The 72,089-nt window shown below is 46.6% G+C and overlaps 1 protein-coding gene and 1 pseudogene across 1 annotated transcript; one reads left to right on the forward strand and one right to left on the reverse strand.

Annotated features, from left to right (window-relative positions):
* Nucleotides 1–2,922: 2,922 nt before the first annotated feature.
* On the reverse strand, nucleotides 2,923–30,932 carry LOC147975025 (uncharacterized). The gene is made up of 8 exons (XM_087520236.1): nucleotides 30,840–30,932; nucleotides 30,215–30,706; nucleotides 29,957–30,067; nucleotides 29,484–29,645; nucleotides 29,090–29,188; nucleotides 28,874–28,988; nucleotides 21,003–21,076; nucleotides 2,923–3,336 (listed from the first exon to the last, which is right to left on the reverse strand). Exons 1-8 carry the CDS (start codon nucleotides 30,930–30,932, stop codon nucleotides 2,923–2,925), a joined length of 1,560 nt encoding a protein of 519 aa, XP_087376362.1.
* Nucleotides 30,933–33,249: 2,317 nt separating this feature from the next.
* LOC125553656 (aldehyde oxidase GLOX pseudogene) lies at nucleotides 33,250–35,248 on the forward strand (annotated as a pseudogene).
* The last annotated feature ends 36,841 nt before the right edge of the window (nucleotides 35,249–72,089 follow it).

The raw sequence follows: 72,089 nt of genomic DNA on the forward strand, positions 1-72,089 counted from the left end.
CCACTACTGATCGTCAGGAAAAGACACATAGTATCGCTGAGAGTCCTCGTCGAACTCCCACTTGAGCTCGTACTCGTCACCTGGAGCGGAATCACCTGGACCTGCATCTGGAGTTATAGTAATCTGTGAGCCACAGGGACTCAGCAATCTCGCACCCTCGCGATCAAGACTATTTAATCTTATAGGAAGGGTAAGGCAAATATATGTGGAGCTGCAGCAAGCGACTAGCATATAGGGTGGCTAACTTATACGCAAAAGAGAGCGAGAAGAGGAGGCAAAGCATGAGCGAGAAGCTAGAGAACAACCTGCGCAAACATTACTCCAACACCGTGTCCACTTCCCGGACTCCGCCGAGAAGAGGCCATCACGGTAACACACTCAGTTGATTCGTTTTAATTAATTAAGGTTCAAGTTATCTACAACCGGACATTAACAAATTCCCATCTGCCCATAACCGCGGGCACGGCTTTCGAAAGTTCAATCCCTGCAGGGGAGTCCCAACTTAGCCCATGACAAGCTCTCACGGTCAACGAAGAATAGACCTCCTCCCAAGACGTTCCGATCAGACTCGGTATCTCGGTAATTCAAGACAACTCCGACAATGGTAAAACAAGTCCAGCAACACCACCCGCTGTGCCGACAAATCCCGATAGGAGCTGCACATATCTCGTTCTCAGGGCACACCGGATAAGCTAAGCGTACGGGAGCCAACGTAACCCAAGTTGCCGAGGGACGGCCCCGCACGGTGCTCTAGGTTGGACCAACACTCAGAGGAGCACTGGCCCGGGGGGGTTAAAATAAGATGACCCTTGAGTCCGCGAAACCCAAGGGAAATGCTAGGTGGCAAATGGTAAAACTAAGGTTGGGCACTGCTGGAGGAGTTTTATTCAAGGCGGACAGTCAAGGGGTTCCCATTATAACCCAACCACGTAAGGAACGCAAAATCCGGGAACATAACACCGATATGACGGAAACTAGGGCGGCAAGAGTGGAACAAAACACTAGGCGAGAGGCCGAGCCTTCCACCCTTTACCAAGTATATAGATGCATTAAGATAACATAGCAATATAATGATATCCCAAGTAAATAAATGTTCCAACAAGGAACGGCTCCAATCTTCACCTGCAACTAGCAATGCTATAAGAGGGGGCTGAGCAAAGCGGTAACATAGCCAATCAACGGTTTGCTAGGACATGGTGGGTTAGAGGTTGACATGGCAATTTGGGAGGCTGACAAGCAAAAGGTAGGCATCGCAGCAATGGCATAGCAAAAGAGCGAGCAAACTAGCATAGCAAAGATAGTAGTGATTTCGAGGGTATGATCATCTTGCCTGCACAGTTGTCAGAGTTGACTGGATCCTCAAAAGCAAACTCAACGGGCTCCTCGTTAGCGAACTTGTCTCCCAGCTCTACCCAACAAGACAAACAAGCAACAAGGATACAATCAACCACGTGCAAGACCAAGCAATATGATGAAATGATGATATGCTATGCGGGATGCGATGCGGGATGCAAAATGCAAGATATGACAGGAAATGCATGAACCTGGCCTCAACTTGGAATTCCAAGGGTGCCACTGGAAAGATGATATGAAATCACTTGAAAACGATATAAAGAACGCCGGAATCGGAGTTACGGTTTGGAAATGGCAAGCGTTTCAAAAATGACACCGGTCTGCGATTTACAGCAAGTAGGCATCTAAATACAACGAAATGAACATGCTACAACCACCAAACATGACAACAAAATGCATGGAAGGGATGCACACAAGATGCTTAACAAAAGACTAGCACTGAGCCACGGCCAATTCATCCATTATGAGGTTCAAACAAGCATGGCAAAAACGCAAATGCAAAACAGATCTCAGACTTAGTGAAATTAACACTTGTCTGGAATTTCAGATCACGAAGCCCTCTTCGGAGCAGCAAAACAACATGACAAATGACCTGATTAAGACAAGTAATAACATGGCATGGAGATACTCAACAAGCTTAACAAAAGACCCAAAGTGACCTGGGGACAAAAGGGTTCACAAAATATACTAACGGACACACGAACATAGCTAAAACACAATCAGTTTTCAGACAGTGAAAACTGAGACATGCTGAAATATAACTCACGAAGGCACGTAAACGAGCTCGATGCACTCACCACGGTGCAAGTCATGGCAAGGCAAGCATACATCCATTAAGAAGGCATAAAATGCAAGCTAGAAATGGCAAGAAGAATGGCATAGCATGCACGGATCAACTACAACAACATCGGCAAAATCGCAAATAAGTTGACGATCTGCCCAGATTCACAACGAAGCAAAAGTAGAGCTCGATTGACTCAAGCTAGGATGCTCCATAATTGAAAGTAAAGACATTGATGGATAGAGCATAACATGATTAACAAAACTCCTTTACTGATCATCCTTAAAAGAGGCATGGATCACTAGGAAACAAGCTGAACATATGGCATCATGAACTAAATAATCCCAGACTTGGTGAAAACTACTAAGTCCCTGAAAACAGATTTACCGGGTGCCTCACTTTGCAAGCTTGCACAAGTCACCACACACATCCTAAAAATGCATGGGTTGTTCCTCTGGATAGATGACAAAATCCTTAACAAAACATATGAAGGACTCACAGGCATAGCATGCACACAACAATCATGGCAAAAATGACAAAAGTCTAAGATGAACTAGCAGATCTGACAATTAACTCACGAAGCCTCCTTGTAACAGCATTTCGGGCATCAAGATGAACTCAAATGAAAATGATGCAATGGAATGAAATGATGTACTCGTCGAGATGAACATTTTGATATGCTACACGCCCAAATCGGAGCTACGGATGCAAAGTTACGGAGCCGCGAACATGAGCATGTGAAGTAAAAAATTCTGGGACTTAGTAAAAAAAACTACCCCGGATCAGATCTAGGGTTTCGGGCACGCAACCCGGGGCGCGGCCGGATCTGCACTGTAGCTCCTCGCCGGAAATGGCGCCTTGGCCAGAGGAAGACGGGCGGCCGTCGGAGGGAGGCCGCGGCCGGGGCGGATCCGGGCGACGGAGAGGCCGGCGCGGCCGGTGGCGGCGATGGCGGCGACCGGGCGGCGGCGAAGCGGCAGTGGCGGGGCGGCGGTGCGCCGGCGGGGAGGCGGTGGACGCGGGCGCGGCGCCGGGAGGAGGAGGGCGCGGACGGCGCGGCGTTGCGGGCCGGGGAGGGCCGGCTTCGGGTCCCTGCGGGCCGCGGCGGCGGCGGGCGCCGGGCGCCGCGTGGCGCGTCCTGGCTGGGCGCGGGGGCGGCGGACGTTGTCCGGCTCCGCCCGGACACGTCCGGAGCGGCGGATCTGTGATTTTTTTAGGGTTAGGGGGAGAGGATCCGCGAATTGGAATGGGGGGGGGGGGTGTATATATAGGCATAAGTGGAGCTAGGAGAGTCCAAATGAGGTGCAGTTTTCGGCCACGCGATCGTGATCGAACGCTCTAGGACATGAAGCAGAGTTTGGTGGGTTTTGGACCAAATTGGAGGGGTGTTGGGCTGCAACACACACGAGGCCTTTTCGGTCCCTCGGTTAACCGTTGGAGTATCAAACGAAGTCCAAATGGTATGAAACTTGACAGGCGGTCTACCGGTAGTAAACCAAGGCCGCTTGGCAAGTCTCGGTCCAATCCGGAAATGTTTAATCCCCACACACGAAAGAAAGCTAGAAATGACCACCGGAGGAGAACGAAGCGCCGGAATGGAAAACGGACAATGGGGAAAATGCTCGAATGCATGAGACGAACATGTATGCAAAAGCAATGCACATGATGACATGATATGAGATGCATGACAACGACAACAAAACACGAAGACAAGGACCCGAACCCGAGAAATAAATATAACTTAACGCCGGAAACGGCAAGAGTTGGAGTACAAATAGGGAAAGTTACATCCGGGGTGTTACATTTCCCCCTTCATCGGTATCACCTCATACCGCGTTAGGGCACACCTAGCACCGCTACTTAACATGTCATGCATCGTTACACATCTGTTTGCATTGTATTCATTGTTTTTCCCCCCTCTTATCTCCGGTAGACTACGAGACTGGCGCCGCTGTTGGTGCCCCGTCCGACTACGTTGTTGACGACCCCTACTTGCCAGAGCAACCAGGCAACCCCTCCTGATCACCAGATATCGCCTACTCTTCTCTCTACTGCTTGCATTAGAGTAGTGTAGCATGTTACTGCTTTCCGTTAATCCTATTCTGATGCATAGCCTGACATTGTTGCTACAACTGTTGATACCTTACCTGCAATCCTAAATGCTTAGTATAGGATGCTAGATTATCATCAGTGGCCCTACATTCTTGTCAGTCTGCCACGCTATACTATCGGGCCGTGATCACGTCGGGTGTTGATCACGGTTTATACTATATATACATACTATACATGTTGTGACTAAAGTCGGGTCGGCTCGTTGAGTACCCGCAAGTGATTCCGATGTTGGGGGTTGAAGGGGCAGGTGGTTCCACCCAGGTAGTGGTGAGCCTGGGTTCCCGACGGCCCCCGACTGTTACTTTGAGGCGGAGCGACAGGGCAGGTTGAGACCACCTAAGAGAGAGGTGGGCCTGGCCCTGGTCGGCGTCCGCGGTTATGTCAAAATAACACGCTTAACGAGATCTTGGTATTTGATCTGAGTCTGGCCACTGGCCTATACGCACTAACCAACTACGCGGGAACAGTTATGGGCACTCGACGTCGTGGTATCAGCCGAAGCCTTCGTGATGTCAGCGACTGAGCGGCGCGCGCCGGATTGGGCCGGAACACCTGCTCTTGTATTAGGAAGGCTAGGTCTGCTTACCGGCCGCGTTCGCAACGTGCAGGTGTGCAACAGGCGATGGGCCCAGACCCCTGCGCCATAGGAATTTTAGACCGGCGTGCTGACCTCTCCGTTGTGCCTAGGTGGGGCTGCGACATGTTGATCTTCCGAGGCCGGGCATGACTCAGGAAAGTGTGTCCGGCCGAAGAGGATCGATCGTGTTGGGAAATGTGGTGCACCCCTGCAGGGAAGTTAATCTATTCGAATAGCCGTGATCTTCGATAACAGGACGACTTGGAGTTGTACCTTGACCTTATGACAACTAGAACCGGTTACTTAATAAAACACACCCTTTCAAGTGCCAGATACAACCCGGTGATAGCTCTCTAACAGGGCGACGAGGAGAGGATCACCGGGTAGGATTATGCTACACGATGCTACTTGGTGAACTTACCTTCTACTCTCTTCTACGTGCTGCAAGATGGAGGTGGCCAGAAGCGTAGTCTTCGATAGGACTAGCTATCCCCCTCTTATTCCGGCATTCTGCAGTTCAGTCCACATATGATACCCCTTTTCCATTTGATACCAATGCATACATATGTAGTGTAGCTCCTTGCTTGCGAGTACTTTGGATGAGTACTCACGGTTGCTTTGCTCCCCCTTTTCCCCTTTTCTATACCCAATTGTTCCGACCAGACGATGGAGCACAGGAGCCAGACGCCACCGTTGACGACGACTCCTACTACACTGGAGGTGCCTACTACTACGTGCAGGCCACTGACGACGACCAGGAGTAGTTTAGGAGGATCCCAGACAGGAGGCCTGCGCCTCTTTCAATATGTATCCCAGTTTGTGCTAGCCATCTTATGGCAACTTGTTTAACTTATGTCTGTACTCAGATATTGTTGCTTCCGCTGACTCATCCATGATCGAGATCTTGTATTCGAACCCTCGAGGCCCCTGGCTTGTAATATGATGCTTGTATAACTTATTTTATTTGTAGAGTTGTCTTGTGATATCTTCCCGTGAGTCCCTGATCTTAATCGTACACGTTTGCGTGTATGATTAGTGTACGGTCAAATCAGGGGCGTCATGTGAACGGTCAAAGAATTAAACATTATATCTCACTTAATCCTATAAATGTTGAAACCAATGTTATTGAAACCGTAACCCCAGAGGAATACATAAGAGACACTTTCTGGAACATTTCAGACTCCGAAAAGGAATAAGTATGTGGTACGGTAAGTAAACCAACTCCAAAACAGTTCTAATGGCAATTTTCTTCCGTTTTGGAATATTTAGAAAAATAGAAAAATAAGAAGCAGTCCGGGAAGGACACGAGGGCTCCATGAGGGTGGAGGGCGCCCCCCCTACCTCGTGAGCACCTCGTGTGCTCTCCAGACTTCGTTTTCTTACACGACACGTATTTTGGTCGGTAAAAATTCATTATATAATCTCCTGGAGGTTTTGACTCCCGTATCACGCAATTATCCTCTGTTTGTGTTTCGAGCTATTGCTGCTGCAGATTAGAGCAAGATGTCTTCGCAAGAGTCAGTCGGGGAGAGCTGGGTGTCTCATCCGGCACCGTGATCAATGGCAAACAATAATGTTGACCACTTTGGGCCAGCAACAGAGGAAGAGATGGAGGCTGATTTGAAGAGGATAGATGCCATGGAGGAGGATCAAGAAGTCACTTCCCGCTTCCGAGCTGGATTCACAATGGGGGAACTGCAGAGCTCGGCTATTCCAAACTCGGTTATCCCTTCCAATGTTAGATTTCTTTCTTATGAGAATATGAAAAAGAGTGTCACTGGTTCTCCCGCAGCTATGCAACACCCTTGGGTGCAGGGAGCTTTGGCTGTTACAGGAAAACTTCGAAAGGAAATAATGGACCTCAAGCAGCAAGTCAATAAGCTCGAGGAGGAGAATCATATCCTGAGAGGCATCATCACCAAGAATATCACATCACCATCCCCGAAAAGAGAGACATAATCACATGGGTATGGGCACTCCCCTTGGCAACTGCCAAGCTTGGGGGAGTGCCCCGGTATCGTATCACCATCACTTCTATCTTTACCGTTTTTCTTAGATCGATCCTTTTGGTAATATCTTGATCTAGTAGAATAAAGTTTTAGTATGATCTAGTTGTGAGTTTTGCTTTATGATCCTTCTATGTAATCGAGTCTGTGAGCTATATATAATAAAGTTTAGTATTGAGTCAAGGGCTTGGTTATTTTGCCATGATCTTGAGTGAATAAAATAAAAGAGAAAGAATAAAAAGGAAATAAAAGAGATCATATGGATCTTATGGAGAGTAATGACTTCACATAGAAAGAGTATGATGAATAAAAGTTGTTGAGAGTTGACAAACATAGTTTTGGTCATCGTTGCAATTAATAGGAAGTAATAAAGAAAGAGAGGTCTTCACATATAAATATACTATCTTGGACATCTTTTATGATTGTGAGCACTCATTAAAATATGACATGCTAAAGAGTTGACGTTGGACAAGGAAGACAACGTAATGGGTTATGTTTTCTTACATCCGAGAGAAATTATATTGTCATGGATCATCCAACATGATTGAGCTTGCCTTTCCCCCTCATGCTAGCCAAATTCATCGCACCAAGTAGAGATACTACTTGTGCTTCCAAACACCCTTAAACCAGTTTTGCCATGAGAGTCCACCATACCTACCTATGGATTGAGTAAGATCCTCCAAGTAAGTTGTCATCGGTGCAAGCAATAAAAATTGCTCTCTAAATATGTATGACTTATTAGTGTGGGAGAAAATAAGCTTTATACGATCATGTGATATGGAAGAAATAAAAGCGACGGACAGCATAATAAAGGTCCATATCACAAGTGGCAATATAAAGTGACGTTCTTTCGCATTAAGATTTTGTGCATCCAACCATAAAAGCGCATGACAACCTCTGCTTCCCTCTGCGAAGGGCCTATCTTTTACTTTTATCTCCTGCCTTACATAAGAGTCATGGTGATCTTCACCCTTCCTTTTTACATTTTATCTTTTGGCAAGCACAACATGTTGGAAAGATCCTGGTATTTATGGCTAATTGGATGTGAGTTTTCATGAACTATTATTGTTGACATTACCCTTGAGGTAAAACATTGGGAGGTAGAACTATAAGCCCCTATCTTTCTCTGTGTCCGATTAAAACTCCATACCCATAAGTATTGCGTGAGTGTTAGCAATTGTGAAAGACTATATGATAGTTGAGTATGTGGACTTGCTAAAAAGCTCTTATATTGACTCTTTCCTATGTTATGATAAATTGCAATTGCTCCAATGACTGAGATTATAGTTTGTTATTTTTCAATGAAGTTTATGATTCATACTTGAAATTGTGATTGAATTATTACTCTAGCATAAGAAATCATATGACAAAAGTTATATAAGTTGTTGTTCTAAGAATGATCATGATGCCCTCATGTATGTATTTTATTTTTATCGACACCTCTATCTCTAAACATGTGGACATATTTTTCGATTTCGGCTTTCGCTTGAGGACAAGCGAGGTCTAAACTTGGGGGAGTTGATACGTCCATTTTGCATCATGCTTGTATATCGATATTTATTACATTATGGGATGTTATTACACATTATGTCACAATACTTATGCCTATTCTCTCTTATTACAAGGTTTACATAAAGAGGGAGAATGCCGACAGTTGGGATTCTGGGCTGGAAAAGGAGCAAATATTAGAGACCTATTCTGCACAGCTCCAAAAGTCCTGAAACTTCACGGAATTCATTTTCAGAATATATAATAAATACTGAGCACAAGAAGTTCACCAGGGGCCACACCCTGCCCACGAGGGTGGGGGGCGCGCCCTACCCCCTGGGCGCGCCCCCTACCTCATGGACCCCCTGGTGGCCCTCCGATGACCATCTTCTGCTATATGGAGTCTTTCGATGAGGAAAAAATCATAAGCCATCTTTCCGGACGAGACTCCGCCGCCACGAGGCTAAACCTTGACGGGACCAATCTAGGGCTCTGGCGGAGCTGTTCTGCCGGGGAAACTTCCCTCCGGGAGGGGGAAATCATCACCATCGTCATCACCAACGCTCCTCTCATCGGGAGAGGGCAACCTCCATCAACATCTTCACCAGCACCATCTCTTCTCAAACCCTAGTTCATCTCTTGTATCCAATTCTCGTCTCTAAGTCCGGGATTGGTACCTGTGGGTTGCTAGTAGTGTTAATTACTCCTTTTAGTTGATGCTAGTTGGTTTATTTGGTGGAAGATCATATGTTCAGATCCTATATGCATATTAATACCCCTCTGATTATGAACATGAATATGCTTTGTGAGTAGTTACATTTGTTCCTGAGGACATGGGAGAAGTCTTGCTATTAGTAGTCATGTGAATTTGGTATTCGTTCGATAGTTTGATGAGATGTATGTTGTCTCTCCTCTAGTGGTGTTATGTGAACGTCGACTATATGACACTTCACCATTATTTGGGCCTAGACGAAGGCATTGGGAAGTAATAAGTAGATGATGGGTTGCTAGAGTGACAGAAGCTTAAACCCTAGTTTATGCGTTGCTTCGTAAGGGGCTGATTTGGATCCATATGTTTCCTGCTATGGTTAGGTTTACCTTAATACTTTTGTTGTAGTTGCGGATGCTTGCAATAGAGGTTAATCATAAGTGGGATGCTTGTCCAAGTAAGGACAACACCCAAGAACCGGTCCACCCACATACCAAATTATCAAAGTACTGAACGCGAATCATATGAACGTGATGAAAACTGCTTGCCGATATTCCCATGTGTCCTCGGGAGCGCTTTACATCATATAAGAGTTTTTCCAGGCTTTTCCTTTACTACAAAAAGGATTGGGCCATCTTGCTACACCTTATTTACTTTTATTACTTGCTACTCGTTACAAATTATCCTATCACAAAACTATCCGTTACCTATTATTTCAGTGCTTGCAGAGAATACCTTGCTGAAAACCGCTTATCATTTCCTTCTACTCCTCGTTGGGTTCGACACTCTTACTTATCGAAAGGACTACAATAGATCCCCTATACTTGTGGGTCATCAATAGAGCACATCAATTTGGAATGACAGACCACACAAGATCGGCACATGCGGCACATCAAGGTAAAAAATAATGTGAACCAGAAAGCAGTACTGCATTTGCTTTTGTGGGAATAACATGTGAGGAAAAGTAGATTTGTAACGGTGGTGGTGGAAGAAACAAACAAAAAATGCTACCAAGTGGTCGTGTGCAAAAAGAGTCGTATATTGCCTTCGGGATTTGCCAATTGCTATAAGAGTGGGTGCAACATTCATGATTGTTCACATTTGCGTACTAAGCTCGGGACTAGAATACAAGTTTTGATGTTGGAATATACTTGTTTCCATGTGTTGGCAATGGTAGTTGCCATGTATGTTGGACTGTAGCTGCCATTGCTATATACTACAAGTTCTAATGCTAAAAGATGCTGGTTGCCATGTGTTGGCAATAGTAGTTGCCATGTTGTTGGACTGCATCTGCCATTACTGGAGAATTATAGTTGCCATGCATGGCCATATGCAGATTCACGGCTCGCTGTGTGATTGATGTCATGCAAAATCACATGCAGTTGCTGTACTCCGTTATGATAAACATGCCATTCAAGCAAAATCTTATGCTCGTACCTAATTTTTTATTGCAGGACCTTCAACTAAAATTAACAGCGGCGCGGGGACATCTAATGCGGGGAGCTCTGAGCGCACGGAAGACACGTTCCACCAGCCAGCCAACACTCATGCCACAAACAATGCCAAGTCACTGTCAGAAATGGCAATCGTTCCAGCAATGCCGACAAGCAAACCTTTGCAGACCAGCACAAGCAACACTCAAGTAGATGAAACAGCCGCTGATACTGAAGTGTATGATGAAACCGATGACGAAGCACAAGGGGATGAAGATGGTGGGCAATCAGAAATCATAGTACCTCAGGCACCGTATCTTGGGCAGAGATTTGATTCGTTTGAAGATGCAAAGGAATTCTACTAGACATATGAAAAGTTCCATGGGTTTGCGGTCAACACCGAATACCACAGGAAAATTAAAAAAACTAATGAGTACAGCAGAGGTGAGATCAGGTGCTACAAGGAACGAAGAAACAAGAAGGGCAAAGGTGATGCGCCTGTCGTTCCAGAACGAAAGAGAGGTATCATTATCAAGACGGAATGCCCTGTCCGATGTAAGCTGAACGTAGATGGAGCACAATGGGTGGTCAATGAATATTTTGACAAGCACAACCATGAGCTAATAAATAAGTTTGACCTGGTAAAATTTCTATCCGCCCACAGGGGATTCACCCCCCTCGAGAAGAAATTCATAAAGCTGCTACATGATTGTAACGCCGGTCCATTAAGAATGGTCTAGATACTCTCCCTCATCCACTGCAAAAATGGGACTCTGAGTAGCATGCCCTACATCCCGGCGGACGTCACAATCCTAAAGGCAAAGTACTATACAGAAAGCAAGTTGGCTGACATAGAAGCCACGATAGTCTACTTCGATGAGAAAGCGAAAGAAGATCCAGATTTCTTCTACAGGATAAGATTGGACGATGAGGACCGTGTCAGGAACATATATTGGGTGGATGGTGCTGCAAGAAGAGCCTGCAAACATTTTTGAGACTGCATTTTATTCGAAGCGACATATCTCACTAATATGTACAAGATGCCATGCGCTCCATTCATAGGAATAAATAACCACAATCAGTCATTGCAGTTCGGATGCGGGCTCGTTTGGAACGAAGACATGGATGGGTAAATTTGGATGTTCAAGACCTTCTTGGAGTGCATGGGTGGACTTGCTCCGATGAACATAATAATAGACCAGGATTTTAGCATGCGTGCAGGCATAGAGGAGGTCTTCCCGTTGGCAGTGCACAGGCACTGCAGGTGGCACATTATAAAGAAGGCTGAGGAGATGCTAGGACCATTCTTTGCTGACCATCCAGAGCTGCACAAGGCATTCAAGCTGTGCGTGGACCAAAGCTTGACGGTGGAGGAGTTTGAAAGGACCTGGATGGCTATGATTTAAACATATCAAGTCCAATAACACGAGACACTTGCTAGCTTGTGGGAAAAGCGAATGTATTGGGTGCCGGCCTACTTCATGCAGTGCTTCTTCCTGTTTCTGCAGACTACACAGCGCAGTGAGGGGTTCAATGCTGTTTTGAAGTGGTACGTCAGCCCTGGTAACTCATTGCTACAGTTTGCCAAGCAGTACACCGCTTTGCAACAAAAAATACTGGGGTCCGAGCTACAGCAAGAAGCAAACACCGCGCTCAAGCAGCCAAAATTGCTAACGTATTTACCAATGGAGAGGCAGATGAGCAAGATATACACCAACAAGATTTTTAACAAGTAAGTCGGTTGTGTTACAATCTTATTTGCACAAATCATGGAGGTAGTAGGTGCCATGTAGAATGCAATGCAGTTGAAAAGCTTATTTGAAAATGGTGATTTTTTTTAAAAGTAGCCATTGAGTACAGAGTAACCATGATATGTAGTTGCCATGTTTAATGAACTATAGTTTGCCATGTTTAATGAACTATAGTTGCCATGTTTACTCAACTGCAGTTGCCATGTTTCATGAATTGCAGTTGCCATGTTTAATGAACTGTACTTCCACTGGACACTATGGTATGGAATGCAAATGCCAAATGAAGTTGTTATGTAGTTGCCATGTTTAGTGAACTGCAGTTGCCATGTTTAATGAACTGTAGTTGCCATGTTTACTCAACTGTAGTTGCCATGTTCGATGAACTGTAGTTGCCATGTTTGAACGAACTGTAATTCCGTTGGCCACAACAACAAAAGGTGCTACAAAAAACTTCACACAAGAGTTTAACAAAAACCACACAAAACTTGCAGATTCCAGGAAGAAATAAAGCATGCCAACATGTGCTACCTCTTGAGCACTGCGTTGGTTTTCCCTTGAAGAGAAAATGGTGATGCAACAAAGTAGCATAAGTATTTCCCTCAGTTTTTGAGAACCAAGGCATCAATCCAGTAGGAGGCTACGCGCTAGTCCCTCGCACCTGCACAAAACAAATAAATCCTCGCAACCAACGCGATAAGGGGTTGTCAATCCCTACACGATCACTTACGAGAGTGAGATCTGATAGATATGATAAGATAATATTTTTGGTATTTTTATGATAAAGATGCAAAGTAAAATAAAAGCAAAGTAAATAACTAAGTATTGGAAGATTAATATGATGAAGATAGACCCGGGGGCCATAGGTTTCACTAGTGGCTTCTCTCAAGAGCATAAGTATTTTACGGTGGGTGAACAAATTACTGTTGAGCAATTGACATAATTGAGCATAGTTATGAGACTATCTAGGTATGATCATGTATATAGGCATCATGTCCGAGACAAGTAGACCGATTCCTGCCTGCATCTACTACTATTACTCCACACATCGACCGCTATCCAGCATGCATCTAGAGTATTAAGTTCATAAGAACAGAGTAACGCCTTAAGCAAGATGACATGATGTAGAGGGATAAACTCATGCAATATGATGAAAACCCCATCTTGTTATCCTCGATGGCAACAATACAATACGTGCCTTGCTGCCCCTACTGTCACTGGGAAAGGACACCACAAGATTGAACCCAAAGATAAGCACTTCTCCCATTGCAAGAAAGATCAATCTAGTAGGCCAAACCAAACTGATAATTTGAAGAGACTTGCAAAGATAACCAATCATACATAAAAGAATTCAGAGAAGATTCAAATATTGTTCATAGATAAACTTGATCATAAACCCACAATTCATCGGTCTCAACAAACACACCGCAAAAAGAAGATTACATCGAATAGATCTCCACAAGATAGGGGGAGAACTTTGTATTGAGATCCAAAAAGAGAGAAGAAGCCATCTAGCTAATAACTATGGACCCGAAGGTCTGAGGTAAAATACTCACACTTCATCGGAGAGGCTATGGTGTTGATGTAGAAACCCTCCGTGATCGATGCCTCCTTCGGTGGAGCTCCGAAACAGGCCCCAAGATGGGATCTCGTGGATACAGAAAGTTACGGTGGTGGAATTAGGGTTTTGGCTCCGTATCTGATCGTTTGGGGGTACGTAGGTATACATAGGAGGAAAAAGTACGTCGGTGGAGCAACAGGGGGCCCACGAGGGTGGAGGGCATGCCTGGGGGGGGGGGGGGGGGGGTAGGCGCGCCCCCTACCTCGTGGCCTCCCTGTTGGTTGCTTGACGTAGGGTCCAAGTCTCCTGGATCTTGTTCGTTCCAAAAATCACGTTCCCGAAGGTTTCATTCCGTTTGGACTCCATTTGATATTCCTTTTCTTCAAAACCCTAAAATAGGCAAAAAAACAGCAATTCTGGGCTGGGCCTCCGGTAAATAGGTTAGTCCAAAAAATAATCTAAAAGTGAATAATAAAGCCCAATAATGTCCAAAACAGAAGATAATATAGCATGGAGCAATAAAAAATTATAGATACGTTGGAGACATGTCAAGCATCCCCAAGCTTAATTCCTGCTCGTCCTCGAGTAGGTAAATGATAAAAACAGAATTTTTGATGTGGAATGCTACTAGGCATAATTTCAATGTAATTCTTATTAATTGTGGTATGAATATTCAGATCCGGAAGATTCAAGATAAAACTTTAATATTGACATAGAAATAATAATACTTCAAGCATACTAACTAAGAAATTATGTCTTCTCAAAATAACATGGCCAAAGAAAGTTCATCCCTACAAAATCATATAGTTTAGTCATGCTCCATTTTTGTTACACAAGAATGCTCTCATCATGCACAACCCCGATGACAAGCCAAGCAATTGTTTCATACTTTAGTAATCTCAAACTTTATAAACCTTCACGCAATACATGAGCGTGAGCCATGGATATAGCACTATGGGTGGAATAGAGTATAATGATGGGGGTTATGTGGAGAAGACAAAAAAATGAGAAAGTCTCACATCAACGAGGCTAATCAATGAGCTATGGAGATGCCCATCGATTGATGTTAATGCAAGGAGTAGGGATTGCCATGCAACAGATGCACTAGAGCTATAAATGTATGAAATCTCAACAAAAGAAACTAGTGGGTGTGCATCCAACTTGCTTGCTCATGAAGACCTAGGGCACTTGAGCAGGCCCATTGTTGGAATATACAAGCCAAGTTCTCTAATGAAAAATTCCCACTAGTATATGAAAGTGACAAAACAAGAGACTCTCTATCATGAAGATCATGGTGCTACTTTGAAGCACAAGTGTGGAAAAAAAGATAGTAGCATTGTCCCTTTTCATTTCTCTTTTTTTGGGCCTTCTCTTTTGGGCCTTTTTTGATTGGGACAATGCTCTATTAAATGATGATCATCACACTTCTATTTATTTACAACTCAATGATTAAAACTCGATACTAGAACAAGGTATGACTCTATATGAATGCCTCCGGCGGTGTACCGGGATATGCAATGAATCAAGAGTGACATGTATGAAAGAATTATGAACGGTGGCTTTGCCAAAAATACGATGTCAACTACATGATCATGCAAAGCAATATGATAATGATGAACGTGTCATGATAAACAAGATGGTGGAAAGTTGCATGGCAATATATCTTGGAATGGCTATGGAAATGCCATAATAGGTAGGTATGGTGGCTGTTTTGAGGAAGATATAAGGAGGTTTATGTGTGACAGAGCGTATCATATCACGGGGTTTGGATGCACCGGCGAAGTTTGCACCAAGTATCAATGTGAGAAAGGGCAATGCACGGTACCGAAGAGGCTAGCAATGATAGAAAGGTGAGAGTGCGTATAATCCATGGACTCAACATTAGTCATAAAGAACTCACATACTTATTGCAAAAATCTACAAGTCATCAAAAACCAAGCACTACGCGCATGCTCCTAGGGGGATAGATTGGTAGGAAAAGACCATCGCTCGTCCCCAACCGCCACTCATAAGGAAGACAATCAGAGAACACCTCATGTTTCAAATTTGTTACATAACGTTTACCATACGTGCATGCTACAGGACTTGCAAACTTCAACACAAGTATTTCTCAATTTCACAACTACTCAACTAGCACAACTTTAATATCACTACCTCCATATCTCAAAACAATCATCAAGCATCAAACTTCTCTTAGTATTCAAAACACTCATAAGAAAGTTTTTACTAATCTTGAATACCTAGCATATTAGGATTATTTAAGAAAATTACCATGCTATTTAAGACTCTCAAAATAATCTAAGTGAAGTATGAGAGATCAATAGTTTCTATAAAACAAATCCACCACCGTGCTCTAAAAGATATAAGTGAAGTACATAGAGCAAAACTATATAACTCAAAAGATATAAGTGAAGCACATAGAGTATTCTAATAATTTCTGAATTGTATCTCTCTCAAAAGGTGTGTACAGAAAAGATGATTGTGGTAAACTAAAAGGCAAAGACTCAAATCATACAAGACGCTCCAAGCAAAACACATATCATGTGGTGAATAAAAATATAGCTCCAAGTAAAGTTACCGATGGAAGTAGACGAAAGAGGGGGTGCCTTCCGGGGCATCCCCAAGCTTTGGCTTTTTGGTGTCCTTAGATTATCTTGGGGGTGCCACGGGAATCCCCAAGCTTAGGATATTGCCACTCCTTGTTCCATAATCCATCAAATCCTTACCCAAAACTTGAAAACTTCACAACACAAAACTTAAAGTAGAAAATCTCGTGAGCTCCGTTAGCGAAAGAAAACAAAACACCACTTCAAGGTACTGTAATGAACTCATTCTTTATTTATATTGGTATTAAACCTACTGTATTCCAAATTCTCTATGGTTTATAAACTATTTTACTAGCCATAGATTCATCAAAATAAGCAAACAACACACGAAAAAAAGAATCTGTCACAAACAGAACAGTCTGTAGTAATCTGTAGCTAGCACAAGATCTGGAACCCCCAAAATTCTAAAATAAATTGCTGGACGTGAGGAATTTATCTATTAATCATATTAAAAAAGAATTAACTAAATATCACTTTCCAAATAAAAATGGCAGCAGTTCTCGTGAGCGCTAAAGTTTCTGTTTTTTTGCAGCAAGATTAACAAGACTTTCCCCAAGTCTTCCCAACGGTTCTACTTGGCACAAACACTAATTAAACACAAAAACACAACCAAAAAAGAGGCTAGATAAATTATTTATTACTAAACAGGAGCAAAAAGCAAGGAATAAAAATAAAATTGGGTTGCCTCCCAACAAGCGCTATCGTTTAACGCCCTAGCTAGGCATAAAAAGCAAGGATAGATCTAGGTATTGCCATCTTTGGTAGGCAATCCATAAGTGCCTCTCATAATAGATTCATAAGGTAATTTTATTTTATTTCTAGGAAAGTGTTCCATGCCTTTCCTTAACGGAAATTGGAATCTAATATTTTCTTTCTTCATATCAATAATTGCACCAATCGTTCTAAGGAAAGGTCTACCAAGAATAATAGGACATGAAGGATTGCAATCTATATCAAGAACGATAAAATCTACGGGAACATAATTCCTATTTGCAACAATAAGAACATCATTAATTCTTCCCATAGGTTTCTAAATAGCGGAATCCGCAAGGTGCAAGTTTAGAGAGCAATCATCAAAATCACGGAAACCTAACAAATCACACAAAGTTTTTGGAATCGTGGAAACACTAGCACCCAAATCACACAAAGCATATCATTCATGATATTTAATTTTAATTTTAATAGTAGGTTCCCACTCATCATAAAGTTTTCCAGGGATAGAAACTTCCAACTCAAGTTTTTCTTCATAAGATTGCATCAAAGCATCAACGATATGTTTGGTAAAAAGCTTTATTTTGACTATAAGCATGAGGAGAATTTAGCACGGATTGCAACAAGGAAATACAATCTATCAAAGAGCAATTATCATAATTAAATTCCTTGAAATCCAAAATAGTAGGTTCATTAACATCCAGAGTTTTGATCTCTTCAATCCCACTTTTATCAATTTTAGCATCAAGATCTAAAAACTCAGAATTTTTGGAACGCCTTCTAGGTAAAGGTGGATCATATTCAGTCCCATCATTATCAAGATTCATATTGCAAAACAAATATTTAACCAGGGACACATCAATAACTTTTATATCTTCATCTTTATTATCATGGAAACTAGAAGAACACACTCTTATAAAGGAATCTTTCTTAGCACGCATCCTAGCGGTTCTTTCTTTGCACTCATCAATGGAAATTCTCATGGATTTGATAGACTCATTGATATCATGCTTAGGTGGAATAGATCTAAGTTTCAAAGAATCAACATCAAGAGAAATTCTATCAACGTTCCTAGCCAACTCATCAATCTTAAGCAATTTTTCTTCAATCAAAGCATTGAAATTCTTTTGCTAAGTAATAAATTCTTTAATATTAGATTCAAAATCAGAGGGCATCTTATTATAATTTCCATAAGAATTGTTGTAGGAATTACCATAATTATTAGAGGAGTTGCTAGGATAAGGCCTAGGATTAAAGTTTCCTCTATACGCGTCGTTACCAAAATTGTTCCTACCAACAAAATTCACATCCATAGATTCATTATTATTCTCAATCAAAGTAGACAAAGGCATATCATTAGGATAAGAAGAAACACTTTTATTAGCAAATAATTTCATAAGTTCATCCATCTTTCCACTCAAAACATTAAATTCTTCTATCGCATGCACTTTTTTATTAGTAGATCTTTCAGTGTGCCATTGAGAATAATTAACCATAATATTATCTAGGAGTTTAGTAGCTTCTCCTAAAGTGATTTCCATAAAAGTGCCTCCCGCGGCCGAATCTAAAAGATTTCCAGAAGCAAAATTCAATCCGGCATAAAAATTTTGTATAATCATCCACAAATTCAAACCATGTGTTGGGAAATTACGTATCATTAATTTCATCCTCTCCCAAGCTTGTGCAACATGTTCATGATCAAGTTGCTTAAAATTCATAATATCATTTCTAAGAGAGATGATCTTAGCGGGAGGAAAATACTTAGAGATAAAAGCATCTTTGCACTTATTCCAAGAGTCAATACTATTTTTAGGCAAAGACGAAAACCAAGCTTTAGCACGATCTCTAAGCGAAAAAGGAAATAGCTTCAATTTAACAATATCATTGTCCACATCTTTATTCTTTTGCATATCACAAAAATCAACAAAGCTATTTAGATGGGTAGCGGCATATTCACTAGGAAGGCCGGAAAACGGATCTTTCATGACAAGATTCAGCAAGGCAGCATTAATTTCACAAGATTCAGCATCGGTAAGAGGAGCAATCGGAGTGCTAATAAAATCATTGTTGTTGGTATTGGTAAAGTCACACAATTTAGTGTTATCTTGAGCCATCGTGACAAGCAAGCAATCCAACACACAAGAAAACGAGGAACGGGCAAAAAAGAGGCAAATAGAGAAAGAGAGGGAGGATAGAGAGAGAGGGGGCGAATAAAACGGTAAGGGTGAAGTGGGGGAGAGGAAAATGAGAGGCAAATGGCAAATAATGTAATGCAGGAGATAAGGGTTTGTGATGGGTACTTGGTATGTTGACTTTTGCGTAGACCTCCCCGGCAACGGCGCCAGAAATGGCTCGTTGTCGGGAGTCAAATCTTGACTTGCACGAACCTCCCTGGCAACGGCGCCAGAAATCCTTCTTGCTACCTCTTGAGCATTGCGTTGGTTTTCCCTTGAAGAGGAAAGGGTGATGCAGCAAAGTAGCGTAAGTATTTCCCTCAGTTTTTGAGAACCAAGGGATCAATCCAGTAGGAGGCTATGCGCTAGTCCCTCGCACCTGCACAAAACAAATAAATCCTCGCAACCAACGCGATAAGGGGTTGTCAATCCCTACATGGTCACTTACGAGAGTGAGATCTGATAGATATGATAAGATAATATTTTTGGTATTTTTATGATAAAGATGCAAAGAAAAATAAAAACAAAGTAAATAACTAAGTATTGGAAGATTAATATGATGAAGATAGACCCAGGGGCCATAGGTTTCACTAGTGGCTTCTCTCAAGAGCATAAGTATTTTATGTTGGGTGAACAAATTACTGTTGAGCAATTGACAAAATTGAGCATAGTTATGAGAATATCTAGGTATGATCATGTATATAGGCATCACGTCCGAGACAAGTAGACCGACTCCTGCCTGCATCTACTACTATTACTCCACACATCGACTGCTATCCAGCATGCATCTAGAGTATTAAGTTCATAAGAACAGAGTAACGCCTTAAGCAAGATGACATGATGTAGAGGGATAAACTCATGCAATATGATGAAAACCCCATCTTTTTATCCTCGATGGCAACAATACAATACGTGCCTTGCTGCCCCTACTGTCACTGGGAAAGGACATCGCAAGATTGAACCCAAAGCTAAGCACTTCTCCCATTGCAAGAAAGATCAATCTAGTAGGCCAAACCAAACTAATAATTCGAAGAGACTTGCAAAGATAACCAATCATACATAAAAGAATTCAGAGAAGATTCAAATATTGTTCATAGATAAACTTGATCATAAACCCACAATTCATTAGTCTCAATAGACACACCGCAAAAAGAAGATTACATCGAATAGATCTCCACAAGAGAGGGGGAGAACTTTTATTGAGATCCAAAAAGAGAGAAGAAGCCATCTAGCTAATAACTATGGACCCGAAGGTCTGAGGTAAACTACTCACACTTCATCGGAGAGGCTATGGTGTTGATGTAGAAGCCCTCCGTGATCGATGCCTCCTCCGGCGGAGCTCCGGAACAGGCCCCAAGATGGGATCTCGTGGATACAGAAAGTTACGGCGGTAGAATTAGGGTTTTGGCTCTGTATCCGATTGTTTGGGGGTACGTAGGTATATATAGGAGGAAAAAGTACGTCGGTGGAGCAACAGGGGGCCCACGAGGGTGGATGGCGTGCCTGGAGGGGTAGGCGCGCCCCCTACCTCGTGGCCTCCCTGTTGGTTGCTTGATGTAGGGTCCAAGTCTCCTGGATCTTGTTCGTTCCAAAAATCATGTTCTCGAAGGTTTCATTCCGTTTGGACACCATTTGATATTCCTTTTCTTCGAAACCCTAAAATAGGCAAAAAACAACAATTCTGGGCTGGGCCTCCAGTTAATAGGTTAGTCCCAAAAATAATATAAAAGTGAATAATAAAGCCCAATAATGTCCAAAGCAGAAAAAAAATATAGCATGGAGCAATAAAAAATTATAGATACGTTGGATATGTATTAGCATGTACACGGCTTTCCACGTGGACGAACATACGTTCAAGGTGTGTTCTATCATGGGCATGTCGGATTCAGAACTTGAAGACCTGGACAAGGGAAGGAACTACTTTGTGAAGGCATCGATAAGCGAAGGCGAATACTACTGCCAATGCTGCAAATCCGAACGGGACGGGATTGTATGCTGTCACATACTAAAAGTAATGGACATGAACACGGTGACACGAATGCACCGCCATTTCAAAAGGTGGCGATGGACTTGGGACGCTGACGACGCATTGGCGCCGCAAACATCAAACACTGTTTTGGCTGTGCATGACGACATACCAGAGTCAACCATGGAAGCCGTGAGGCACGTTGTGTTGACAAAGAACTATGCTGAACTAATTGATGAACCGTGCAGGAGTGATGAGACAGTGAGGGTCGCAGAAAAACACAGGAAGGCCCTCAAAAGAGAGCTTGATGAGATCAAGAAGAGGAAAGCTGAGGAAGCCTTACACAGGTTCCCCCGCACATCAAGTGTGCCTTCATCCACGGGGCCATCATCTGAAAACTCAGAGGTAGGATCTGGAACAACAAGCACACAAACCCAGGTTAGGAACCCGCCCCGTTCCATCACAAAAGGGCGTCCAAAAGAGATAAGATACAAACCGGGATTGGAGATTCAAGCAAAACACAAGAAACCAAAGAAAGGGATGAGCAATCCGTAAGCAACATTGGAGCACTGTGACTTGGTCCATGGTGACATTTTTTGTAATCTAGATGTTCTAAATTTTGTAAAAATTGGAGAGTGACTCTTCAGGGGCATCAGAATGTGAAGCAAAATGCCATGAATGAATAACTGCAGTTGCCACGTGTATGGTACTAAATTTGCCATGTTACTTGAACTGAATCTGCCATGCAATTTCTACTGAATCTGCCATGCAACTTCTACTGAATCTGCCATACCATTTCTACTGAATCTGCCATGCCATTTCTACTGAATCTGCCATGCCATTTCTACTGAATTTGCCATGTTTTTTGTACTGAATCTACCATGTTAGTTGTACTGAATATGCCATGTTAGTTGTACTGACTCTTCATCATGTAGATTTCCATGTTCAGTCAGCGCATTTTAGTCACATATATTGTATTGTGGTGCAAACTATGGGAAACAAGTTGAAACGGTCTCGTGCAGCAACCACACAGGTTACGGCTGCGCGATCAAACTACCATGCTAGCCGGTACAGTTAGCAATGAAAAAAAGGAACCAAACAGACAAATGAAGAAGGACGATAACTTTCACTAACCATGTCTGATGAACTACATTTGCCATGTTTTCAAACATCATAGACGCAGTCAAAACACCAAACTGGTACTACCAATGATGAACGCATAATAATACTGAAAACATAAATGTATCTGCTGTCACACCTAAAAAATAGGTTCACATCCACACATATATTACAAAAAATATCCAGATGACGCTCACACACCACCACTACATACTAGGGTACGCGGAGATGTAGCCATAACATAGTACACGGACATAGTTTTGAAAGAACAAAGGTAATACCGTACATTCCTCGGCAACAGAATGTAAGGTGGGTGTTTGGTATGGAGCACCACGTGATCACTTGTACTTCTTGGCGGCTTTCTTGACATCTTCCTCTATGAACTCACGTGCGTTGGACCACGTGTCGAAATCTTCATTCATCAACCAGTTCCATGTATAAATTTTGCGGAGCTCGACGACCATTGCAGCTGTGACGACAGGAACCCGTTGACCTTCCCACTTTGCAAGATATTCCAACGTGTGAAAGCCGCAGTCATGCCTAAACAAGAAAAGAATTAGGTTAACCCACAAGAACATAGAGAAAAAAATCATAAACTTCAATTCAAAGGTGACAAAAAGAGGGTAAGCATTGGTTTGGAGGACACATGAAGAAAAGATGGGAAAATACCGATTTCCTTGATTCATAGTCGCCACGTACTCAATTGGGAAATGTCTGATCTGGACCTTTGAGTTTTCATAGTGACGGTTCCATGTCTCTTTGAGGTTGTTGATGAAGTATTCAGCATGCGTAGTAAGGTCTGCATCAGCTTCTAAACGCATTGAATCAAGCACGTCAAAACGTTAGTTCTTCAGGTCAAGGCAGATCACGTAGTGTTGACCACACTTGTCGTGTGGGTCGTGTGGTGCAAGCTCCTGGAACATGGGGAACAAGACATGCAAACAAAAATGAAGGAAAGAAGAAGCAGAGCTCACATTAAGAACAGAAATGATGTAGTTGGGAAAATGACATGTAAAGATATCACCGGTTACACTAACAGGCACATGAGTGACATAAAAGCATCAAGGGTCCAAGAAAAGTAGACCAATGTATAATGGTTAGTTACAGTGGGTAATTAAAAGAAGTTGCCATCCATGTATGAACAAAGTTGCCATGTATTTTAGTTAGAAGTTGCCACATAGGTTGTATTAAGAAAGCAAATCAGAAGTCATTTTACATGGCAGTTGTTGCCACATGAAACGGCTGTCACAAAACAGGGTGTAGCCAAAATCTGAAGCATAGCTACTGGCAAAAAAAATAACATGGGAGGAAAAATGTGCAAAAAAGGAAGGAGTACTCACACATCTTCATTGTGAGCTTGAAATCACCATGCGCAGCAAAATGCTTCCTCACGATTTTGTGGTGAAAGTCACCATCCCATATTTTGCACGTCACAGTGTACTGCATGATTGTTTTGTCGGGAGGCATATCCATATGCTTGTTGATGAAGTCAATCCCACATGCAACTACATTCTTAGACATTTTGCCGAATGGCCTCACAGACTCGGCAAGATCATCCAGGTCAACGTACGTCGCATCGCATTGTATGATCTTGGTTCTGTCCAAACATGAGTTGTATGAAAATGATATAACATGAAAGAATCATGTCTACTAAGTAAAAGAAAGAAATAAAACGTAAACGGAGCATATCTAGAAATAGCAAAAGCATGAATAGTAAAAAAGAGCAAAGCAAATGAGAGGTTTATGAGGGTGTGGTCATTACGCTTTCATCTCCTTCATGTGATTGTTGTTGGACCTCGCATTTCCAAAGCGCTTGACAATGTCGTACAGCTGGTTCTGATCCTTTGTGGCCTTGACTTCCGGCTCATAATCATCCGCGGGTGGCGCGTGAACTACCCTACGCTGCCTCACAGAACTAGGGGTGGCACTTCTAATGGTATCCTTAGATACCGACTCAACAGGCACGTTGGAACTTGATTGGCGCTGACCTCGTGAGGACCTCCTCTGCAATGCTGCCTCCTCAATCCTGCGGTAAGCTTCATCAAGTGACGGCGTAATCTCCCCAGGGGTGGCTGCAAGCATCAAAAAAGTGGGTTAGGATACCTGGAAAACAAAACAAATTTAGTGTGAAAGAAAGGTTGCAGAAATATGAGATGTAGGCACAAAAAGTAGGGAGCTGCTGTTGGGGAACGTAGTAATTTCAAAAAATTTCCTACGCACACGCAAGATCATGGTGATGCATAGCAACGAGAGGGGAAGAGTGTGATCTACGTACCCTTGTAGATCGACAACGGAAGCGTTAACTTGGTTGATGTAGTCGTACGTCTTCACGACCCGACCGATCAAGCACCGAAACTACGGCACCTCCGAGTTCTAGCACACGTTCAGCTCGATGACGATCCCCAGACTCCGATCCAGCAAAGTGTCGGGGAGGAGTTCCGTCAGCACGACGGCGTGGTGACGATCTTGATGTTCTACCGTCGCAGGGCTTCGCCTAAGCACCGCTACAATATGACCGAGGTGGAATATGGTGGAGGGGGGCACCGCACACGGCTAAGGAACGACCACGAAGATCAACTTGTGTCTAGGGGTGCCCCCTGCCCCCGTATATAAAGGAGCAAGGGGAGGAGGCCGGCCGGCCCTATAGGCGCGCCAAGGAGGAGTCCTCCTCCTAGTAGGAGTAGGACTCCTACTAGGCGGGGGAAGGAAGTGGGGAGGGAGAGGGAAAGGGGGGCGCCCCCCCCTCTCCTAGTCCAATTCGGACCAGGGGGAGGAGGCGCGCGGCCCACCTTTGGCTGCCCCTCTCTCTCTCTCCACTAAGGCCCATATGGCCCATTACTTCTCCCGGGGGGGTTCCGGTAACCCTCCGGCTCTCCGGTTTTCTCCGAAATCACCCGGAACACTTCCGGTGTCCGAATATAGCCGTCCAATATATCAATCTTTATGTCTCGACCATTTCGAGACACCTCGTCATGTCCGTGATCACATCCGGGACTCCGAACTAACTTCGGTACATCAAAACTCATAAACTCATAATATAACTGTCATCGAAACCTTAAGCGTGCGGACCCTACGGGTTCGAGAACAATGTAGACATGACCGAGACACGTCTCCGGTCAATAACCAATAGCGGAACCTGGATGCTCATATTGGCTCCTACATATTCTACGAAGATCTTTATTGGTCAGACCGCATAACAACATACGTCGTTCCCTTTGTCATCGGTATGTTACTTGCCTGAGATTCGATCGTCGGTATCTCAATACCTAGTTCAATCTCGTTACCGGCAAGTCTCTTTACTCGTTCTGTAATACATCATCCCGCAACTAACTCATTAGTTGCAATGCTTGCAAGGCTTAAGTGATGTGCATTACCGAGAGGGCCCAGAGATACCTCTCCGACAATCGGAGTGACAAATCCTAATCTCGAAATACGCCAACCCAACATGTACCTTTGGAGACACCTGTAGAGCTCCTTTATAATCACCCAGTTACATTGTGATGTTTGGTAGCACACAAAGTGTTCCTCTGGCAAACGGGAGTTGCATAATCTCATAGTCATAGGAACATGTATAAGTCATGAAGAAAGCAATAGCAACATACTAAACGATCGGGTGCTAAGCTAATGGAATGGGTCATGTCAATCAGATCATTCAACTAATGATGTGATCCCGTTAATCAAATAGCAACTCTTTATCCATGGTTAGGAAACATAACCATCTTTGATTAACGAGCTAGTCAAGTAGAGGCATACTAGTGACACTCTGTTTGTCTATGTATTCACACATGTATTATGTTTCCGGTTAATACAATTCTAGCATGAATAATAAACTTTTATCATGATATAAGGAAATAAATAATAACTTTATTATTGCCTCTAGGGCATATTTCCTTCAGCTGCCATGTGCAGGAAACTCCAGTTGCCATGTGCAATGCATTGTAGTTGCCATGTGACAACAACTACAGTTGCCATGATGTATCAACTGCAGTTGCCATGTGCCTGCAGAATGGAAAATGCAGCATGGCAACAGAAAAATGTAGGTGACAGCGTGCAAGCAAATCCAGTTGCCATGTCCATCAGATAACATTTGCCATCACAAAAAGTGAGAACCCCAAAAAAATGCTTGGGATAAAAGTCAGACTAAAAAGATGTATACACGAAAATGATAAACGCATAAGAAATGTACCTTGCACAATCGGCTCTGTGAACTTCACAGCCTTCCTACCCTCGACCATTGGCTGCACCATCATTGGGGCCATGCCTGCCAGGAAAGCAAAGGCAACTGGGGAAGGATCTTGCACCACTGATTCATCTTGACTGCGGTCAATGCCAAGGCTACAGCTCGGTGGGGTGAAGGCCATTGGTGCCTCTCCTGCCTACTGGCCGGACCGCGAACAACTTGCTGGGCAGAATCCAAGGGTGAAAGATCAACAGACATTTCTGCATCGGCCGCTGTAGAATCATCGGGCTTATTCGTATGGCGGGGCGTGCTGTCAGCGGTATCAGTCGCAGCTTTCTTGACAATCATCTTGTTTGGGCTGTAGGGGACACCGATGTTGATTGGGAGCTTAGAAGTGCACAGATTTAAGCCGGGGTTATCTACTGTGGGTAAAGACGCAGTCTGCTCCGCACGTTCACCTTCGTCAGTCGTGCCCGGCTTGCCACCTGGGTCAGTTGTACTCCGGTCTTCCGTTCTCTCCATAACATTGCTTCTGGCAGGTGGTGGGAACAGTGTGGATGCAGGCACATAACCAGAGTCATCTCTGCTGCTCCTAGCTATAGCCGGCGCGTTGGGTGTGTCTGCAGATTGCTTGCGGGGGCTACGACGCCTAGGTGGAAGACCAGCTCGCGTAACGGTCACCTTGGCAACCTCTGGAGCACCAGAAGCTGGAGCTGTTGTGCCAAGAGTCTCACATGTGGATGGCATATCATTATGAACTGTCACCTCAGCCCCTTCTTTCGTGGACGCAGAAGTGCCACCAGCCACGCGCTTGGAATCCGTGTCAGATGAGCGGGAATCTTCCTTACTTAGGTTGATCTCGGGGGCGTCCACTTCAACACTTGCTGATCGGGTAGCATGGCTCACAACAGCATCCTTCATTGCGAGCAGAGTGGGCAATATTTCAGCAGTCCTGGCAGATACCGACTCGTCACTCCCAGATGTACGGATGCCTGTTTTCGTAGCCTGCACATCTGCAACCGGCGGAGATGGTCGGCCGCTTGCATCAGAGCTAGTGGGAACAATGGACGGTGCAGCAGCAGGTTTGTGCACTGGCACCTCATGAACGTCTGAGTTGCCACCTGTCGACAGCTTTGAGTGTATGTGTTCGAGTGGGTCTCTGGGGTTCTACTTGGTCACGTGTGTGGTAGTCTTCTTCACCCTGAAAAAAATAAAACACACGAACATTGTTAGATGAACAGCTGATAGTTGCCATGTAGGTGGAATAAGAGTTGCCATGTGGCCCAGTTAGCAATTGCCATGCAGAACAAGTAGCAGTTGCCATGGTACACATCTTAAAAAATGTAAGAAATGTGTGATGTGCCAGGACTATCATTTCAAAACTAGGTGTGGATGAGTGCACAAACAGATGGAAAAGCTGGTAGTTGCCATGTAGGTGGAATAAGAGTTGCCATTTTGCCTGGTTAGCAGTTGCCATGCAAAACAAGCAGGAGTTGTCATGTAGTAAAAAGAAATAGAGCATGGGAGAAACACCAGTTGCAATGTGGGACTGATGGCAGTAGCCCATGTGGCAAGCTGAACAACTGCATTGAAAAGCAAAAATATAGCAATATGGCAATGAAAAAAGAACAGGGATAACCTACTTCTTGACTGTCTTCCTCAAATCTGGCAACACAACAGGATCACCGGTGTTGGACATCGACGTACGAGGAGATGACCTAGTGGAAGGCGTGTCACCAGCAATAGGGGCACCCTTGTTCAATCGAGCAGAAACACGGGCTGGCGTTGGTGCTTGTTTCTTCGTAACTGCTCGTCCACCAGCTGTCGCCTCGCTGCACATATAAGAAAGAGGCAAAAAAAGTGCCAAGTGTCAGACACGAAAATTGTTGCCACGCTTAGCAAAAACAAATGGAAAAGGGGGTCAGTCTGTTCGAAAGGATAGACAAAACAAAACACTAAAATAGAATTCGAACCTCCACCTAGAAGCTAAGGGATCGGTCCTAGGTCTCTTGACAGGAGAGCCCTGCCCAACCTCCTCTGGATCCCTCCCCCTCTTTGAGGGTGACACCCCCTTGCCTCTCGCAGTTGTCTGTTCTTTGACTTTCTCCGGTGAGGGGACATCTGGTACACCCTTGCCCTTCTTACCACCTGCACGAACGTTGACATGTTCATCATCGTCGGTGTCATGTTGCACGTTCTCCATGTCATCGTCGTCCTTGTCGAGAGCAGCATCTCCATCTAGTTCATCTTGTGTGTCAGGAAACTCCTGCAAGCTGTTGTAGTCGTACCGACCATGACAACCAGTTGGCCAATGTGTCTGTTCTGCAACGAATGGAGTGAACTGCCTCGCAACCGCGTCGCTGTCAGAGCCATTAAGGGACGTCCAACCCTCAACCAACTTCCCGAGCAAGCCGGTCATTCCGGATGCAAATTGCCCAATTAGATGCTCAACAGGTGCCCTCGCATGTGCACGAAACAAGAAGCAGCAGTAACCAACTGTATTAAAGTCACGTGCACAAGATCAAAATAAACCAAACACAACCATAGATATATATCCTTGATTACCTCAACAGGACAAGACGGAGCTGAGTGCACATCCATCCACTTCCCAAAGTTTTGAGGCCCACCAAACACGCTATAGTCTATAGCATGCTTGGCCATCAGCTAGAAAAAACCAAAAAAACAGCTAGCATGTAAAGAGAGAAAACAATGAACACTAACTAACAGTTCATGTATTGCAAAAATAAAAAATAAAAAAGAGGTAGAGGATAGAAGTTCCAAAATGGATGGCAGAGTTGCCACGTGGCATAAGACATGGATACCATGCGCAGACAACCATGGCTAACAAGGTAGTCATCTCTTGTTAGCCACAGACGGTTGTCGTATGGGGATTTTTTTCATATGTTATGCAGCATCAAAATTGAAAGAATGCCGTGCAAAGAAAGAAGCCAGAACTAACCTGTAGTTTCCCGTATTTCGTATTAGTTATCTTGTCCGCGGCAAGCACCACCTTGACAGCATCGTAAGTCCACGCAGAAACATCAAACTTGTATGGAGGCGGCGGGCCTCCTATCCCAGTAAAGTCCATAGTGGACAGATCAAGACGATCGACGTACATGAGCTGATGTACAACAATTTAAAAAGAAAAAAATATCAGTTTCCATCATGGTATTTTGCAAAAAAGAAGCTAACGTATGTTCCTTCAATCATCAAGTTGGAGGGCATGAAGAAGGAAAGAGTTGCCATGTATTTCTGTTAGTTGCCACATCTAGTTATGTTAGTAGTTGCCATCTAGTTATGCTGGCAGTTGCCATCTTGTTATGATGGCAGTTGCCATCTTGTTATGATGGTAATTGCCACAATGTCACCATCATGGTTGCCATGCATGCTCAAGGAGCTAGGAGTGTTTGCAAAAGAGTAGTACAAAAATACGATTAAATGGAGTCGACAACCCTTCTGGTACATCTTGTTTGAGAATGCATCATGCGGGAAGTCCGCAATGAACTTACACCAATTCATGTTCTTCACTTCTTTCAGTTTTGCCTGCAGGACATAAATTTCAGGACAAGAAGTTGCTGCATCAGAAATCAAAATGGGAAAACATCAAAAAACTGGCAGTGACTAGCTTACAAATGACATAGGAGTCAAAAGATTGAAGGAAAAATGAAGGAGTAGAGATAGAGCATTCACCAGGATGGGGAAGCATTTGTTGCTTGGATGAAGAGATGTGGTCGGCGCAAAAACAACTGAGATCAGGTACATGAGTAGCTTCATCTTAAAAACTTCGCCATGGGTTTTCATGCCCTCCAGCGAATTTGCCAGCACGGTCGTGTTCGGCATGGATGTCATCCCAGGAAACAAACAGGCAAACAACGTTTCCTCAATCGTATTATTGACCTCATACGGGACTTTGATTTCTCCACGGGGCACACCCAACATGCAGAACACGGATTCCTCGTCTAACGGCAGTCTTCCACGTCCCGGAATCACAAATTTCCTGGAGGCGGGCTCGTAAATCTCATCGAGCCAGTCGCATACAGGGTTCACTAGACTCTTGTACCGAACATCCATCAGAGCCTGCATCCCCAATTCAGTAGCAGCTCCCTTCTGGTCGTCGGTGAATCCCTCGGTCAATATAGTCAGGCGTTCCTGTGAAGCCCTATTGCGATTACGTTTCTTCTTCTGCAAAACAGAGAAATGATCATTTGTTGCCATGTTTCACTATCATGAAGGTTTAGACCCTATCAGACGATGGCAAACTCAAATGACATTCAAAACATATGGGGGAAGGGGGCCTGGGAGGGTGGACAGTTACCTCATCGCCGTTTGTTGTCCGTCTAGTTGCGCGATTCTGCCGCGGTAACTCCATGAAATCATCATCATCGTCTTGATGATCGCCGCGAGCCATTCTGCTGAGGTAAGAACAAAGCAAAATGTCAGGGTGAAAATGAAAGTATGAAGTAAGCAGTTGCCACCTAACAGAATGTACTTGCCACATGAGCTCAATTGAAAGTGGCAAAAAGTTTAGGCAATATCGTATGAACACCCACACCCCCTATGATTGTCCAACAATAAATGTGGCAACAAAACACATTGGCTTCATTTGAAAAATGTACAGATCATAAGGCACTTGAAACAAAATGCTGAAGTTGCCATGTTAGCACAAGATAGTACGAAAGAAAGGCACAAATCTTCGGCTGCACAAACATATAATGTGGCAACTCACACTCTGTCCTCATACAAAAAATGAGTTGTCATATATTCAAAGGCAAATGTACTAGGTTGAAATTGCCATGTTAAAATGCAAGACAATTCAGAAATTGTTGAAAACATCTACTGAACAACCTGTAATGTGGCAACTCACACACTGACCTCATATTAAAAATGAGTTGCCATGTAGTATGGCTAAATATGTTCAGATATCACAAGTTTGCATGGCAAAACACAAAATTGAGTATATGATACAGTGAATTTGCCACATTATCCTGCCTACATCATGGAAACAATCATAGTGTGTTAACAGAAATACTTGCCACATGGAAATCATACTTGTGGCAACTGACACATTTGATCAGGAAATTAGTTGCCATCCAGTGCACATAGTTGTCACATATTCAAAGGCAAATGTACTAGGTTGAAATTGCCATGTTAAAATACAAGACAATTCAAAAAGTGTTGAAAACATCTACTGAACAACCTGTAATGTGGCAACTCACACACTGACCTCATATTAAAAATGAGTTGCCATGTAATACGGTCAAATATGTTCAGATATCACAAGTCAGCATGGCAAAACACAAAAATGAGTCTATTGTATAGTGAATTTGCCACATTATCCTACCTATATCATGGCAACAGCCTTAGTGTGTTAACAGAAATACTTGTCGCATGGAAATCATACTGTGTGGCAGCTGACACATTTGATCAGGAAATTAGTTGTCATCCAGTGCACATAGTTGCTGAAACTGCCATGACTACCTATTTACTACACTTTATCATGCCTACAGCATGGCAACAGCCATAGTGTGTGCACAAAAATAGTTGCCACATGGAAAACAAATTTGTGGCAACTGACACAGTTGATCAGGGAATTAGTTGCCATCCAGTGCAGATAGTTACTGAAACTATCATGTCTACCTTCATGCTGCACTTTGAAATACAACTACCTAGATTTAGGGTTCATTGGCAACTATCATAACCTGAAATTCGTCAACAAAAAACTTCCTGCACTGATCGCAAACAGCATTTCGAGACAAATACATAACTAATGGCTAGAAAAACGCCAGCTCAATCCCAAGGCAGAACCAGGATGTGGCTACGGGCAGGCCGAGCCACACCGGCATGACAGCTGCGGCGGCGGCGGCCAAACTGTGCAATGCCACCGAAAACGACCAGCACAGGACTCCGCCGCCGGCGGGAATGCCGGAGCATCGCGAATCCGCCTGAATCTCGATGAATCTCGAGCGGAACATTGACCACAGAGAAGAGGGGAGAAATGCAGGGAAGGAACGTGACCGTGGAAAGGAGCATTACCTTCACTCTGTAGGCACTCCGGCGAATACGCTTCGGTCCGGCGAGTCCCACCGACGGCCGCGAATGCCGTCGACTCTTCCGCCTCCGCCGTCGCCTTCTCCTCTCGCCTTCTCTTCCAATCGAATGAACTGCGGGGTGGGTTGGGTGAGTAATGAAGTGGAGAGTAAATGGAACCATGAGGGGAGGGGGGGGCGAAGTGCGCGACGTGGTTGACGGCAACCGCAGTTCGGGCGTGGCGTGCGGGCGCAGAGCAGTTCCACCGCACGCCTCCGAGTGGCAACCGTTGACCGCAGGGGGGCAACCGGCGTGTGGGCGAACACTCTCACACACCACACACGCAACTTGTCCTACGTGGCACACAAAATCAGCCAAAACATGCCAAGATTCGTGGAGAAACTGTTGAACGGCGATGGAGGCGTGTGGTTGAGTTGGCTAACGCCCACACGTATAGGCGTTATCTTTTTCGAAAATTTAACTTGCATCATTTGTTTCAAGGTACTTACGTAATATTTAACAAAAAAGATGCGAGCAAGGACCTTAGGTGGAATTCTTAAGTTTGACTTCATAATGACAGTTGGATATCAAGTTTTAGCTATCAAACGTGTTTTCCCTCCAAAGCCAACCTCCCCAAACCAACCTTCCACCCAACAAACCCACATCACACTGTACATACCATCCTAACACATCACAACGGTGCGATGCAACGACTTAAAGAAGACACGCGCGCAGAGCAGCCATGCCTAAGCCGGCGAGACCCTTCCTTCCCCTGCTCATCGTCCTCCTGCTGATCACCAGCCGCGTCGACAATGCCGGCGCCGACGCCACGGCGTGGCAGCTGGAGCCTGCCCAGCCGACGTCGCCGGCCGCGCTGGCCGGCGAGTGGCGGCTCCTCCACGCCAACATCGGCGTCTCGGCCATGCACATGCAGCTCCTCCCGGAGGACTTCGTCCTCATGTTCGACCGCACCGACTCCGGCCCCTCCAACATCTCCCTCCTCGACCCGGCCTCGTGCGCCGCCGCGGCCGCCGCGCCGAACGCCACCGCCGCGCCCGCCGACTGCTCCGCGCACTCGGTGCTCCTCGACCTCCGGTCCAACGCGCTGCACCCGTACCCGCTCGCCACCAACCCGTGGTGCTCGTCCGCCGCGCTGCTCCCCAACGGCACGCTCCTCCAGACCGGCGGCTTCTCCAACGGCGACCGCATCGCGCGCCTGTTCTCCCCGACGACCGGCTGGGTCGACCTCCCGGATTTCCTGGCCGCGCGGCGATGGTACGCCACTGACATCCTCCTCGCCGACGGGCGGGTGCTCATCCTCGGCGGCCGGCGGCAGTACAACTTCGAGTTCTTCCCGCACGACGGCGTCAACGGCCCGCCGCCGCTGACCTTCTTCCCGTTCTTGGACGAGACCACGGAGGTGGACGCCGAGAACAACCTCTACCCCTTCCTCCACCTCCTCCCCGACGGCACCGTCTTCGTCTTCGCCAACGACCGAGCCGTCGTCTTCGACCCCTACAACCGCACCCCGCTACGCCGCCTCCCCACGATCCCTGGCGGAGTTCCGCGGAACTACCCGTCCTCTGGCTCGTCGGTCCTCCTCCCGCTGCGCCCAGAGTACCCGACGCACGCCGAGGTGCTGGTCTGCGGGGGCGCGCCGCGTGGGGCGTACCAGCTCGCGCTCCGGAACGGCACGTTCGTGCCGACCGAGCGGACATGCGGCCGCATCGCGCCGACGGACGCGAACCCGGTGTGGGCCATGGAGGAGATGCCTCTGCCACGGGTGATGGGCGACATGGTGCTGCTCCCGACCGGTGACGTGCTCATCGTGAACGGCGCGGCGGCGGGGACGGCGGGGTGGGAGCTCGGACGGGAGCCGGTGATGTATCCGGTGCTGTATCGGCCGGACACGCAGAACGGCGCGCGGTTCGAGGTTCTGACCGCCTCCACCGTCCCGAGGATGTACCACTCGTCGGCGACGCTGGACACGTACGGCCGGGTGCTCGTCGGCGGGAGCAACCCGCACATCGGGTACGTGTTCGCCAACGTGACGTACCCGACGGAGCTGAGCCTGGAGGCGTTCCTGCCGCCATACCTCGACACGCGGCTCGACGGCCTGCGGCCGCGGGTGCTGGGGGCGCCAGCGGAGGTCGGGTACGGGGAAGCGGCGTCGGTGCGGTTCGAGGTGCCCGGCGGCGCGCTGGCGGGAGGGGGACCCGAAGATCAGGTGGTGCGCGTGGTGGCTGTGGCGCCGGCGTTCGCGACGCACTCGTTCGGGATGAACCAGCGGGTGGTGGACCTGGCCGTGACGAGGGTGGCGCAGCTGGACGTCGGGGTGTACGAGGCGGAGGTGGCCACGCCGCCGTCGCCCGGCGTGGCGCCGCCGGGGTACTACCTGTGGTTCGTGGTGCACGCCGGCGTGCCCAGCAGCGCGGCGTGGGTGCGCATGCGGCCGCTCGGTGCAGCGCCATGATCACTGGCACAAATGATATCAATGTGAAAGATCATTCTTTCTCGAGATCCCATCAGCAAGATGAGACGAGCTAGGGAAGGAATCGTCATTTTGCATGTTAACGTAGGTCAGAAGATGTCTTATTTAGTTTGGAAAAGTGACCAGAATTTATCAATTTTTTAGCTGTCTATTTCACAGCCGGATGAAAACCAATTGGGTTTCAGTCGTTTTTCAGTCAATTACAACTTGCCAAGAGTTCCTGTCCACTATACGTCCCTCTCCTGAATGTATGTCCGTTTCCTGAATGTATGTACGTTGCCTCCGTCAGTAACAATATCAAGTCTCTCCCTTATAACAACATCATGACTTCATGAGACCCAAATACAAAAGCGAAAGGAACACTACAGTAAAAGCAAACACCTGAACTAAACTAGGAAGTGCAGCCACTGACACCATTCTGAAATGTAAAAGATACAGTAATAACTGAAACGATCGGTCTAATTAGTTTGCACTATGGAATAATTACATGTCAGGTGTCCTCCCTAAATCACCTCTCTCCCTGATGCTTCTGTCAAGTACATCAGTCCAACTGCAGCATTCACTTATATCAATATGATGTTTATGAATCCTTTAATTTCTGTTACAATTTACAAAAAAAGGAGAACATAAAATAGTTAGAGACTGCAGCCAGTAGATAGTAGAAGCACTTCTAACAGCCAGTAGATAGTAGACACTAGAAGCACACCTAGATCGTAATTGCATCAAACTTTACAGAAAAAATGAGTACTGTGTACAATATCTGGCCATAGTTCTTGTAACTCATGAAAAAGACTATACTGACAAACTATCCTGATTTATGAAGGTAGAAAGAGAAGACATGAAATGCTTCTCCAAATTGAAAGAAAGGAACAGAGACAAGTGTACATCAGGAAACATATTACACTAAGATTACAGGGAGAATAAAACTACTAAAAAACTGTAAATCATATATACATTAGAACTTTCAAACAGGAATGGCATAGAAAAGCAGAAATTATACTGATAAATACAGCAGACATATAAGACCTCAGTACAGGAAACTATCACATAGTTGGACTGTAAGCAAAGTAAAACGGAAACAGTAAATCATGTTATTCCAGTGACAATTACAGAAAAAAAAGGAACAACTACAGTAAACTTTGAAGATAAAAACCTAACCATCACACATGTTGAACTGAACTCACACAGTTAAGTCACTCTGAAACAATACATTCAGAGTTGAATTACAGTAGAAGACTGTTTTACAGTTTGAATTACACTGTATTTTCCAGTAGATTTACAGTAGAATTGCAGTCTAAAATACAATATAAATGTACAGTACAATTACAATGTAATTTACAATAGACTTACTGTGTAATTTACAAATAGAATTACAGTGTTTTAAATACAGTAGAATTATGGTATAATTGTAGTAAATAAAAAGTGTCATTTACATTGTAATTTCAGAAGATTTACAGTGTAATTTATAGTAGATTTACAGTGTAATTTACAATGGAATTACAATGTAACAAATAGATTTACAGTCTAGTTTAAAATACAGTAGATTGCAGTGTAACTAGTAGATTAATCGTGTGATTTGCATCAAGCATGACAACAATCCAAAATGACTACACTAAGATTTACAATGTAAAAATCCACTAGGAATCAACTAAATACATTTCAAAATGCACTAAGAATTACAGTGTAAATCCACTGGCGAATTACACTGTAAAATCATCTAAATACAGTCCAAAAAACACTAGGAATTACACTGTAAATCAACTAAGACTTACACTATAAATCCACTAAAGAATTACATTACAAGAGCACTCAAGAAAGACAGTGTCGGTCCACTGAAAAATTACGCTGTAAAACCACTAGCAATTGCAGTATTACATTTGTAAATCCACTAAGAAAATGCACTAGAAATTACAGTGTAAATCCACTGAGGAATTGCATTGTAAAAATCAACTAAACACAGTCCCAAAAGCACTAGGAATTACACTGTAAATCAACTGAGACTTACACTGTAACTCCACTAAAGAATTACAAGATCGCTCAAGAATTACAGTGCCGGTCCACTGAAAATTACGCTGTAAAAAACACTATTACATTTTGTAAATCCACTAAGAATTATACTGTAGAAACCACTAAAAATCCAGTAATAATTACACTGTAAATCCAAAATAGAATTACAGTGTAAATCCACCAAGAAAATACACTGTAATTCCACTAAGGATTACAGTGCAAATCCACTGACAAAATACACTGTAAGTCCATAGATTACGGTGTAAATCCACTAAAGCAATGTAAATCAGCTAAGAATTGCAGTACAAAATGCAGTGTAAATTGACTTACAAGACACTAAAATTAGACTAACAAATAACCAGGGATGTCAGTAGAGCAATGTTACATTAAACTAGACTATTAGGACATGGCCAATCTACAGCAATCTCACAGTGATAGATAGGCAATGAAACGATACATACAAACCTATATCAGCAAACGACACAGGGGATGTTGAGTAAATAGGCAATTTTTCGACTAATTTAAACCATAGATAAATCACTAGCATGGCATTGACAGAATTAACAACATGCTGATATTGAATCATGCAAGCACATGCTACACTAATGGAAGATACATCTACGTATATCGCTAGCATAGCTATAACAGAAAACAGTAGGAGCGGGATAAACGAGTTATACCCTCCAGTAGGCCATGCAGAGGCCGCGGCGGCGGTGGCAGCAGCGGCGTCCTCGGCGGCCTTCTTGTCGGCTTCGAGTTTCTAGGCAGCGAGACGGTCAGCGTTGGACTGCGACATGGTGATGATGAAGATGACGCGGACGTAGAGGAAGCAGACGGATGGAAGCGAGCAGTTGCGTAGTCGCTTCCCAAAAACTATTCACCCCTCTCCCGTACAGGATCCGGAGAGGCGGGGTTTCGGAGACCTGCTCTCCCGTCGACCGTGTACGCGGCGGACGGGATGGAGTCACCGACGGCAGTGGGAGCAAAGGAACGATGGTGGGCGTGCGCGTGGAGCAGATGTGATCTGATCGTGGCGGCTAGGGTTAGGAGACACCGCACACTTATATAGGCGCAGCCGCGTGTAGAGACGTGGGCTCGACCCACGTCCGAGTCAGTGACAGCCCACGATCCGACGTCTCAGATCATGCCCAGCTGTCAGAAATTCTCCGTTAGTGAATGGAAAAAATAAGCGCGTAGGTGTGAGTTCGGCTCGGCTCATTCACGCAGCCCGCGGCGCGTCGTGACGAGGCGAGGCGTGGCGTGGCGAGGTGGGCGGCGGCGGAGGAGTGCGCGAGGGCCTCTTATATTCTTAATCTCCAATAACATGTGGAAGACAATCCCTTATAAAGAGGTCCAACTCCTTCTCCACTAGCGGGGTGGGACTAAACTTCCCACTACACCTAGTGCCAATAAACCAACATGGGCCCTCATAGATTTTTAGAAATTGCTAGATGGGCCTAAAGCCCACCCCAAATTTCAGCAGTCCCGCCAGATCTCGAGGGCCCATTGTGTCCTCCGTTCCAATTGTTGTTTCAATATACCAGTGTTTCAGTGAAGACCTGTTAAAGTTGAACTTCACCTAGAGCAAACAGCTACACTCCTTCACAACTGAACAATGGATTAAGCCTTGAATTGTCAGTTTGGCGTAAAGAAGCTTCACCACATGTCTTACTGGTACTAGGCTGCCGAAGGCTGACCCCTCGGGTGGAGCATATAAGTGTTATGGAACGTAGAATGCAATTTAAAAAAAAATCCTACGATCACGCAAGGTCTATCTAGGAGATGCATAGCAACGAGAGGGGGAGAGTGTGTCCACGTACCCTCGTAGACCAAAAGCGGAAGCGCTAGGTTAACGCGGTTGATGTAGTCGAACGTCTTCACGATCCAACCGATCAAGTATCGAACGTACGGCACCTCCGAGTTCAGCACACGTTCAGCTAGATGACGTCCCTCGAACTCTTGACCCAGCAGAGGATCGAGGGAGAGTTTCGTCAGCACGACGGCGTGGTGACGGTGATGGTGATGTGATCCGCGCAGGGCTTCGCCTAAGCACTATGACGCTGTGACCGGAGGAGTAAACTGTGGAGGGGGGCACCGCACACGGCTAAGAGAACAACTGTTTGTTGGGGAACGTAGTAATTTCAAAAAAATTCCTACGCACACGCAAGATCATGGTGATGCATAGCAACGAGAGGGGAGAGTGTTGTCTACGTACCCTCGTAGACCGAAGCGGAAGCGTTGACGCAACGTAGAGGAAGTAGTCGTACGTCTTCCCAGTCCAACCGATCCAAGCACCGTTACTCCGGCACCTCCGAGTTCTTGGCACACGTTCAGCTCGATGACGCTCCCCGGGCTCCGATCCAGCAAAGCTTCGGGGAGGAGTTCCGTCAGCACGACGGCGTGGTGACAATCTTGATGTTCAACCATCGCAGGGCTTCGCCTAAGCACCGCTACAATATGACCGAGGTGGAATATGGTGGAGGGGGGCACCGCACACGGCTAAGGAACGATCACGAAGATCAACTTGTGTGTCCTAGGGTGCCCCCTTGCCCCCGTATATAAAGGAGCCAAGGGGAGGGGGCGGTCGGCCAAGGAGGGCGCGCCAAGGGGGAGTCCTACTCCCACCGGGAGTAGGACTCCCTTCTTTCCTAGTTGGAGAGGAGAAGTGGGAAAGAGGAGGAAGAGGGAAAGGAAAGGGGGGCGCCGCCCCCCTCTCCTTGTCCTATTCGGACTAGGGAGGGGAGGGGCGCGCGGCCACCTCTTGCCTCCTTTCCTCTTCTCCCTTAGGGCCCATGTAGGCCCAATAACCCCCGGGGGGGTTACGGTAACCCCCCGGTACTCCGGTAAAATCCCGATTTCACCCGGAACGATTCCGATATCCAAATATAGGCTTCCAATATATCGATCTTTATGTCTCGACCATTTCGAACTCCTCGTCATGTCCATGATCACATCCGGGACTCCGAACAACCTTCGGTACATCAAAATATATAAACTCATAATGAAACTGTCATCGTAACGTTAAGCGTGCGGACCCTACGGTTCGAGAACAATGTAGACATGACCGAGACACGTCTCCGGTCAATAACCAATAGCGGAACCTGGATTCTCATATTGGTTCCTACATATTCTACGAAGATCTTTATCGGTCAGACCGCATAACAACATACGTTGTTCCCTTTGTTATCAGTATGTTACTTGCCCGAGATTCGATCGTCGGTATCTCAATACCTAGTTCAATCTCGTTACCGGCAATCTCTTTACTCGTTCCGTAATACATCATCTCACAACTAACTCATTAGTTGCAATGCTTGCAAGGCTTATGTGATGTGCATTACCGAGAGGGCCCAGAGATACCTCTCCGACAATTGGAGTGACAAATCCTAATCTCGAAATACGCCAACCCAACATGTACCTTTGGAGACACCTGTAGAGCACCTTTATAATCAACCAGTTACGTTGTGACGTTTGGTAGCACACAAAGTGTTCCTCCAGCAAACGGGAGTTGCATAATCTCATAGTCATAGGAACATGTATAAGTCATGAAGAAAGCAATAGCAACATACTAAATGATCGGGTGCTAAGCTAATGGAATGGGTCATGTCAATCAGATCATTCACCTAATGATGTGATCCTGTTAATCAAATAACAACTCTTTGTCCATGGTTAGGAAACATAACCATCTTTGATTAATGAGCTAGTCAACTAGAGGCATACTAGTGACACTCTGTTTGTCTATGTATTCACACATGTATTATGTTTCCGGTTAATACAATTCTAGCATGAATAATAAACATTTATCATGATATAAGGAAATAAATAATAACTTTATTATTGCCTCTAGGGCATATTTCCTTCAGTCTCCCACTTGCACTAGAGTCAATAATCTAGATTACACAGTAATGATTCTAACACCCATGGAGCCTTGGTGCTGATCATGTTTTGCTCGTGGAAGAGGCTTAGTCAACGGGTCTGCTACATTCAGATCCGTATGTATCTTGCAAATCTCTATGTCTCCCACCTGGACTAGATCCCGGATGGAATTGAAGCGTCTCTTGATGTGCTTGGTTCTCTTGTGAAATCTGGATTCCTTTGCCAAGGCAATTGCACCAGTATTGTCACAAAAGATTTTCATTAGACCCGATGCACTAGGTATGACACCTAGATCGGATATGAACTCCTTCATCCAGACTCCTTCATTTGCTGCTTCCGAAGCAGCTATGTATTCCGCTTCACACGTAGATCCCGCCACGACGCTTTGTTTAGAACTGCACCAACTAACAGCTCCACCGTTTAATGTAAACACGTATCCGGTTTGCGATTTAGAATCGTCCGGATCAGTGTCAAAGCTTGCATCAACGTAACCATTTACGATGAGCTCTTTGTCACCTCCATAAATGAGAAACATATCCTTAGTCCTTTTCAGGTATTTCAGGATGTTCTTGACCGCTGTCCAGTGATCCACTCCTGGATTACTTTGGTACCTCCCTGCTAGACTTATAGCAAGGCACAATCAGGTCTGGTACACAGCATTGCATACATGATAGAGCCTATGGCTGAAGCATAGGGAACATCTTTCATTTTCTCTCTATCTTCTGCAGTGGCCGGGCATTGAGTCTTACTCAACTTCACACCTTGTAACACAGGCAAGAACCCTTTCTTTGCTTGATCCATTTTGAACTTCTTCATAACTTTGTCAAGGTATGTGCTTTGTGAAAGTCCAATTAAGCGTCTTGATCTATCTCTATAGATCTTAATGCCTAATATGTAAGCAGCTTCACCGAGGTCTTTCATTGAAAAACTCTTATTCAAGTATCCCTTTATGCTATCCAGAAATTCTATACCATTTCCAATTAGTAATATGTCATCCACATATAATATCAGAAATGCTACAGAGCTCCCACTCACTTTCTTGTAAATACAGGCTTCTCCAAAAGTCTGTATAAAACCAAATGCTTTGATCACACTATCAAAGCGTTTATTCCAACTCCGAGAGGCTTGCACCAGTCCATAAATGGATCGCTGGAGCTTGCACACTTTGTTAGCTCCCTTTGGATCGACAAAACCTTCTGGTTGCATCATATACAACTCTTCTTCCAGAAATCCATTCAGGAATGCAGTTTTGACATCCATTTGCCAAATTTCATAATCATAAAATGCGGCAATTGCTAACATGATTCGGACAGACTTAAGCATCGCTACGGGTGAGAAGGTCTCATCGTAGTCAATCCCTTGAACTTGTCGAAAACCTTTTGCAACAAGTCGAGCTTTGTAGACAGTAACATTACCGTCAGCGTCAGTCTTCTTCTTGAAGATCCATTTATTCTCTATTGCTTGCCGATCATCGGGCAAGTCAACCAAAGTCCACACTTTGTTCTCATACATGGATCCCATCTCAGATTTCATGGATTCAAGCCATTTCGCGGAATCTGGGCTCACCATCGCTTCTTCATAGTTCGTAGGTTCATCATGATCTAGTAGCATGACTTCCAGAACAGGATTACCGTACCACTCTGGTGCGGATCTTACTCTGTTTGATCTACGAGGTTTAGTAGCAACTTGATTTGAAGTTCTATGATCATCATCATTAACTTCCTCACTAATTAGTTTAGGTGTCACAGAAACCGGTTTCTGTGATGTACTACTTTCCAATAAGGGAGCAGGTACAGTTACCTCATCAAGTTCTACTTTCCTCCCACTCACTTCTTTCGAGAGAAACTCCTTCTCTAGAAAGGATCCATTTTTAGCAACGAATGTCTTGCCTTCGTATCTGTGATAGAAGGTGTACCCAACAGTCTCCTTTGGGTATCCTATGAAGACACATTTCTCCGATTTGGGTTCGAGCTTATCAGGTTGAAGCTTTTTCACATAAGCATCACAGCCCCAAACTTTAAGAAACGACAACTTTGGTTTCTTGCCAAACCATAGTTCACAAGGCGTCGTCTCAACGGATTTTGATGGTGCCCTATTTAACGTGAATGCGGCCGTCTCTAAAGCATAACCCCAAAACGATAGCGGTAAATCTGTAAGAGACATCATAGATCGCACCATATCAAGTAAAGTACGATTATGACGTTCGGACACACCATTACGTTGTGGTGTTCTGGGTGGCGTGAGCTGAGAAACTATTCCGCATTGTTTCAAATGTAGACCAAACTCGTAACTCAAATATTCTCCTCCACGATCAGATTGTAGAAACTTTATTTTCTTGTTACGATGATTTTCAACTTCACTCTGAAATTCTTTGAACTTTTCAAATGTTTCAGACCTATGCTTCATTAAGTAGATATACCCATATCTGCTTAATTCATCTGTGAAGGTGAGAAAATAACGATATCCGCCACGAGCCTCAACATTCATCGGACCACATACATCTGTATGTATGATTTCCAACAAATCTGTTGCTCTCTCCATAGTACCGGAGAACGGCGTTTTAGTCATCTTGCCCATGAGGCACGGTTCGCAAGTACCAAGTGATTCATAATCAAGTGGTTCCAAAAGTCCATCAGTATGGAGTTTCTTCATGCGCTTTACACCGATATGACCTAAATGGCAGTGCCACAAATAAGTTGCACTATCATTATCAACTCTACATCTTTTGGCTTCAACATTATGAATATGTGTATCACTACTATCGAGATTCATCAAAAATAGACCACTCTTCAAGGGTGCATGACCATAAAAGATATTACTCATAACAACCATTATTCTCTGATTTAAATGAATAACCGTCTCGCATCAAACAAGATCCAGATATAATGTTCATGCTCAACGCTGGCACCAAATAACAATTATTGAGGTCTAATACTAATCCCGAAGGTAGATGTAGAGGTAGCGTGCCGACCGCGATCACATCGACTTTGGAACCATTTCCCACGCGCATCGTCACCTCGTCCTTTGCCAGTGTTCGCTTAATCCGTAGTCCCTGTTTCGAGTTGCAAATATTAGCAACAGAACCAGTATCAAATACCCAGGTGCTACTGCGAGCTCTAGTAAGGTACACATCAATAACATGTATATCACATATACCTTTGTTCACCTTGCCATCCTTCTTATCCGCCAAATACTTGGGGCAGTTCCACTTCCAGCGACCAGTCTGCTTGCAGTAGAAGCACTCAGTTTCAGGCTTAGGTCCAGACTTGGGTTTCTTCTCCTGAGCAGCAACTTGCTTGTTGTTCTTCTTGAAGTTCCCCTTCTTCTTCCCTTTGCCCTTTTTCTTGAAACTAGTGGTCTTGTTGACCATCAACACTTGATGCTCCTTCTTGATTTCTACCTCCGCGGCCTTTAGCATTGCGAAGATCTCGGGAATTGTCTTATCCATCCCTTGCATATTATAGTTCATCACGAAGCTCTTGTAGCTTGGTGGAAGTGATTGGAGAATTCTGTCAATGACGCTATCATCCGGAAGATTAACTCCCAGTTGAATCAAGTGATTACAATACCCAGACATCTTGAGTATATGCTCACTGACAGAACTATTCTCCTCCATCTTGCAGCTATAGAATTTATTGAAGACTTCATATCTCTCAATCCGGGCATTCTGCTGGAATATTAACTTCAACTCCTAGAACATCTCATATGCCCCATGACGTTCAAAACGTCATTGAAGTCCCGGTTCTAAGCCATAAAGCATGGCACATTGAACTATCGAGTAGTCATCAGCTTTGCTCTGCCAGACATTCTTAACGTCGTCAGTTGCATCAGCAGCAGGCCTGGCACCCAGCGATGCTTCCAGGACGTAACTCTTCTGTGCAGCAATGAGGATAATCCTCAAGTTACGGACCCAGTCTGTGTAATTGCTACCATCATCTTTCAACTTTGCTTTCTCAAGGAATGCATTAAAATTCAACGGAACAACAGCATGGGCCATCTATCTACAGTCAACATAAACAAGCAAGATACTATCAGGGACTAAGTTCATGATAAATTTAAGTTCAATTAATCATATTACTTAAGAACTCCCACTTAGATAGACATCCCTCTAATCATCTAAGTGATCACGTGATCCAAATCAACTAAACCATAACCGATCATCACGTGAAATGGAGTAGTTTTCAATGGTGAACATCGCTATGTTGATCATATCTACTATATGATTCACGCTCGACCTTTCGGTCTCAGTGTTCCGAGGCCATATCTGCATATGCTAGGCTCGTCAAGTTTAACCTGAGTATTCTGCGTGTGCAAAACTGGCTTGCACCCGTTGTAGATGGACATAGAGCTTATCACACCCGATCATCACGTGGTGTCTGGGCACGACGAACTTTGGCAACGGTGCATACTCAGGGAGAACACTTTTTATCTTGAAATTTAGTGAGAGATCATCTTATAATGCTACCGTCAATCAAAGCAAGATAAGATGCATAAAAGATAAACATCACATGCAATCAATATAAGTGATATGATATGGCCATCATCATCTTGTGCTTGTGATCTCCATCTCCGAAGCACCGTCATGATCACTATCGTCACCGGTGCGACACCTTGATCTCCATCGTAGCATCGTTGTCATCTCGCCAATCTTATGCTTCTACGACTATCGCTACCGCTTAGTGATAAAGTAAAGCATTACAGTGCGATTGCATTGCATACAATAAAGCGACAACCATATGGCTCCTGCCAGTTGCCGATAACTTGGTTACAAAACATGATCATCTCATACAATAAAATTTAGCATCATGCCTTGACCATATCACATCACAACATGCCCTGCAAAAACAAGTTAGACGTCCTCTACTTTGTTTGTTGCAAGTTTTACGTGGCTGCTACGGGCTTAAGCAAGAACCAATCTTACCTACGCATCAAAACCACAACGATAGTTTGTCAAGTTGGTGCTGTTTTAACCTTCGCAAGGACCGGGCGTAGCCATACTCGGTTCAACTAAAGTTGGAGAAACTGACACCCGCCAGCCACCTGTGTGCAAAGCACGGTGGTAGAACCAGTCTCGCGTAAGCGTACGCGTAATGTTGGTCCGGGCCGCTTCATCCAACAATACCGCCGAACCAAAGTATGACATGTTGGTAAGCAGCATGACTTATATCGCCCACAACTCACTTGTGTTCTACTCGTGCATATAACATCAAACCATAAAACCTAGGCTCTGATACCACTGTTGGGGAACGTAGTAATTTCAAAAATATTCCTACGCACACGCAAGATCATGGTGATGCATAGCAACAAGAGGGGAGAGTGTTGTCTACGTACACTCGTAGACCGAAGCGGAAGCGTTGACGCAACATAGAGGAAGTAGTCGTACGTCTTCCCGGTCCAACCGATCCAAGCACCGTTACTCCGGCACCTGCGAGTTCTTGGCACACGTTCAGCTCGATGACGCTCCCCGGGCTCCGATCCAGCAAAGCTTCGGGGAGGAGTTCCGTCAGGACGACGGCGTGGTGACGATCTTGATGTTCAACCATCGCAGGGCTTCGCCTAAGCACCGCTACAATATGACCGAGGTGGAATATGGTGGAGGGGGGCACCGCACACGGCTAAGGAATGATCACGAAGATCAACTTGTGTGTCCTAGGGTGCCCCCTTGCCCCCGTATATAAAGGAGCCAAGGGAAGGGGGCGGTCGGCCAAGGAGGGCGCGCCAAGGGGGAGTCCTACTCCCACCGGGAGTAGGACTCCCTTCTTTCCTAGTTGGAGAAGGAGAAGTGGGAAAGAGGAGGAAGAGGGAAAGGAAAGGGGGGGCGCCGCCCCCCTCTCCTTGTCCTATTCGGACTAGGGAGGGGAGGGGCGCACGGCCACCTCTTGCCTCCTTTCCTCTTCTCCCTTAGGGCCCATGTAGGCCCAATAACCCCCGGGGGGGTTCCGGTAACCCCACGGTACTTTGGTAAAATCCCGATTTCACCCGGAACGATTCCGATATCCAAATATAGGCTTCCAATATATCGATCTTTATGTATCGACCATTTCGAGACTCCTCGTCATGTCCATGATCACATCCGGGACTCCGAACAACCTTCGGTACATAAAAATATATAAACTCATAATGAAACTGTCATCGTAACGTTAAGCGTGTGGACCCTACGGTTCGAGAACAATGTAGACATGACTGAGACACGTCTCCGGTCAATAACCAATAGCGGAACCTGGATTCTCATATTGGTTCCTACATATTCTACGAAGATCTTTATCGGTCAGACCGCATAACAACATACGTTGTTCCCTTTGTCATCCGTATGTTACTTGCCCGAGATTCGATCATCGGTATCTCAATACCTAGTTCAATCTCGTTACCGGCAAGTCTCTTTACTCGTTCCGTAATACATCATCTCACAACTAACTCATTAGTTGCAATGCTTGCAAGGCTTATGTGATGTGCATTACCGAGAGGGCCCAGAGATACCTCTCCGACAATTGGAGTGACAAATCCTAATCTCGAAATACGCCAACCCAACATGTACCTTTGGAGACACTTGTAGAGCACCTTTATAATCACCCAGTTACGTTGTGATGTTTGGTAGCACACAAAGTGTTCCTCCGGCAAACGGAAGTTGCATAATCTCATAGTCATAGGAACATGTATAAGTCATGAAGAAAGCAATAGCAACATACTAAATGATCGGGGTGCTAAGCTAATGGAATGGGTCATGTCAATCAGATCATTCACCTAATGATGTGATCCCGTTAATCAAATAACAACTCTTTGTCCATGGTTAGGAAACATAACCATCTTTGATTAATGAGCTAGTCAAGTAGAGGCATACTAGTGACACTCTGTTTGTCTATGTATTCACACATGTATTATGTTTCCGGTTAATACAATTCTAGCATGAATAATAAACATTTATCATGATATAAGGAAATAAATAATAACTTTATTATTGCCTCTAGGGCATATTTCCTTCACTGTTGTGCTTTGGGGTGCCCCCTGCCCCCGTATATAAAGGAGGGGAGGAGGAGGCCGGCCACCAAGGGGGCGCTCCAAGGAGGGGGGAGTCCTACTAGGACTCCACTCCTAGTAGGATTTGCCCCCCTTTCTTTCTCATCGGAGGGGAAAAGGAAGGAGAGGGAGAGGGAGAGGGAAAGGGGGCCGCGCCCCCTCCTCCGTGTTCAATACAGACGCCCTTGGAGGGGGGCACACGCCACCCCTTGCGGACTCCCCTCTTGTCGGCGTTCTGGGAACGGGGGTCCACAGACTTGCCTGCCTGCGGCCCACGGCGTGGCTAAGCCAGCAGGCCATACGGCCCATCTTCATCAACAAGGCATCCAAGACCCTCGCAAGGCAGACGATGCAAGACCTCCTCTGGAGTAGCCTAGCTAGGCAGGCTCGCGAGGAGCGGAGATATCAAGGCGGGGCAAACCTCACGAGGCCCTCGTGACGTGAGCCATGACACACGATACCAGGCGGGCGCCAGCGCGCACAGCGTCCTTATTTCCTCTTTGGTGCTAAGGAGGCCAGTGCAGACGAAGAGTACCGAGGCATCAGGCAAAGGTTGCTATATTGGTGCAACGAGACCAAGACCAGGAGGACAACAAGACGGGGGTCATCGTGGAGCCCAAGACGGCGTCACCGCCAGAGCTTTTCGCAGGCGAAGACCACTTTTGTCAGGATAGCTTGTACTAGCCGTCCCCCTTCAAATTTTCCCGCCGTTGTTGGCTCCCTTCCCGCTCGACATTTGGGAAGAGGACCAGGGCCTATATAAGTAGAGCTAGCCACCATAGTAGAGGCATCTCATCTTAGCTTGATCCAACCCGATCGAGGGCCTACTCACAAGAACACCTCAACCTCAGGAGGTTGTTTTTCCCTTGTACTATTCATCATCAGCCCTAGAGGCAATCCACCACCACCACACTGGAGTAGAGTATTACACCACAACGGTGGCCTGAACCAGTATAAACCTCATGCCTTTCCGTGTTGCGAGTTCGTCGAGTTCGTCCGCGAGATCTTAGCGAGCTAGGGCGCAGATTGGTGGGAAGGAAAGACTTCGCGCGCACCCCAGTGTTCGAACCTTAAGGGTTTGCCGAAACCCCACATCCGACATTTGGCGCGCCATGTAGGGGTGTGCCGGGGCACCTCTCCACCAACCTGCGCCCGTACCGCCGCACTACGCTCCCATGGTAGGTGCCCCGCCACCCACCTCTACGGCCAACACCAGCAGCAGGGAGTCTGGGTACCGAGCCCTGGCCCCTGCCCTGCGGCGAGTGAAGTGGCCGGCCAAGTTCAAGCCGGAGATGCCGCCGCATTACGACGGCGCAGCGGACTCGGCGTCGTTCCTGCTAGCGTACGAGGAGGCCATCCTCGAAGACGGAGGCGACGACAAGATCATGGCGAATTGGTTCCCCATGGCCCTCGCCGACAAGCCACGCGCCTGGCTGCTCAACCTCTCGGGATCCACGGTGGCATCCTGGGGGGGGACTCCGCAACCTCTTCACCACGCGCTACGCTACGCCGGCGCACCACACAGTCGCGGCACTGCTGGGTGGCTCCCAAGCACCGCCTTCAGATCACCATGTCAAGCCTTTCTTCCGTCAGATTGGGGCAGCCTGCAAGCGCCCGGGGGCTCCGCCGGAGGCCGACCTCACCTTCGGCTCGGAAGACCACCCCGACTCCACCGCCGGCTCCGGGATGCTCCCGATGCTCTGCACACCCACCATCTGCAACGTGGCTGTTACCAAGACCCTCACCGACGGCGATGCCGGCCTCAACTTGCTCTCCGTAGAAGCCTTTAGCCTTCTTCATGTGCCGCTCGAACGGCTCGGCCTCAGCAAGCCCTTCACATGAGTGGGTGGTGGAGCTGCCCACTCTCTGGGGCAGATCCGCCTCCCTGTCACCTTTGGCACGCGAGACAACTATCGCACAGAGCTGGTGGACTTTGACATCGCCCGCATCGGTCTCCCGTACAATGCCATCCTCAGGTACCCGGCTCTCGCTCAGTTCATGGCGGCGACTCACCCGGCCTACAACCTCATGAAGATGCCAGGGAGCAAGGGCGTCCTCACCATCAAGGGGGACACTGAGGAGGCCGTGGCGGCGCTCAGGCTCGCCTTCAAGACCACGACAGCAGCACAGCCAGCCGGCGCCGGTACGCCCGAGGCCAAGGAGACCGCCCCCACCAAGAAGAAGCGGCTGTTCACTCAAGACAAGGCGGAGACCAAGCAGGTGCCGGTCAACGAGGACGGGTCTTCAAGAGCCACCTTCACCATAGGAACCGGCCTTGACCCAGGACAAGAAGAAGCTTTGGTGAGGTTTTTGCGCGTGAACAAGGAGATATTCGCGTGGGAGCCCAATCAGCTGGTAGGGGTCCCGAGAGAGGTAATCCAGCATCATCTAAGGGTGTGCCCCAACGTACGCTCGGTGAAACAGCGAGCAAGACAACAGTCCACTAAGAAGAAGGCCTTCATCATCCAAGAGACACACAAGCTGGAGGCGGCAGGTACCATCCGAGAAGTTTGATACCCCGAATGGCTGGCGAACCCCGTCGTAGTACCGAAGAAAGGCAGGAAGGAATGGATGTGTGTCAACTTCACCAACCTTAACAAAGCATGCCCCCAGGATCCATTCCCGCTTCCACGCATCAACCAAATCGTTGACTCCACCGCTGAGTGCGACTTGCTATGTTTCCTGGATGCATTCTCAGGATACCACCAAATCAAGATGGCGGTGGAGGATGTGGAGAAGACAGCCTTCCTGACACCATGCGGGGTGTACTGCTACACCTGCATGCCCTCCGGGCTGCGCAACGTGGGTGCAACCTTTCAACGGTTGATGCAAATCGCCTTGGGGCGGCAGCTCGGCAGAAACACAGAGGCCTGCGTTGATGACATAGTGGTCAGATCTCGCGAGGCGAGGACATTGATCCGAGACTTGGAGGAGACCTTCGAGAGCTTGTGCCAAGTGAACTTGAGGCTTAACCCGGAGAAGTTCATGTTTGGTGTCCCCTCCGGCAAGCTACTGGGGTTCCTCGTATCCCATAGAGGGATCGAGGCGAACCCGGAGAAGATCAAAGCCATAGAAGACATGAGCCCACCATAGACCCTCAAGGAGATGCAGAAGCTAGCATGGCGGGTGAACGTGTTAGGGCGTTTCATCTCCAAGCTAGGCGAGCGCGCCTTACCCTTCTTTAAGCTCATGAAGAAGAAGGGCCCGTTCGAGTGGACCCCGGAGGCCGATCGGGCCTTCCAAGACCTCAAGAAATACCTCACCAGCCCCCTAGTGATGGTGGCACCACGGCCTCTCGAGCCTCTGGTGCTCTACCTTGCTGCCACCCCGTACTCCGCCAGCGCGGCGCTGGTGGCGGTTCGGGAGGAGCGCCAAGACAAGGGTGTGCCGCGCCAAGCCAGAGCTGATGCAGCGCGGGATCAAGAAGGCGCAGCAAAGCCATCAGCGGCGGAAGACCAAGCTTAGCAGGGCAACATCGCAGAAGCTCCTGAGGACGGTCAGGTCTCAGGAAACCCACCACCTCATGATATGCCACAATCTCCGCGGGACCCGAGCCTCGACAGTATGCCAGCCCTTGTCGAGCACCCGGTGTACTTCGTCAGCATCGTACTGCGGGACGCGAGGGTGCGCTACCCCATGCCGCAAAAGCTCCTACTCGCACTCTTGGTGGCCTCGTGCAAGCTGCGGCGCTACTTCTAGGGCCACCCCATCAAGGTCGTCTCCGCCTACCCATTGGAGAGGGTGCTCAGGAGCCCTAACTCAGCCGGAAGGGTCGCTGAGGGGAACATCGAGTTGCAAGCATTCCAGTTGGAGTTCAGCACTACCAGGGTCATCAAGGGAGTCGCGCTCGCCGATTTTGTTGCAGAATGGACAGATGCCCTGGCTCTTGAGGAAGGAGAAGACCGGTCCACCTCCCCAGGAAGCGAGGCACCAGACGGCTGGGTCATGTATTTCGATGGCGCCTTCGCGCACCAGGGCGCGGGGGGTGGAGCAGTGCTCATCTCGCCTACTCAGGACAAGCTCTACTACGCCGTGCAACTCTGTTTTCAGCACGACGAGAACGTCTCCAACAACATCGCAGAATACGAAGGCCTCATAGCTGGCCTGAGGGCTGCGACGGCTCTAGGGGTGAAGTGCCTCACCATCAAAGGTGACTCGCAGCTCCTCGTCAACTTCTCCAACAAGGTGTATGAGCTGAAGGACGAGCACATGGAGGCCTACCTCGCGGAGGTGCGCAAGATGGAAAAGCAGTTCTCGGGCCTGGAGCTGCAGCACGTGCCCCGGGGCACCAACAGGGAAGCTGATGACATCGCTAGGAGAGCATCCAAGCGGCAACCGCAGGAGCCCAGCTTCTTCGAAGAGCAGCTCTTCAAGCCATCAGCTACGCCACCTCTTTCAAGCATGACTCAGCCTCGGGAGGAGCTCCCACAGCCCCCGGCCACGGGAGCCCCAGCCTGTGGCCCGACCTTAGGAGCTCGGCTGCTCTTGGCGCTCGAGCCCCAGGAGGAGTGCTGGATCAAGGAATTCAAAGAGTACCTGATGCACGGGATGCTACCGGAGAAGGAAGAGGACGCGGAGCGCGTGGCCCGGCAAGCCACGACATATTGTATCCAAGACGGCGAGTTATACAGGAAACGACCGAACGATGTCACGCTGTGCTGCATCTCCAGCGATCAGGGAGGGGAGTTGCTGATTGACATACATGGCGGTGACTGCGGGCACCACTCGTCGTCACGGACCCTCGTCGACAAGGTGTTCCGCAGTGGGTTCTATTGGCCTACATCACTCAACGACGCGGCCGAGCTAGTGAAGTCCTGTGAAGCTTGCCAATTCCACGCCAAGCAAATCCATCAGCCTGCTCAGGGCCTCCAAACCATCCCACTCACATGGCCATTTGCGGTATGGGGGCTTGACATCCTAGGCCCGTTCCCCCGGGCGCCAGGGGGCTACCGCTATCTCTACGTCGCCATCGACAAATTCACCAAGTGGGTGGAAGTGAAAGCCGTCTGTACCATTCCAGCCGGCTCAGCCGTCAAGTTCATCAAGGGCCTCGTGAGCCGCTTCGGGGTCCCCAACCGCATCATCATAGATAACGGTTTGAAGTTTACCAGCAATCTCTTCAAAACCTACTGTGCTAACCTTGGAACGCAGATCTACTACGCTTCAGTGGCCCACCCCAGGAGTAACGGTCAGGCCGAGCGCGCTAACACGGAGGTCCTGAGGGGCCTCAAGGACAGGACCTTCAAGAAGAAGCTGGAGGCCTGCGGCAGGGGCTGGCACGACGAGCTCTAGTCCGTGCTGTGGTCCATCCGAACCACCGCCACCAAGCCAACGGGCGAGACTCCATTCTTCCTCATCTACGGAGCTGAAGCAGTCCTTCCTCACGAGGTCAAGCATCGCTCCGCACGGGTCCTAGCATTCGACGAAACGCAGTAGGACGCCATGCGGGGGATGGATCTCGTGCTAGAAGAGGAACGTCGTCGCAAGTCGCGTTGAGGGCGGCAAGGTACCAACAAGCGCTGCGGCGATACCACTGCCGCAACATCCGCTCCAGGACGCTCGAGGTGGGCGACCTTGTCCTGAGGTGGGTCCTCTCCAGAGAAGGGCTGCACAAGCTTTCGCCCATGTGGGAGGGCCCATTCAGGGTCGTCCATGTCTCCAGGCCGGGTGCAGCGCGCCTGGAGACGCAGGACGGGATACCCATCCAGAACGCCTGGAACATCCAGCACCTCCGGAAGTTCTATCCATGAAGCAAGGCCCAGAGCCTGAGAAGCAAGGCCAGAGCCTGAGAAGAAAGGCCCAGAGCCTGTGAAGAAGGCCCGGTGCCTATGAAGAATCGCCGCCCGTGACACTCTCCCGTAATAATGAGTGGGGATGTACACGCCCCGGAGTCTCAGGAGCGCCGGCCTCAGGCCCTGGGGCTCCCTCGCACGCCTAGTGGACAACACTTAGCTCCGCGCTGGTGAGAAGACTTGAAGACTAGATTAGGTGCCGGACGCGTCTTTTCATTTGCTTTCCGTAGTTGACTCGCTTTTCCTTAATCAAAGTTTGCCTTTGGCGTTCCTTGACGATTTGATTCCCTCGCCTCTCACTGCATTTTTTCTGACTCGAATTTGCTCATGTTCTCTCTCTCGCATGCCTCACGAGGGGGCTAGGCAGGTGCCCCTCGCGAGCATTTTTTCTCCTTTCTGCCTTCTCGCGAGCCACCCTCGTTCAAGCTCAAAAGTTGGCGCACCTCTCCTAGCCCGTGCCCCTCGGGTACCGCGATACAAAGCGCCAGGTCAGGGCCAGGATGAACGGCAAATCTTTTAACGCACTTCCTAACGAGTTTTTCACAGTTCCTGAGCGAATGCAGGCCACCAAGGCAAGATGGATGCGAAGAAATAAACGCTTCGCGAGGAAGAGGGCGTCCTGAGTATACCAGGTTAAGTTATTTTCGCGCAAAATAACGACACAGCACAAGAACGACACACATACTGATATAACCAAGGAACCATAGTTCGATACACGCCCCCCTGGGCCCATGCTGGTTTCATTCTTGATGCAGGAAAAGAGCAAAACAAAAGTAGTGTTGCAGCGATCCGTGAGGACAGACACCTAGCACTACCCCGAGCCTAGCCAGATCCTTCCTCATGCTTCATGGAGGTGCGGCAACGAGACGACCCACTACCGCCTTCAAAACAGGCGCGGCGGCTGGTCATAGCCGCCACTACTGGAGCTGTTGCCGGAGGAAGAGCCGCCGTAGCTGGACAAGACACGATCGCCGCCGAGGGCGGGCTCGCCCTCGTCCTCATCGCGACAGTCCCCAAGGCCGAGTACCTCCTCACTGTCGTTCGCCTCGGGGCAGCACCCGACGCGACGACCATCTTCCCCAAACACCCTCACATAAAGGGTCGATCCACCATCGTACCTGAAGTGGAGGGTGCACCTCCTGCCTAGGCCGCGCGCGCGGGTAAATGTCTGCCAGCCGTGGGCCAGGGCTATGTTGCCCGCGGCGGAAGTCTTGACCACAACCCAAGAGGCCTTGCTGCAGCAGCCATCCGCCTGCAGCTAGAGTCCGCCTGGACCAGAGGCCGGCAGTTCGCTGGCGAAGAAGCGCGGAAGTTGGAGCCAGTTGCTGGCCGGGTTCTCCGACCAGACGACAAACTCCGACGACACCTCCACCGTGTGGAAGCGCGGACGAGGAGGCCGCGCCACCATGGCACGCCTCCCCTCATCAACTGGACCACCATGGCTGGGATGACCCACTCCGCGTGCCGTGGCGCCGTCTCGACAATGGGCCATGGCGGGGGTCGTGGCATGCTTGCACGGGCGGCCGCGGCCGCGCTTGGGCGCCAGGGAGCCGGGTCCCTCGCGAGGGGCCTTCCATTCTTGGCGGCGGAGAACTTCCTTCATGGTGCCATGGGTGTCACTGCAAGTGATGGAGCAAGGAGAAAGGAGCAAGCAATCAAGGAAGAGATGGGCAACGGGGGCTCCGCCCCCCTCCCCATTTATAGCAAGAGAAGGCCAATCGGCGTCTCCCACGATCGCATGTAATAATGGTTTTCCTTGCATGTCTCAGGGACTTGTCAAGTTGTGCAGTTGCCGAGGCAACATGGGGAAGCGGAGACACCCACGTCCAATCAACCGCCACGCATTAACCGAGGCCGCAGGCTTTGGGGGCCCGCGGTGCTCCGAACTTGACCCTTGGCCTCGCCGCAAAGCCAAGCCCGAGCACACCATGGGCCCGGGGGCTACTGTCAGTGTTCTGGGAACGGGGGTCCCCAGACTTGCCTGCCTGCAGCCCACGGCGTGGCTAAGCCAGCAGGCCGTACGACCCATCTTCATCCATAAGGCATCCAAGACCCTCGCGAGGCAGACGACGCAAGACCTCCTCTGGAGTAGCCTAGCCAGGTAGGCTCATGAGGAGCGGAGATATCAAGGCGGGGCAAACCTCACGAGGCCCTCGTGACGTGAGCCATGATGCACGATACCAGGCGGGCGCTAGCGCGCACAATGTCCTTATTTCCTCTTTGGTGCTAAGGAGGCCAGCGCAGACGAAGAGTACCGAGGCATCAGGCAAAGGTTGCTATATTTGTGCAACGAGACCAAGACCAGGAGGACGGCAAGACGGGGGTCATTGTGGAGCCCAAGACGTCGTCACCGCCAGAGCTTTTTGCAGGCGAAGATCGCTTTTGTCAGGATAGCTTGTACTAGCTGTCCCCCTTCAAATTTGCTCGCCGTTGTTGGCTCCCTTCTCGCTCGACATTTGGGAAGAGGACCAGGGCCTATATAAGTAGAGCTAGCCACCATAGTAGAGGCATCTCATCTTAGCTTGATCCAACCCGATCGAGAGCCTACTCACAAGAACACCTCAACCTCAGGAGGCTGTTCTTCCCTTGTACTATTCATCATCAGCCCTAGAGGCAATCCACCACCACCACACTGGAGTAGGGTATTAAACCACAACGGTGGACCGAACCAGTATAAACCTCGTGCCTTTCCGTGTTGCGAGTTCGTCTGCGAGATCTTAGCGAGCTAGGGCGCAGATTGGTGGGAAGGAAAGACTTCGCGCGCACCCCAGTGTTCGAACCTTAAGGGTTTGCCGGAACCCCACATCCGACACCTCTCTCTCTCTCCCCTAAGGCCCATGTAGGCCCAATACTTCCCCGGGGGGGGGGGGGGTCCCGGTAACCCCTTGGTACTCCAAAATATACCCGAAACCATTCCGGTGTCCGAATATCATCGTCCAATATATCAATCTTTACCTCTCGGTCATTTTTCGAGACTCCTCATCATGTCTGTGATTTCATCCGGGACTCCGAACAATCTTCGGTCACCAAAACACATAACTCATAATACAAATCGTCATCGAACGTTAAGCGTGCGGACCCTACGGGTTTGAGAACTATGTCGACATGACCGAGACACATCTCCGGTCAATAACCAATAGCGGAACCTGGATGCTCATATTGGTTCCTACATATTCTACGAAGATCTTTATCTGTCAAACCGCAATGACAAGATACGTAATTCCCTTTGTCATCGGTATGTTACTTGCCCGAGATTCGATCGTCGGTATCCTCATACCTAGTTCAATCTCGTTACTAGCAAGTCTCTTTACTCGTTCGGTAATGCATCATCCCATAACTAACTCATTAGTCACATTGCTTGCAAGGCTTATAGTGATGTGCATTACCGAGAGGGCCCAAAGATACCTCTTCGGTACTTGGAGTGACAAATCCTAATCTCGATCTATGCCAACCCAACAGACACCTTCGTAGACACCTGTAGAGCATCTTTATAATCACCCAGTTACGTTGTGACGTTTGATAGCACACAAGGTGTTCCTCCGGTATTCGGGAGTTGCAGAATCTCATAGTCAAAGGAATGTGTATAAGCCATGAAGAAAGCAATAGCAATAAAACTTAACGATCATTATGCTAAGCTAACGGATGGATCTTGTCCATCACATCATTATCCTAACGATGTGATCCCATTCATCAAATGACAACACATGTCTATGGCCAGGAAACTTAACCATCTTTGATTAACGAGCTAGTCAAGTAGAGGCATACTAGGGCCACTTTATTTTGTCTATGTATTCACACATGTACCAAGTTTCTGGTTAATACAATTCTAGCATGAATAATAAACATTTATCATGATAAAAGGAAATATAAAATAACAACTTTATTATTGCCTCTAGGGCATATTTCCTTCAGTCTCCCACTTGGACTAGAGTCAATAATCTAGTTCACATCACCATGTGATTTAACACCAATAGTTCACATCACCATGTGATTGACACCCATAGTTTCAGATCGCCATGTGACCAACACCCAAAGGGTTTACTAGAGTCGATAATCTAGTTCACATCGCCATGTGATTAACACCCAAAGAGTACTAAGGTGTGATCATGTTTTGCTTGTGAGAGAAGTTTAGTCAACGGGCCTGCCACATTCAGATCCGTATGTATTTTGCAAATTTCTATGTCTACAATGCTCTGCATGGAGCTACTCTGGTTAATTGCTCCCACTTTCAATATGTATCCAAATTGAGACTCAGAGTCATCCAGATCGATGTTAAAGCTTGCATCGACGTAACTCTTTACGATGAACTCTTTATCACCTCCATAACCGAGAAATATTTCCTTAGTCCTCTAAGGATAATTTTGATCGCTGTCCAGTGAACCACTGGCGGATCACTATTGTACCCCTTTTCCAAACTCATGGCAAGGTACACAGTAGGTCTGGTATACAGCATGGCATACTTTATAGAACCTATGGCTGAAGTATAGGGAATGACTTTCATTCTCTCTCTATCTTCTGTCGTGGTCGAGTTTTCAGTCTTACTCAACTTCATACCTTACAACTCAGGCAAGAACTCCTTCTTTGACTAATCCATTTTTGAACTCCTTCAAAATCTTATCAAGGTATGTACTCATCGAAAGTCTTATCAAGCATTTTGATCTATCTTTATAGATCTTGATGCCCAATATGTAAGTAGCTTCACCAAGGCCTTTCTTTGAAAAACTCCTTTCAAACACTCCTTTATGCTTTCCAGAAAATTCTACATCATTTCCGATCAACAATATGTCATTCACATATACTTATCGGAAAGGCTGTAGTGCTCCCACTCACTTTCTTGTAAATACAGGCTTCACCGCAAGTCTGTATAAAACTATATGCGTATGTTCCAACTCCCGGATGCTTGCACCAGTCCATAGATGGATCGCTGGAGCTTGCACACTTGGTTAGCACCTTTAGGATTGATAAAGCCTTTTGGTTGCATCATATACAATCATTCTTTAATAAATCCATTAAGGAATGCAGTTTTGACATTCATTTGCCAGATTTCATAAAATGTGGCAATTGCTAACATGATTCGGACAGACTTTAAGCATCGATATGAGTGAGAAAATCTCATCCTAGTCAACACCTTGAACTTTTCGAAAACCTTTTGCGATAATTCGAGCTTTGTAGATAGTAACACTACTATCAGTGTCTGTCTTCCTCTTGAAGATCCATTTATTCTCAATGGCTCGTCGATCATCGGGCAAGTCAATCAAAGTCCATACTTTGTTCTCATAGATGGTTCCTATCTCAGATTTCATGGCCTCGAGCCATTTATCGGAATCTTAGTTCGTAGGTTCATCATGGTCTAGTAACATGACTTCCAGAACAGGATTACCGTACCACTTTGGTGCAGAACGTACTCTGGTTGAACCTACGAGGTCTGGTAGTAACTTGATCTGAAGTTTCATGATCATTATCATTAGCTTCCTCTCTAGTTGGTGTAGGCATCACGGGAACAGTTTTCTATGATGAGCTACTTTCCAATTCAAGAGAAGGTAGAATTACCTCATCAAGTTCTACTTTCCTCCCACTCACTTCTTTCGAGAGAAACTCCTCTAGAAAGGATCCATTCTTAGCAACAAAGATCTTGCCTTCGGATCTATGATAGAAGGTGTACCCAACAGTTTCTTTTTGGTATCCTATGAAGATGCACTTCTCCGATTTGGGTTCGAGCTTATCAGGCTGAAGCTTTTTCACGTAAGCATCGCAACCCCAAACTTTAAGAAACGACAACTTAGGTTTCTTGCCAAACCATAGTTCATACGGTGTCGTCTCAACGGATTTAGACGGTGCCCTATTTAACGTGAATGCAACCGTCTCTAATGCATAAACCCCAAAACAATAGTGGTAAATCGGTAAGAGACATCATAGATCGCACCATTACACTGTGGTGTTCCAGGCGGCGTGAGTTGTGAAGCTATTCCACATTGTTTTAAACAAAGGCCAAACTCGTAACTCGAATATTCGCCTCCGCGATCAGATCGTAGAAACTTTATTTTCTTGTTACGATGATTCTCCACTTCACTCTGAAATTCTTTGAACTTTTCAAATGTTTCTGACTTGTGTTTAATTAAGTAGATATACCCATATCTTCTCAAATCAACTGTGAAGGTTAGAAAATAATGATACCCACCGCGAGCCTCAACACTCATCGGACCTCATACATCGGTATGTATTATGTCCAATAAGTAAGTGGCTCACTCCATTGTTCTGGAGAACGGAGTCTTAGTCATCTTGCCCATGAGGCATGGTTCGCAAACATCAAGTGATTCCAAAAGTCCATCCACATGGAGTTTCTTCATGCGCTTTACACCAATATGACCTAAATGGCTGTGCCACAAATATGTTGCACTATCATTATCAACTTTGCATCTTTTGGCATCAATATTATGAATATGTGTATAACCACGATCGAGATTCAACAAACCATTCACATTGGGTGTATGACCATTGAAGGTTTTATTCATGTAAACAGAACAACAATTATTCTCTGACTTAAATGAATAACCATATTGCAATAAACATGATCCAATCATATTCATGCTCAACGCAAACACCAAATAATATTTATTTAGGTTCAACACTAATCCCGAAGGTAGAGGTAGTATGCGATGGTGATCTTATCAACCTTGGAACCGCTTCCAACACACATCATTACCTCGCCCTCAACTAGTCTCTGTTCATTTTGTAACTCATGTTTTGAGTTACTAATGTTAGCAACTGAACCGGTATCAAATACCCTGGGGTTACTATGAACACTAGTAAAATACACATCAATAACATGTATATCAAATATACCTTTGTTCACTTTGCCATCCTTCTTATCCGCTAAGTATTTGGGGTAGTTCTGCTTCTAGTGACCATTCCCTTTGCAATAGAAGCACTCAGTTTCAGGCTTAGGTCTAGCTTTGGGCTCCTTCACGGGAGTGGAAACTTGCTTGTCATTCTTCTTGAAGTTCCCTTTCTTTTCCTTTCCTCTTTTTTTGAAACTAGTGGTCTTGTCAACCATCAACACTTGATGCTTTTTCTTGATTTCTACCTTCGCCGATTTCAGCATCGCAAAGAACTCAGGAATTGTTTTCGTTATCCCTTGCATATTATAGTTTATCACGAAGTTCTAGCAGCTTGGTGATAGTGACTAGAGAACTCTGTCAATCACTATCTTATCTGGCAGATCAACTCCCACTTGATTCAAGTGATTGTACTACCCAGACATTCTGAGTACATGCTCACTGGCTGAGCCATTCTCCTCCTTCTTGTAGGAAAAGTACTTGTCAGAGGTCTCCTACCTCTCAACATGGGCATGAATCTGAAATACCAATTTCAACTCTTGGAACATCTTATATGCTCCGTGGCCTTCAAAACGTTTTTGAAGTCCTGGTTCTAAGCTGTAAAGCATGGTGCACGAAACTATAAAGTAGTCATCATACCGAGCTTTCCAGACGTTCATAACGTCTGCATGTGCTCCTGCAATAGGTATGTTACCTAGCGGTGCATCAAGGAAATAATTCTTCTGTGCAGCAATGAGGATAATCCTCAGATCATGGACCCAGTCCGCATCATTGCTACTATGATCTTTCAACTTAGTTTTCTCTAGGAACATATCAAAAACATAGGGGAGCTACAACGTGAGCTATTGATCTATAACATAGATATGCAAATACTGTCAGGACCAAGTTCATGATAAATTAAGTTCAATTAATCAAATTACTTAAGAAGTCCCACTTAGATAGACATCCCTTGAGTTATCTAAATGATTACGTGATCCAAATCAACTAAACCATGTCCTATCGTCACGTGAGATGGATTAGTCTTCAATGGTGAACATCTCCATGTTTATCATATCCACTATACGATTCACATTCAACCTTTTAGTCTCTAGTGTTCCGAGGCCATGTATGTACATGCTAGGTGTCAGTGTCAAAGCCGGCCGATCTCAGGTAGGGGGTCCCGAACTGTGCGTCTGAGGATTGAAGGTAACAGGAGAGAGGGGACACAATGTTTACCCAGGTTCGGGCCCTCTTAATGGAGGTAATACCCTACTTCCTGCTTGATTGACTTTGATGAGTATAGGGGTTACAAGAGTTGATTTACCTCGAGATCGTAATGGCTAAACCCTAGATGTCTAGCCTGTATGATTGTGATTACCTCTACGGACTAAACCCTCCGGTTTATATAGACACCGGAGGGGCCTAGGGTTGTACAGAGTCGGTTTACAGAGAAAGGAATCTTCATATCCGAATGCCAAGCTTGCCTTCCACGCCAAGGAGAGTCCCATCCGGACACGGGAGGAAGTCTTCTATTTGGTATTTTCACGGCCCACCAGTCCGGCCCATGTCACATAGCTCAGACGCCCGGGGACCCCCCTGATCCAGGACTCCCTCAGTAGCCCCTGAACCAGGCTTTAATGGTGATGTGTCCGGTGTGCAGATTGTCTTCGGCATTGCAAGGCGGGTTCCTCCTCCGAACACTCAAAGTAGTTGATCAAAAGAACTATATCCGGCTCTGTACAATAGTTACAACCCTGAACCACAAGGGCAAAATACTTAAACACAAATAGGTCATGTCTTCTGACAGTTTTTTCGGTGAGGCGTTGTGTTCTGGCCTCATCATTATTTCGAACCGTTTTTAGCCTCCCGCATCGTATTTCGAGGCACGGTCCTCATTGACACGTCTTGTCAAAACAGAGATCGTGTCCCCTTATTACGAGATTCTTATTAATACGGGTTTGGGTAACCCAACTATGCCGTTAGCACGACCCCTTGGGAATAGGCGAGTTTTAAAGCTCGTGGGGGACACTTGATATTCACTGCCTTTATAAGGAGACAAGGACCCATCCTTTTACCCCATGCCTTCTTCCTCCTCAGCCCATCCGCCCTCGAGCTCCAGCGCCCGAGTTCAATTCTTTCCATCCCCAGCAAACACTCCAGCCATGTCGGGATCCGGAGCGCAGGGCAAGTGGATGGCCTCCTCCGTCACGGAGGAGAACATCAAGGAACTCTGGGAAGCGGGGTACTTGGCCGCGGAAATCGCCCACCGGTTTCCTGCCGAAAAGTAGGTCGTCCCTACTCCGGAGTTTAATGAGAGGGTGGTATTTATTCCCCACTTTGTCCGTGGACTAGGGTTTCCTCTCCACCCTTTTGTCCGCGGGCTCATGTTCTATTACGGGCTAGACTTTCATGATCTAGCCCCAAATTCCTTCCTCCACATCTTGGTGTTCATCGTCGTGTGTGAGGTATTCCTCCACATCCCCCACTTCGGATTATGGCTCAAGGTCTTCAATGTGAAGCCGAAAGTGGTTGATGGGCAACACGCGGAGTGCGGCGGCGCCATGGTGAGCAAGCTCCCCAATCTCACTTGGCCCCAGGGGGCTTCGTGGAGACCGTGAAGGGATGGCAAAAGGAGTGGTTCTATGTCACAGAACCTCACAACGCCACATGGGCCGCCACTCCTGAGTTCAAATATGGGCCTCCAATGCGGCTCATATCGTGGGTTAAAAAGGGCTTGGACTGGGCATCATCAGACGAGGTGATGACATTGTAGAAGCACATCAAGGCGTGATAGAGAAGAACACCAGCCTCGCTGATGTGATCCAGGTGATGCTTTTTCACCGGATCCTCCCCTGCCAACGCTGGTCTCTCCATATGTGGGAGTTCAATCTGGCCGGCCCTCGGACCCTGCAGCACTTCTTCGGCACGACGCATGAAGAAATCTAGAAGCTGCTTTTCAAGGCCCAGAATTCGTGGCTGGGAACGACCAAACACCTCGGCCTGGACCACGCTCACCCGGCCACTCCAGTAAGTTTTTAGATTTCCAAACATGACCTCTACTTGTAGATTCAAGGAGTATACTAAGCCTTTCATTTCTCCTTCAGCTCTGGACGAAGAAAGCAGAGCGGATCAAATGTCCAGCTCCGCTGCTCGAAGACCCAGCTATTCCTCTGCTAACGAAGATGCTAGTTCCAGCGCCGTACCAGGCGCCGGAGAAGAAGGCCAAGAAGAAGGGCAAGGAGGCCAGAAGTGGCCTCCGCCGTAAAGGTACTTCGGACATCATGTCCGAAGACACCGAGGTTCTCTCCTCCCACGAAGATGAAGATGAGGAGGAAGAGGAGGAGAGCGATTCCCCCCTCAAGGGAGAGAAGAAAAGGGCGCCGTCCGTGGACCTAGAAGCGGAGGCGTCCAAGAAGGGGAAGATTTCCCTTTCGGATGATTCGGATTCATACACCAAAGTCATTACTGAGCGGTGCCTTAGGCCGAAGTCCCCGGCCAAATCGTAAGTATTTAAAGATACTATAGCTACATCTAGCCTTTTACAGATCATAGGATAACATTTTATTTACGTATTTTCAGTCCGGCCCGTGATCTCCCCCAACAATCATCGTCTTCGAGAAACTCACTAGCGCCGGAGATGATGGAGAGCGAAACGCATCCGCGAACCTCTCCGCCACGAGCCACGGATGACACCGAGGAGTTGTCCCAAAGGACTTCTCCCAGCCACAGGGAGGTGCAGAAGGCCGCTGAAATGGCGCCAGAGGGTAATGCCTCGGCTGCCGAAAATATGGGGGACACCACCCCCATGGAAACTGATGACGGGGGCCCGGATCAGTCCGGCTCCCAGCCGAATACCACTCTGGAGACCCACGTGGCTCCAGAGTCAAGTGAGCAGCCCCCTTCAAGGGAAGCGGGAGTGTCGACTCCACCGGCGACCTCTATCCATCCAGAGGCACCGGATACATTGAGGGAAGCACTTCAACGTGCTTCCGTTGTGGAAGAGCACCGTACCCTGATGGGTACGGTGGTTGAGAAGGTTCAGTCTGCAAAAAGCGGTTTGAATGAAGCTTTCACTAGCTCGTTAACATGTTTTGAGGTAAGTGATGCCTGTATATAGATAGTAGCCCCTTAGACTCAATTTGGGTCTTTGGAAAAAAGAGTCGGATAGAGGATCAAATAGTCGCCGGAGATAATGCATTCATCTATTTTGATAAACAGGCTTCATTATTGGCGGCTTCAGCTAAGGATGCTGAAGTGTCCGAACTCCAGCAGAAACTGAAGCTGTCTGACGATGAGATCGACCGTATTAACAAGCAGTTCGATGAGGCCCAAGGTATGCCTTTTTTTGAAAAGACCATTTTACAAGCCTAAATCACAATGCCAACTCAGAGTTTAAGCTCATGCGCTGCTATGTAAATGATTGTAGGCAACACGACCGAGGTCGAGGCCCTCAAGAGTGCCCTTGCCGAGGCCAAGAAGGAGGCGAGGGCGAGTAAAGAAGCCGCAGAGAAAGCGGCTGCGGATGTAGAAGCCGAAAAGGCCATCCGCATTCAGTATGAGGCAAGGGTGACCGAAGTAGAGCAAGCGCTCCAGGAAGCCGCCAAACAAGTGTGAGTCCTTGGAGGAGAATAACAAGGCCCAAGCGGGCGAACTCACCAATGCTCTTCAAGCTGCGGAGGAGGCGTGGTCCAAGTCTCGGGCAGCTCGCGAGGAGATCCAACAAGACAGACATATAGCGACTGGTAAGCCTTTTCTTTTATAGAGTATATTCGGCGGTCAAAGATGTGCTTTGCTAAATCAACTGTGGAGTGCTCCAGACGCTTTCGCAGATCTCCCAAGGAGTGCTGTCGCCACCGCCGAGTATTTCCGGGCCCAAGAAGGGAACGCGACGGAGAAGCTCTTCTGGTTGTAGTATTTGGCACCGGAGCGACCAGCACTACTAAACAATCAGATGATGCAGCTGGCGGAGCTGCATAGGATGTCCGATTTGGCCATGAAGGACGTCATAGTCCGGCTATGGCCAACCGGACCCATTCCGAGCAACTACTTCGGCCTGGTCAAGCGACTCGGCGACACCGTGCCCCTAATAGAGGCAGTGAAGCACTCGGCGTGCATTGAGGGTGCGCGGATGGCCTTTGCCCGTGTCAAAATGCATTGGGCCAATATGAACACTACAAAAAAAATACACTTCCGTGATGATACGTGTTTGTCACAGTAGGTCGCTTTTTTGGTCATGCATGTACATCCATGACAAAGTTATGACAGAATCAAGATAGTCATACCTGTGCTGTCGTAGAAGTGTTCCATGACATTACCAAAATTATCATCACGGAAGTGTCCACTTCCATGACGATAAATCGCGTGTCATAGAAGTGCTTTCGTCAAGGGTGACCGACACGTGGCATCCACCGTAACGGAACGCCGTTAAGCTATCGGGTCAGGTTTTGGATCCGATAACCCGTTAACAGCCCCGACCAATGGGGATTTTCCACGTGTAAAATCATCATTGGCTGGAGGAAACACGTGTCGGATCATTGTTGGGATAGATGTCAACCACTCATTGGACGGAAGGCGCCTATCATACGTCGACACGTGGCACGGCCCAACAGAGGCCCATTCCTGTGAAAAGGCCGGCTCGTTTGACTTGGTCAAAAGCTGGCGGGCCGGCCCATGGAAAGCCTGCTAATGGCCTATTCGGATATAGCCCATTTACAGCCTGCTAACCCAAGGCCCGTTACGCCCTATCCGAATTAGGCCCAGTAGCGTCATCTGGGCCATCCAATATGATTCCAGCCCGTTTTCACTTCTGGCCCATGTATGGCCCGTGACGTCTTTCGGCCCATATGAGGCCCTATGTAACTCTTGGCCTACTAATGGCCCGTGGTGAAACTGGCCCGTAATGAATAGTGTATCACTTTACACCCATTAACGGCCCGTGGTGAAACTGGCCCGTAATGAACAATGTATCACTTTATACCCATTAACGGCCCGTTATCCGTTGGGCCCTTTCTAGCCCATGTTATCTTCCGGCCTTCTCAGAGCCCATTTATTCTTGGGCTCATTTCCAGCATTCGTTTACTTACGACCTGTTACTGTCATTTTCTGCTTGTGGGCCAAATTCAGCCCGTGGTTACAATCGGCCCGTTTGTGGTCCGTTAATACGTTGGGCCGATTTCATAGCGTCATCAAATACGGCCTATTAACGATGGCCCATTATGGTTGGCCCATGAACGGACGATTCCAACTCTAGCCCGTTTACGGCCATAATGCGGCATGTTTGGCCCATGTTTGGCCAATCGATTATACGGCCCGCATAAGGCCCATTGATAATATGGCCCGCAGAAGGCCCATTGTTTCTACGGTCTGTAGAAGGCCCATTGTTTCTATGACCCGTAGAAGGCCCACTGTTTCTACGGCCAGTAGGAGGCCCAGTGTCACTACAGTAAATATTAGCCCATGGTTATTGTGGCCTAGTTTTAAAAAATAGGTTATTGTAGCCACTAGCTAACCGCGGAAAAAGAACTACAATGACTACAAGCAAACAAATAAACAAGACAACAAGGAAATAAATAAGCAAGCAACTAATGCTAGGCTATCACGGCTATTACACATAATACATCCACTGGGCATCAAAGTTCGCCACCAGTGCAGATATAGGGAACAAAGCAGCATATCATATACACTGGTTGTCAAAGTTGGCGACCAGCGCAAATAAACGCCGCAGCAAAACAAATCCAGAACTGAAACCACTTTAGAAGATCTCAAGAAACAATATCCTGGGTACCCATAATGCTGGCAAGATGCTTAGCAAGCTTATTAACTTTCTCTTGTTTGGCGCTTAAATCCTCCAGCGCTTGCTGTTGCACCAGAAAATATGCATCTAAATTCTGCAGGGACTTCCTCAGTCCTTCAGCTTCCTGTCACAGCACATCTGATCGATGTCTTTGAACTTGAAGTTGAGACTCAAGAAGACGAACTGATTCAGGCAGCGAGTTCGAAGAGCTTGTGCCAGCAGTAGTGGCCAGTAACTCGAACACTACATCAAGACAGGACTTTTGGGTTCCCTCACTGTCGTCAAGATAGTTTTTATCAGCTTTCTTGGAGACCAACAGGGATGTCTCACTATCTTGAACCTTATCTGCATTACTTCCTTTACCATTGGATAACGCGGTACTGTTCTCCAATATTTTGTCCGCATTCTAAAAGAGAAACAAGCAGACACATCACATGTTTACCATGTTGTATATGAAACTCATTTTGGTAAATGAGCTCAGTAGTAAAGTGGACAGGATAGCAACATGAAACAAACATATATCTATGTACCATGGCCACTTTATGGTCTATATCATTCTAGTTTTTGTTGCCAAATCAAGATAGAGACACAGTTCAAATAATATTTGTTCAAGACAAAGCAGAATAGACAGAATATAAGTGTGGGTAACTATAGAGCAATAACAACACTTGTAATGTGCATGACATGAGAACATAACTGTTTATTCAATTGAAACTGAAATCAACATAGAGCAGGTTACAACAGCAAACTAGTTAAAGAAACAGGTTTAAAACATAGCTGTTGCGCCATTGGAGTTTCAATTCCATCCTTCAAATTTGAAAATAGTTGGTATGAGTAAATACAGTCATGCAAGAACAAAGGAGTATGAACCATAGCTACAGAACCTGACCTGAGAACAAATCTTCTTCTCCTTTAAGCGTTGAGTTGGGATTCGGAGTGGTGGTCCTCGTGCTTTGGGCACTGCAGTTCACTTACTAACTGCTCGTGTTTGGGTGCTCTATGGTGGAGACGGTGTTGTGTCAACTGGAACTGGGTTACTATCTGCCGGGGTTGGGGTTAGAAGGGGTGTAGCTGGTTCTCTGTCCAACTGGGTAGGGGTACAATCTGCGAGAGTCCGGGTTATGTGTGGTGGATCTGGTCCTTGGGCAAGTACAACTGTGGTTCTATCTGCATCAACTGGTAGCACTATCTTTTCTAAAGACCGTGTTGTTACTCCCTTAGATACTGCCATCACACTCTCCAATTCAAATGGCTGATAAACAAGAAAAGTAATTGAAAGTATAGACATTGTATGATAGACAGGTGCAATGGATAGTGGGGAATAAAAGAGGGCATGAAATAATTCATATTTATGTTGTCTAACCAAACAGGATAGCATGACACAATTTCACATATATGATGGCTAACTAAACAGGATAGCATGACACAATTTCACATTATGATGGCTAACTAAAAAAGATGGAAAGACATAGTTCAAAATATGAGACTATGTAAACAGGATGACATGACATAACTATATAATGTGTTTATTAAATAGGTTGGCATGCCATAATTCACATACATTCACGGATAGAATGCCATATTCAAAATATGATGACTGTAAACACTAAACGGGATGAGATGATATAACAATACGATGTCTTTATTAAATGGGTTGTCATGCCATAATTCAGATAGATGATGTGTATGTACTATGTAAACATGATGGCATGATATAATTCAAATATATGATTTATATAGTAAGCAATTAAGCAGATGGCAATCCATATATGATGTAAAAACTAAGCAATGCAAGACAACATGCATGACATGGGTAATATAACCCTGCCAAGTTTGAGCATAGACCTCAGGGGAAAAATAGGACTGGTCATCAGTCTCCGAATCCCCCTCTGAGGAGCTCTCTGTAACCAGCAAGATGTCTGCTTCAGCAGGTAGCATTGTCTGCTTTGAATACCTTGTTTTCACTCCAGATACTTCCATCACCGCTTCAAATGGCTGATGCACAGGAAGAGTAGTTGAATATACAAACGTTGTCGCCAAATGGAACACGTAATACAAAAAAATGATAGCATGATATAATTCACATACATGATGATTGGCTAAACAACATGGCATTGCATAATTCACATATATAATGCCTTTGCAACAAGATAGCATTGTATAATTCACATATATAATGGCTTGCAACAAGATGGCAATGCATAATTCACATATATGGTAATTGGACACTGAACAGGTGGCATTCACACAAAGCATGTCTAAACTAATCAAAAGACATAGCAATGCGAGACACCATACGCATGATATGAGCAACATAACCCTGCCAAGTTAGAGCATACACCTCAGGGGGGGGGATAGGACTGGTCATCTGTCTCTGAATCCTCCTCTGAGGAGCTATCCGTAACCAGCGAGATATGCGCTTCGTCAGATAGCATAGTCTGCTCTGAAGACCTTGTTTTCACTCCAGAATTTGCCATCACCGTGTCAAATGGCTGATGCACACGAAGAGCAGTTGAATGTAATAACATTGTTGAAAAATGTAATATGTAACGAAAAAAAGGATGGCCTGATATAATTTACATATAAGATGACGGGCTAAGCAGGATGGCATTGCAAAATTCACATATATGATGCCTGGCTAAACAAGATGGCGTTGCATAATTCACATAAATGATGAATAAACTAAACAGATGGCATTCGCACAAAGGATGTCTAAACTAAGCAGATGACATATTTGATGTATAAAGTAAGCAATGCAAGACACCATATGCATGATATAACCAACATCAGCATGCCAAGTTAGAGCGAAGACCTCAGGGGGTAAATAGGAGTTGTCTTCTCCTTCTGAATCCCCCTCAGAACAGATATCTTCCTCTCGATTACAATCCGAAATGTGTGGAGGGGGGCTGCCTTTGCGCCTACCATGGAGCGACGTCTGCATGAAATTTTATTGCCACACAAGGCTCGTCTCTTTTGCTCCACATGTTCAGTTCCATTGTTTACAATAACTGTCATGCATAGGAATAAAACATAGTGAGATTATGTAAGGAGTGCATGCAGAAATCCAGAGTGATGGTAGCAATCGTGGATAGACCCAAAACCAATAATAGCAGGCAGATAATGGCTTCTTTACTGTTTGTTTCCCACCCAACATGAAACTCATAGTAGACACCGGAGATTAACCAGATAGGAGATAGATACTATTGATAGCGGCCCCGATATGTACCCCACAACCATTTAAAAACTCAAGTTTGACCATCAGTTTGGAGCTGACTCAGAGTCTAATCAGTGAACAGGACGATAAAGTAGCATGTAATATTAAGCGATGCATAACGTAAGCAGACACGAAAGAGTGCGACCTCTCTTGCGGACCCGTGTAGTCCGCGAGGTCATCTGCTCGGTTGATGATGGTAGTGCAGTTTTCATGGCTGCCAGCGGCAGGGAAGAAGATATGAGGCGGTGAAAGACAGTCTGGAGGCCGGATCCCTGCTGTGCTGGACCCTTCTATCGTTGGAGCAGCTGAGCTGGGGTGGACGACGGTGCAGCAGGAGCGGGACAAACCACGCAAGGTTTTCTTTGACAACTATCTGTAAGAGAAGTAATTCTATAAGGGCTCGTTTGAATTGGAGGATTCCAACAATGCATGGATAGAAAATAGACAGGAATAGGATAGGAATGCACGTGCAAAACAAAGAATTTAAAAACACAGGATTTCTGCCAATCTGGGTGTTTGATTCACAACAATTGGAAGATCACAAGATGCAAAGAAGCATGGTGAGATTAAATCAAACCACAAGAAAATGTACGTTTATAATGCTATTATGCTACTATCTCTTAGTCTTGTGCTTCATGAATAGGAATTTGAAAAGGAGGACAAGTGAAAATTAAAATTCCTACATTTTTTCTTTCAAGGAGACACTAAAGGAACAGATCCGTGTGCTCAGTGGACAATATATATAACATGTACAGTAAAAAAGAGATGCAACAAGTGTACAACCTCTTTGGCGAAGCCATGTCGATCTCAGCGTGATTGGGTTGGCCGGTGAGGATGCTCCGGCTGACTTGGCTGTCGAAGGAGGGGAAGAAGATCTTAGCTATCTGGAGATGAAGCCCGAGGTACTGCTCCGCTGTGATGGAGGGTTTCGTCGTTGGAGCAGCTCTGGTGAGTTGTACGACGCCGAGGCTGAAGTAGGACAAGAGAGACAACAAACAACGTTAACCTGAGTGGAATTCTAATAGCATCTCCAATACATGACGTAAAATACATAACCACAAAGTGCTAGATGTAAAATACATTAGCCGCTCATCTCTGAACTTAACTATCGAAACTGAATTTAACTGTCAAAACTGAACTTAACTGTCAAAACTGAACTTAACTGTCGAAACTGAATTTTGCTGTCGAAACTGAACGCACTAGCAAGGTGAGGCTACATGTCGGTCGACTGACTTTTTCATCTCTGGTCAGTCGATTTTGCAGCTGTTGGATACGAAATCAAGGGCCTGCGGTTCATCTTCAACCTCCACCCCCCTGAGCTGGCCAAACAGCAGCCCCCTGCCACCCGCAGCCGGCGGTGCGCCGCCCCGCCCGCCCCAAAAACACTCCCCACCGCTGGTCCGCCGCCGCCCCGGCCATCCCTCTAGCCCCCCCCGTGCCGAGCTTTTTCTCCGGCGATCCCCACACCACCGCCCTGCCAACGCCCCGCCACCGCCGGCGACCACCGCCCCCATCATAAACCCTAAGATAGAAAGTGGG

This window comes from Triticum urartu, chromosome 4A (genome assembly GCF_056163025.1).
Source record: "Triticum urartu cultivar PI428250 chromosome 4A, HENAU_Tu73, whole genome shotgun sequence".
NCBI classification, from domain to species: Eukaryota; Viridiplantae; Streptophyta; class Magnoliopsida; order Poales; family Poaceae; genus Triticum; species Triticum urartu.

What these genes read in the sequence shown, in the direction of transcription:
- LOC147975025 (XM_087520236.1), bottom strand. Translation starts at nt 30,932, where the DNA reads ATGGCTCGCGGCGATCATCAAGACGATGATGATGATTTCATGGAGTTA. An exon ending in GGACAACAAACGGCGATGAG is followed by an intron (nt 30,707 to 30,839) that starts GTAACTGTCCAC and finishes TCTGTTTTGCAG; the next exon opens with AAGAAGAAACGTAATCGCAA. An exon ending in TCTGCTTTGGACATTATTGG is followed by an intron (nt 3,337 to 21,002) that starts GCTTTATTATTC and finishes AAAAAATCACAG; the next exon opens with ATCCGCCGCTCCGGACGTGT.